Raw genomic sequence first — 72,089 nt, 5'->3', positions numbered from 1 at the left:
GTCAAGATAGGTGTTGTGGTTAGAAGAGTTTTGAGCTTTTGGAAACTCTCTTCGCATTTATTGGTCCACTCGAAGGGTTCCTCCTTTGGAGTCACTCTTTTTAAATAGGTATCCATAGAAGCAAAGTTCCTTATGGAGCAGTGATAATAACTGGCAAGTACTACAAAACTTTGAACTTCGGTCACAAAGCTAGGCCGAAACTAGTTCTTAATCGCTTCAATCTTTTGTGGGTCTACCATTACCCCTTCCTTCGAAACAACATGGCCCAAGAAGGAAACTGAAGGCAACCAGAATTCACACTTTGAAAATTTTACATACAATTTCGCTTACCTAGAACACTTAGAAAAATTTGAAGATGGTCTGCAGGTTCTTGCTCACTCTTCGAATATACCATAATATCATCTATAAACACAATTATGAATTAATCTAGGAATGGCTTGAAAACTCCATTCATCAAACTCATGAAGGCTGTCGGTGCATTGGTCAGCCCAATAGACATCACTAAAAACTCGTAGAGCCTATATTCTGTTCCAAAAGTTGTCTTGGGCACATTCTCCGACCTAATCTTCAATTGATAATACCCAGACTTGAGATCATTTTTTTGAAAAGAGTATCGCACCTTGTAACTGATCAAAAAGGTCATCAATACGCGGCAACGAGTACTTATTTCAAATAGTGACCTTATTTAGTTATTATTAATCTATGCACGTTCTCATGCTACCATCCTTTTTCTTAACAAACAACATCGAAGCAACCTAGAGAGAAGCACTAGGATGGATAAATCCCTTAGCTAGATGTTCCTGGATTTGAGCCTTAAGATCTCTCAACTCTGTTAGAGCCATATGGTAGGGAGGAATAGAAATTGGGCGAGTTCCCAACTCCAAATCAATACAAAAATCTATTTCTCTATCGAGAGGCATACTAGGCATGTCTGTAGAGAACACATCCATAAATTCACACACTATTAGAATAGATTCAATAAAAGGGGACTCTATATCCACATTCTGAATATGAGCCAAATAATCCAAACAACCCTGCCCCACCATTTTTCTAGCCTAGAGAAAGGATATTACCTTAGCTAGCTTAGGTTTGTACACATATGACCTTATCTAGCTTAGGCTTGTACACGCTTTTCCACTCTAACCTTTCCCTCTCCAGAATCTCTAGAGTCACAATCTTAGCATTATAGTTAAAAACAACATAACAGAGGGACAACCAAGTCATGCCTAAGATCATATCGAAATCAGTCATGTCTAAAATTACTAAATTAGCGTAATGTCTGAAATTCTATAAAGATATAATAGAACAAGCACGATAAACATAGGTGACTATGATAGACTCTCTAATAGGGGTAGAAACATGGATGAGGGTATCAAGTATATCACAAAGTGTGTTAAAACCCAAGGCGTATCTCACTGATGCATTTGAATAAGTGTAACCCAGATCAAACAAAACAATAGTCATCCGTTCACAGACAAGAATAGTACCTATGATCATTGAATTAGATGCCTCAGTCTCGGTCTTACTCCAAAATGCATAAAAAGAGTGTTGTTATTCTAACGAGTTACCTCCCTACCTGGCTGTACTACTCCTTGACCTGCACTACCATTACCTTGACCTTTACAGCCTCTAGGATTTCCTTCTCCCCCAGCTTGTGGACATCTTCTACTACTTCCACATCCTCCCGTGGGTACCACTGCCCTGTCTTACTAGGGTGTTGAATTTGTCCCGCGAAGGTAGGGACACTCCCTCCGTATATGCCCCATATCTCTATAATTAAAATAGTTGCGCTCAATGGATGGCCTGCTACCCAGGAAAGACGCCTCTTGGCCCTCCTGGGCCGGATGCTAATATGGAGTACCTAAAAATGGACAGTAGAAATTGGCAGCGCAGACTGAATCAGTCGAGATGCAATTGCCAGCCTATATAACCCTTAGAATAGGATCCCAAGAAGTTACCCATATCTTGGAATTCTTAGCCAAAGCTTTTGCCTGCCCATGTTGTCTCACTCTCTCTACTTTCTTCATAAAATTGGTGACCTCGTTGAAACTCTTACTTGAAGAAGTTATGTGAATCGACATAACCTACAACTCAGGGTTCAACCTCTTCACAAAAAATTAGATCCTCTCCTCCTATGTAGTTACTAGATGAGTAGCATAACTGGACAATGTATGAAATTTGCCTCATAAGTGGCCACTGACATACCACCCTACTCCAATGCCATAAACTCGTCCTTTTTGCCATCCCTTAAGGTACATGGCATATATTTCTCTAGAAATAAGGCATGGAAATGGATCCAAGTAAGTGGGGGAAAACATCAATGAACGATACTCCACATAAGCCCTCCACCACTGCTTGGCATCACACTATAGCTGGAAGGTCACAAATTTCACTCTGTAGTGATTTACTATCCCCATATTATGCAACGTCTCATAATAATTAAGGATGAACTCATACGCATCCTCTCTTTTAGAACCATGGAAAACTGGAGGCTTAAGTTTTAGGAACTATTTAAGCATTTCATGCTTAGTGCCGATCATAATGAGGCCCACAAGTGGTCTGAGGAAGGCATCAGTGCCTACCACCTCATCTACCAATGGGGATACAATAGCAAATAGGCGAATAACAGGAGTTGGTGCTGCGGGCATGGTGGGAAGGTCTCCAGTGCCATCTAAACCACTTAAGAATTCCATATCCAGGTAGGCTAATATTGGGTCTAGAAGGGGAAGACCAGCATCCCTAGCTTGGGCATCCTCCACCTTTCAGCGGTCTCCTCTTTCTCAACCTCTAAGTTCTCCTCTAGCACATTCTAAGGTATGGGAAGGCCAGTAAGTACTTATTTCACACAAATCATTGACCTATTCATATACACATAAGCATACAGTGGAGTAAATTTAGTAAGTACATAAATAACATACATGAAACAAACCATCACCTACCTAAAAACCAAGTTTTGACCACTCTAAAGTGTAGAAGCTTTCCCTTTCCAGTTTTGTTTAGCCTGTTCTTGGTCTAAAAACTGTAATAACATACAAACGATCAATACAAGGTCCTAATGTACATAAATTATAGCATAATTTCCCTCCTAGGCCAACCTATGATCCTAACCCCTATTCTACTGCAAATTCCGACCATTAGTTTCAATCCAAAACCCTTCCCCCAATGATCACCCACCATAGATTATGGGTTTTAGGAATCAAATTTCAAGTTTAGGGAGTAATTTACTTACCTTTGGTATAAATTGTGGTGGAAACAAGTAAGAGTTCGCCCTAGGTCGCTTCTGGTCTCTTAAGAACGGAGTGGGATGACTAAAAATAGTTATGGGACTTTTTTCCAACTTTAAGTCACGTATGTCCCACCACAGCAAGATCATCCCACTCTAGCGGCCCCACCCTAGCAGGATTATTCCTGCTCTGGCAGGATATGTGGAGATACTGAGCTTATAAAGAGTCTCTAAGTCTCCCATATCACAACATACCATCACCCTAAGATGCTTTAAAATATGTCTTCCATGCCATATCTAATTTTGGGAGTTTTAATAGCCTGAATGTGATTTTGTAAAGCCGTACAGGTTCCATATCATATTGGATATCAACTAAATCAATCAAATTATAGTGTCAAATCCCCATCCATATCTAGGTCACACTAGTCGTCCCTAGTCACGCCCCGAGAGGGTATCTTAGGCATGGCCGACACTCGAAGAGAAGACTCAAACAACAGAAAAAGAGACAATTAAGTTGGCAATCCAAATTAGCAACTCATTAAAAGAATAATGTAGTTAAACCAAATCACAATTTAAATCCATGTCAAAGAATAGTTTTGTAAACCAAAGAAATAACTCTACACTATCACTATCTATCTATGAAGTCTCTAATACTATCAAGAAGGTGCAAATAACAAGTCCATGGCTACCCAAAAGGAAATACTCAAAAGAAAAGATAACTAATCAAGAGTGCCTGCGGATGCAAGGAGGACTCACCAAACCTAAGAGAAGAAGTGATCTTCAACGATGCACCTGTTGAGGATCTCTAACATATGTATCTGCATCATGAAATGATGCACGCCAAATGGCATCAGTCAATGCAATGTACAAGTATGTAAAATAGTAGGAACAAAATATAATTAACTGACTCGACATCAATCAACTCATATCAAGGGACTTAACTCTACAATCAACTCAACTCAATAAGAAATGCAAGTATAAAATAACAATGCTTTTAAAGAGGAAAAGACTCAGTAATATGCAACTCAACCAAATCAAGTCATTTATTTTAGACCTTTGGGAGTTTCTCTTATCTGACAACCATCACCTATGAGCTGGTGAAGTACAACGATTTGATGGCGTTGCCACATCCGTCCGATACTTTGCCAAGGTAAGGGATAAATCAATAATCTTGGATCACAATTAATCAAATATAGTCCTCTTTTGGGAAAAAAGGAAAAAATCAGATTTTGCAGTTCAATCCTCTCTTACGCTCGCTAAGTAGTTTATTGACTTCAAATAGTTATTTACTTTCACTTAATTTCGTACTCGATACTCCTCCCAAGAAAAAATATACTCAGAAAACTCAAATCAGCCAAATTATGCAAACCATCTCATCTAGTCACATTGGACTCTAATCAACTCAGTCTCATCTCAATCATCAATTCTTCTATTTGTACATCTTTTCTGGACTCATTCATAACTTATCAATACTCCGATTCAACAACTATTTAGACTCCAAAATATTCAAGTTCAAACGGTAATAAATGTAAAGACTTCTACTAGACAAACCAAGTTCGACTCATTCTCATTCAAAATTCATCAATCAACTTTTAGACTCAATCATATTGAAAAACTTTGAAAAGTAATACTCAATTAGGGTTCATGGGAGTGAAGGAATGAATGTGCATCTCAATTACTCAACTCATCAACATCACCCAGGCATAATCAAATGAATATATATATATATATATATATATATATATATATATATATATATATATATATATAAGGACTCACTAGGATCATAAATATATCGAGCAACTCAAATCATATGAACATTCAGACTCAACTCAGGGATCAATTTGACTCAAAAAAAATGTAGGGCATGTGGATGAACATAGTCTCATGTTATAGTAAGCCTTACATACCTAGAATTCGAAGGGATGATCAAAACTCAAAAGGGTTGCTCGAAGACCTTGAACCCTTGCTTTCTTTCTTTTCTCCAATTGCTTCTCTTGAGAAAATACAAGTGTTAATGAGAGGAAAACCCTATTGGGTATGTTAAAGGACTGATATTTAGTCCTTAAACATACAGGGTTCAGTTGGGAAAAGGTGGTAAAAGACCGAAATGCCTTTTACTAAAACTGAGTTGGGCCCTTTCACAGACGTTTACCACGGTCTGTATAACTCACCGTGTCTATGGTGAGCGGACGTCATCTTTGACTTAGACTGGTTAGGGGGTTTAACCACGGGTCGTGGTCCTCTCCCGTGGTCCTTGCATGCCTCAAGATCTTGGGGGTAAGAGTCACGGACAGCCTCATGGTATGTGGTAAGCATCACGGCTCATAGAGCCCTTCTTTATCCCTTCCTTCTCTTTTGTCCCTGATGCTAGACCTCTTAAAGGGAACTCTTCATGTATTTTGAAGAGAAATACGGTACGTGAATGGTCTAATGGCCAATCTCTAATGCAAATTTTAGATCATTTCGAGTTAGTTCCGGCTAGGGAATTTAAGGGTGTTACAATATCTCCCCTTGGGATCATTCATCCTCGAATGATGGCCAAGATGGGAAATCATTCAAGACATGAATGGAAAACAAGAATTCATATACTCAAACATTCAAACAATCACACAATCATCACTAAGAATCAAGATTACATATCATATACTCAAACTCAGAATGGACATCAACTTAAAGACAGGGAAAAGGAACCTTAGCATCAATATCATCAATAGAAGGTACAAATAGATGAGGGTATCTAGCCTTTATATCCTCTTCATCTTCCCATGTTGCTTCCTCCATAAATTAGTTTCACCATAGAACTTTGAACGATGCGTCCTCTTTGGTTCTCAACTTGAGAACCTGCCAATCAAGAATCTAAATTGGAATCTCCTTATAAGTAAAACTCTCTTTCATCCCCATTGCTTTCAGTCGGCACAATGATGAAGGATGTCCCAAATACTTCTTAAGCATAAAGATATGGAACACTGAGCGGACAATATCTAATACTGGAGATAGCTCCAAATCATAGGCCACATTACCCACTCTCTTCACAATCTAATAAGGACTAATATATTGAGGGCTCACCTTCCCTTTCTTGCCAAACCTCATAACTCCCTTCATGGGTGAAAATTTCAGATATACGTAATCACTCACCTTAAATTCCAAGGCCCTTATCCTAACATCAGTATAAGATTTTTGTTGACTTTGGACAGTCTTCAACCTTTGTTGAATTATCTTGGCGTTATACATGGCTTGATAAACCTAGTATGGCCCAATCAACTCGGCGTCACCAACCTCAAATCAATCGATCAGTGATCTACACCTCCTTTCATAAAGAGCCTCATATGAGGCCATCGGGATATTGGAATACAAGCTATTATTATAAGAAAACTCAATGAGCGGAAAGTGGTCATCCAACTACCTTGGAAATTGATGACACATTCCCTAAATATATCCTCAAAGTTCTGAATGGTGCGCTCTGCCTGACCATTTATTTGCAGATGAAAAATGGTACTAAGATTTACCTTCGATCCCAAACCTTTCTGGAATGACTTCCAGAACTGTGCAGTAAATTAGGTACCTCTTTCTGAGATGATGGACAAGGGAAATCCGTGCAATTTGACTATATCTAGAATATATAACCTTGCATAATCCTCTACTGAGTCTGCAATCTTAACAAGCAAATGTGGGTTGATTTGGTCATCCTATCTACAATCTCCCAAATTGAATCAAGCTACCTACGAGATCGCGGTAAACCTTTGGTGAAGTCCATGTTGATAATCTCCTACTTCCATTCTAAAATCTCAATGTTTTGAGCTACGCCACAAGGCCTTTGATGCTCAACTTTGACTTTTTGGCAGTTTAGACACTTGGGAACAAAATTTGCTATATCTCTATTCATTCCACTCCACCAATATACTTATTTCAAGTTGTGGTACATCATTGTAGAACCTGGATATATGGAATACCTAGAGCTATAAACCTCTACCATGATTCTCTCTTGAATTCCATCAACTCTTGGAATACACAATCTCCCTTGATACCTCAACACTCCATCTCTCCCTTTGGAAAAAGTTATTACCTTCTGCATGTGAACATCATCTTTCAATTGGAGGAGAACAAGATCTTGATCTTGCTTTTCTTTCACCTCAACAACTAGAGATGATTGATCCCCATTCTGAACAATAGTATCTCCCTCACTAGAGTCAATAAGTCGAACTCCCAAATGTACAAGCCTATGCACTTCTTTAGCTAAGTCTTTTTTTCCCTCTTGTACATGGGCAATGCTCCCCATAAATAACTTGCTAAGGGTATCAACAACAACAACATTAGCTTTACCTGGGTGATAGAGGATGCTCATATCATAGTCTTTGAGAAGCTCAAGTCATCTCCTTTGCCTCAGGTTTGTCTCTTTCTGACTAAACATATACTAAAATCTCTTGTGATCAGTAAAAACATCAACATGAACGCCATACAGGTAGTGATGATAAATCTTGAGGGCAAATACTACGACTGCTAACTCAAGGTCGTGAGTCGGGTGGTTCCTCTTATAAATCTTAAGCTGTCTAGAAGGATATGCAATAACTTTTCCCTTCTACATCAAAACACAACCCAATGCAACTCTGGATGCATCGCAATAGATAACAAAATCATTTGTTCCCTCGGGTAGGGACAAAATGAGAGCAATAGAAACCTTGTTTTCAACTCTTTAAAACTCTTCCCACAAGCATCGAACCATTGAAACTTAGTCTTTTTATGAGTCAAATTAGTCAATGATAATGATATGGATGAGAATCCTTTAACAAAACTCCTATAATAGTCAATCAAACCCAAGAAACTTCTTATGTCAGTCGGGGTTGTAGGTCTTGGCCAGTTCTTAACCAATTCAATCTTCTATGACTCAACTCATATACCCTCACCAGATACAACATGGCCTAAGAATGCCATAGAAGCAACCCAAAATTTACACTTTGAAAACTAAGCATACAATTCCCTATCTTTGAGAGTTTGAAGAACAATTCTGAGATGATTGGCATGTTCCTCCTTATTTCTAGAGTAGAACAATATGTCACAATCACAAACATGTCCAAATAATGTTTGAACACTCGATTCATAAAGTACATAACTATTGAAAAAGTGTTAGTCAAACCAAAAAATATAATAAGAAACTCGAAGTGACCATACCGGGTCCAAAAAAGTGGTCTTTGGGATATCACATTCTCTCACTTTCAACTGATGATAGCTTGATCTTATGTCTATCTTTGAGAATCAAGTGGCAACCTAAAGCTGGTTAAATAGATCATCTATCTTGAAAAGGGGATACTTGTTCTTTATGGTGACCTTGTTCAGTTAACGATAGTTAATGCGCATTCTCAATGACCTATCTTCTTTCAAACGAATAGGACATGAACATCCTAAGGTGATACACTCGGTCTAATAAAGCCCTTATCTAATAAATCATTCAACTGATCTTCCAATTCTTTTAACTCAACAAGAGCCATTCTATATGGCTGAATAGAGATATGATGCATATCGGGAAGGACATCAATCCCAAAGTCAATCTCCTTATCAGGAGGGACTCAGGGTAGATTCACAGGAAAAACTTTGGGAAACTCATAATAATCGGGATAGACTCAAGGGATGGAGAATCTACACTATCATGTTTAACTCGCACAATGTGATAAATATACCCTTTTGAGATTAACTTTCTGGATTTAAGGTAGAAAATAAATATACCCTTAGGTATAATAAGACTACCCTTCCACTATATGATAGGTGCTTTTGGAAACTAAAACTTAACAATTCGAGTCCTACAATCAACATAGGCATAACAGGCATAAAGCTAATTCATGCTAAGAATCACATCAAAATCAACAATGTCTAACTCAACTAAGTCAGCCATGGTATCCCTGTGATAGATTGACACAGTACAATCTCTATAGACCCTTTCAGCTAAGATAGACTCACCAATAGGAGTAGACATACTGAATGGCTCAAGAAGACACTCAGGAATTTTATCAAACTAGTTAGACACATAAGGGGTTACAAATGACAAAGTGGCACCAAGATCAAGAAAAGTATAACAATCAAAAGAAAAGACTCAAAGCATACCAAAGACAACATTTGGTAAGTTCTCCTGATCCTGGCGATTAGCCATAGCATACAGATGATTTAAACCTCCGTATATACCTAAAGTAACAACTCTCTGATTACCTCAAACTGGTGGTGTCTTAGTAAAGGACTGGGTTCTATTGCCCCATGTCGGACACTCTCTCTGAAAATGGCCCACTTGACCATACTTATAACAACCATTCCCTCCCTTTGTGCACTCTTCTAAATGGATCTTACCACACTTGCTGCAAGGTGGCATCCCCTTCGAACCTTGAGCTATACTAGTTTTTTTTCCCTCATGGTGGTCAGGGGTTGATCCACATACCCCCAAGCGATAACATAAATAAAATACAAAATTATAAGAAGGGGGACATAAAACCTTACCTTCAATCTTAGGTAGTTCATAAGTCGATCAACCTACTAAGGTTGATTGACTCATCCGTGATATTATGAAAGAGTAATCCTAAATACTATGCACCTAATGAGAGGACTCCTCTCGATACAAGATATCTAGGAAAACATAAGTAAGGAAGACTTTCCCCTTACATAAGTAACAAATAAAATAAACACTAATCCTATTCAATAGAGTTATACTTACTAAAGCATAGCCATATTGAAAAGGTTAAGGAAGAATAAAATATGCATAGAGGGCCTCTACACAAATACACAAAAGGCAAAAGAAAATCAAGGTGGTTTCTTAACTCTTTTCAACTTCCTCCTCCTCAAATTTGTTATTCCAAGTTTGTCCAAAAGATAGCTTCCTTTAGCGTCATTAGGGAGTTGTTGGTGTGTGTAAAATATCTGTGCAATATCATATTTGTGGCTCCATTTAGATAGACAACCTGTAGTATTGTTGGCCTCTCTATAAGTATGCCTGCAAAGGAAGAACTCAAGTTGGTTGATCATATCCTGAAGTTTCCTAATACACTGCTAAATTTGTCATAGTGGTTTTGCCTCTATCTTGAGCCATTTTGTGAGAAGCTCAGAATTTACTTCTAGAATGATCCTCCTATATGCATGTTGGATGCACCATTGGATTCCATAAGTAGATGCATGAATCGCTGTCTAATTATTGGTTCCAATACCTAATGGAATAGTAAAAGAAAAGATAACATCTCCTTGGTGATCGCTCAAAATACCTCCCCCTCCAATCTTGTTTGTATTAGTCAATGCACTCCCATCAGTATTGAGATTTTATATATGATTGGGAGATTTGGTCCAGCTTACTGTGATAATTTTCATTTCTTGAGTGCATCTTTCCATCATAATGATTAGGTCCCTCCGTTATTAGGCCAACTCAAGTAGGAGCTCACAGTTCTCAATACCAAGTTACTATGGCTCACTTTCTCATTTCTCAATTTTTTCTTCTTTGTACAACATCTCTCTAAGACAAACCTCTCTAGGAAGGGCATTTTAGGCCTAAACGACTAAAATAGGGAGGACCCACCTCTCGAGGTCAAAAAAAATTATTTGAAAGATAGTATCCTATATCTCATTGAGACGAACACAACCTAATTTGAATCTCCCTCTAATTCATCCCACAGCTCCTCCAATCTTCAAAACAAACCAGTGATCACTGTTTATGTCTCAGAAGAGCAGCTGCACTGAGCGCACAAAATTATTTCCCTAAAAAATTCTAGATTGATTTGATAAAGGGGAATAGAGGAGATTATTCATTACCACAAGGACCACGTACAATCCAAAAATCACAAGATCCTACCATCCCAATTGAAAAATAAAACCAGTTTATTTCTCAAAGATTCGCCGCATAATCATCCCAAAATTACTTCCACGTTCAAGAAGGTTTTGAGATGATTCAATATGATTTAAATCTAGGGATTACTCCCCATATTATAACGTTCATCTCACTATCATTTTTAGTGATTTTAACTGTGGAATCACCAGCAAAGACGATTCCGGCAAAAAAGTCAGAGCTCCAGCGAAGTTAAATAATGAACACCAATGTCAAAATTTTTATAAGACTGTTACAAACACCTTAGCATCACAAAATACAAATGAAATCCTCAGGGGTGTTCAAATTTGAAAGAAAAGGTGTTGAAGAAGATGCATTGCAAGCTATCATGGTAGTGCAGGATCTAAGCTTCACTAAAGGGCAAAAGTTTTAAGGTGAAAGAGTCAATGAATAATCCGAGAATGTTCACTTGGAGAATGATACTGAATTAAACTCTTCAAAATTTCTTTTTGTGTAAAAGACACTATTACATTGCTTCTCAACAAAGAACAGGAGCATAGGAATGGAGATAAAGCTCAAATTCAAGAAATGAAGGTTAACTAATTAATTTAGAAAGATGTTATAAAGGAATCACCACAACAAATGCAGGAGCATGTTCCAGATAAGTCTACTACTCCTAATACATCCAAAAATGATATTGTTTTGTTGAACAATGTTATAGCTTATTTTCACAATAATGCAAATGACCAAAATTGTGCTGGCTTAAGACCTTTGCTGCCAGGGGAAAATGTAGTTATTGATAAAGGAAATACTAAGGTTCAGGCCAAAAAATCTCTACAGCAAATCCAACATTCTAAGTTTGTCACTCAGAAAAACTTCCTACAAATTTCCAACAACTTTGGGAGGTATGTTCCTAATCCCCATGCCAACAAGCAAATTGGTAACCAACCTCCTCCTAAAAATCAAGGTGCCTAGATGTCCCAACACAACTCCAAAAAAGGCCAAACCCCTAAACCAGCCCCTACACTGTCATTTAGACTTTAGCTGCTAGACTTAGGGCTAACCATGCCAAAAATGAGGTCCCTATTGAGCTCACCTCTCCCAAAATCACTACAAAGCAAGGCCTCCCTGCTGTCATATTTTAGAGGGGTGATTTTATGATCAAATTAGTAGATAGATGTAAGTTTACTTTGGGTGGGAAGTTCACTAATACGATGCCTAAAATTGAGATCATTAGAAGAAGTTTTATTCTGCAAACTCAATTGATTAGAGGTGTCAAAATCCCATAGTTCTAATATAGGTTTCATTGCCAGAATTAATATGGCATTGCTACCAAAAGAAATTTGTATCAACTCTACTGGAACCAATTGGGAAGTTTTTATATCTGGATGCAGCCTCAATTCAAAAAACTAGAGGTAGCCTAGATAAGGTAAGAGTATAGGTAGATCTTACTAAGGTAAGGCCCTCTCATGTGTGGATAGGATATAATGAGGAGGACAATATAATAGGAAGATGGCAATCAATTTTATATGAGAATGTGCCTGATTATTGCAATCACTGCAAGCACCTGGGGCATGTGGTTTATGTATGCACTGTCAAGAAAAGAGAAGAAGAATAAAAAAAAAGGAAAGAAGTAGAAATTAAGAAAAAAAAGAACAAGGCGAAGCCTGCAATTTAGGATAAAACAAATGAACAACGGTTTGAACTGAATATGCAGACAAGTACTTCTAAGGTTGATTAGATTCAATAACATAACCAAGGGGAGGGACAACATCAACAAGAGAATCAATGGCAGACACAGAAAAGAAATTTAGAGCGTACACCATCAATCTAGAAATATCCATATCCAAAATCAATAAGGATGCCTTGCACTCCTTATTCACGTGTTTGCCCAATTCGAAGAGAAACTTCCTCATCTTAGACATTGCAACCATCTCCGGAGCATATCTAGACAGCTGGATGAACTTAAGGTTGTACTCCTTCACAATCAGCCCCTCTTGTTTCAAATTCACAAACTCTTCAACTTTTACTTTCCTCAATTCTCTATGAAAGAAGTGATCAAAGAATGCTCCATTTAACTCATTCTAAATAGTAGGCTCGGCATCCTCACATCTACCTTTCTCTCATTGGTTATCTAAACATTAGCAACATCCTTGAGCGGATAGGAAACCAACTCAACCCCTTCAATCTCAGTAGCATGCATCGCTTTTAGTATCTTCCATATCTCATCGATAAAGTTTTGGGGGTCCTCCTCAGCCTTAGGTCCTGTGAAGACTGGTGGGTTCATCCTCAAGAAATCTCAGATTCTTATAGAAGCTGATAATTCTTGAGAGCAAGAGCTGGGAGTGGGCGAACTCTGGTCACCCCTTTAGGCAGCTACCAACTGAGTGAGCATTACAATAGCTCTTTTGAAATCAACCTCTAAAGTTGGAGCAGGCTGAGTAGTAGGCAATTAGTTTTCTCTGTAGACCAGGCAGGTCTAGCTCCAATCCTCACTCTAGCCAGTGGTGGCATCTCAAACTATAGAACTTCAATTCTGGCAGTGTTCATCTGGTTGGCAGTACATTTAAGAGGCATTATCTGCAAATACATAAATGCACGAATTAGGAAGGAACTTTTAGAGTTGAACTCTTTCAAACGAACTTAGAATATGAAGAAGTGAAACAATTCCAAATGTCCTAAAGACTTTTGATTATAAGTGTGGTGCACAACACATTCATAAATAATACTCTACTATAACGTCTTCATAGACACCTTAGGACTCTTGAAATCTATGCTCTGATAAAAAATTTATCACGACCCGAGAGAGTACCCTAGGCGTGGCCGATACTCGAAAACCATTGCTGGTACCCAAGAGAATCACTTATTCCAATCACATATTTGTTTATTCAAAAAAAGACTCAAATAATAGAGAAGGGGATAATTAAGTGGGAAATCCAAATCAGCAACTCATGAAAAATAACGTATTTAAACCAAATCACAACTCAACTCCACGTCAAAGAATAGTTTTAAAAATGAAAGAAATAACTCAACATTATTACTATCTGTCTATGAAGCCTCTAATACTATCAAGAAAGTGCCAATGAAAAGTCCATGTCTACCCAAAAGAAAATACTCAAAAGAAAAGATAACTAATCAAGAGTGCCTTCAGATGCAAGGAGGACTCACAAAATCTGAGAGTAGAAGTGATCTTCAATGATGCACCTATTGAGAATCTCTAAAACCTGTATTTGGATCATGAAATAATGCAGACCAAATGGCGTCAATACATGCAATATACTAGTATGTAAAATAGCAGAAAGGAAATATGATCAACAGACTCAACATTAATCAACTCATCTCAAGGGATGCAACTCTACAATCAACTCAACTCAACAAGAAATGCAAGTTCAAAATAACAATACTTTTGAAGAGGAAAAGACTCAGTAGTATGCAACTCAACCAAATCAAACCATTCATTTTAGATCATTGGGAGTTTCTCTTATTCGACAACCACCACCTATGAGCCAGCCATGTACAATGAGCCGACATTGTTGCCACGTCCATCCAACACTTAACCAAGGTATCAATAATCTTGGATCCACAATCAATGAAATATAGTCCTTTTTGAGACAAAAGGGAAACATCCAATTTTATGGTTCAATCCTCTCATACGCTGGCAATGTAGTTTATTGAGTTCAAGTAGTTATTTACTCTCACTCAATTCGGTGCTCGATACTCCTCCCAAGACTCAATATGCTCATAAAACTCAAATCAGCCAAATTATGCAAACTATCTCATCTAGTCACATTGGCCTCTAATCAACTCAATCCCATCTCAATCATCAATTCTCTCATTTGTACATCTTTTTAGGACTCATTCATGACTCATCAATACTCCGAATCAACATTTATTTAGACTAAAATATTCAAGTTCAAATGATAATAAATGTAAAGACTTCTACTAGCCAAACCAAGTTTGACTCATTATCATTCAACATACACTAAACAACCTTTTAGACTCAATCATAGTTACAAACATTAAAAAGTAACACTCAATTAGGGTTTATGGGAATGAAGGAATGAATGGGTATCTCAATTACTCAACTCATCGACATCACCCCGTCATAATCGAATGAATATATATATATATATATATATATATAATGAATCACTAAGATCATAAATATATCAAGAAACTTAAATCATATGAATATTCAGACTCAATTCAAGGATCAATTTGTCTCAAAGAAGATGTAGTGCATGTGGACGAACATAGTCTCACATTTTGGTAAGCCTATTATCCTAGAATTTGAAAGGACGATCGAAAATCAAAGAGGTTGCTCGAAGACCTTGAGCCCTAGCTTTCTTTCTTTTCTCTAATCGCCAAGAAAATACAATGGTGAATGAGAGGAAAATCCTATTGGATATGTTAAAGTACTGATATTTGATCCTTAAACGTGCAGGGTTCAATTGGAAAATGTTGGAAAAAGATTAGAATGTCCTTTATTAAAACTGAGTCATGCCCCTTCACAAACGTCCACCATGGTCCGTATAACTCACCACGGACCATTGTGAGTGGACGTGGTCCTTGACTTATACTGGCTTAGGGGGAGCCACCGCGGAGACCACCATAGCTCGTGGTGGCCACCACGGGTCACAATCCTCTCCCATGGTCCTTGCATGCCCTATGGTCCTGGGGTAAGGATCACGAATGGCCTCACGGTCCATGGTAAGCACTATGTGATGTAGAGCCCTTCGTTATCCCTTCCGTCTTTTTTGTCCCTGATGCTAGACCTCTTCACAGACCGCGAAGATCAATACGGCCCGTGAAGGGTCTTATGGCCAGTCTTTGATGAGAATTTTTAGATCATTTTGAGTTAGTTCTGTCTAGGTATTTCAGGGGTATTACATCCTCTAACTCAGAATTCATCCAAGTCTGGCCTAGGCTTAATTTTTTTTGAAGCTACTACCCAAGATTTTCTTGCTCGAATTCCTTTATTATTGGCTCCTAATAATAGAAGCAGGTCATTACAATAGATATTTTTCTTTTATTTTCCACATCATAGCGTTATATGGGGTTTACCTAATTTCTCATTATTTTCTCAATTTCAATTTATCACAGTTTCTTTTGCAATTAGCCATCATCTTTATGCTGATCTAAGCCCTTTATTTGGTCCTCAAACATCTTCTTCTACCTCTGTTGAGGAGCTAACGGCCAGCACAATTGTTTCATGAGCCCACTTACTTAGTTAGTTAATTAAATAGTTGGTTAGCTAAAAGGCATTAGTTAGAGTAGTTAGAATGATCTGGAACCTAGAACATTCTAGCTAGCTCTATATAAACAATAGCTTGTACATTGTTGATACTCAATTGAATATGGAGAAAGCTTTCACAAAAAATCTTCTCTAATTTGCTCTCTTCTTCATTTAGTAATCATATTTTGACATGGTATCAGCTATATTTATTGTGATTTGATTCTAAAAATTACATTCATCAATGGAGAACTCATACATGGTGACTAAATTCAACACAATTCTAGCTACAGTAGCCGGGATGGGATCTACTAGTGTACTAGATTATAGTCATCTGTTATACTTGAGTGCGTCTAATGGATCAGGTTTATTGTCGATGGGAATTCAGCTTGTAGGGATGGAAAATTACATGTTGTGGAGTCATCAAAATGAGGATTGAACTCTTAGGGAGAAATAAATTAGGCTTCGTAGATAGATCGATCACTAGAGTAATGTATGGATCTATGTTAGGACACCTCTGGGATTATTGCAATATGATAGTTGTTTTGTGGTTGACAGGGAATGCTAGTCATGATCTACTGAGTGGAGTTCTTTTTCGTGCAGATGAGAAGCTCAAAGAGAGATTCAAAATAATTAATGGATCACGGTTGTATGCACTGCATAAAGAGATATTAACGCTAATACAGGGGATAAATTCAGTATCAGTATTCTATTCCAAACTCAAGGACTTATGGGATGAATACAACTCAATGATTCCTCCTCCTTCATTCAATTATGAAAAATCAAGGTAGTATCTATCTCAACTTCAGTACCAAAGGTTGCAGTTTATGATGGGACTGGATGATGGCTATAGTCAAGATTAAAGCCAAATTCTTTCGAAATCGAAGATGCTTAGTGTTAATCAAGCATATGCCTAGATTGTACAAGATGAAAGTCAGAAATTGATAGCTAGTAGTAGCTACACTGCTCATGATGGAGGATCTTTAGTTTTTTTTATCACACATAAAACATAGGCACAAGTTCTAAGAAGAAGAATTGGAGCTTTTGTATGTGATTGTTTCCACATGAAAGGGCATGTGAAAGAAAATTGTTACAAATACTGAAATGTGATCATTGTGGAAAGAATGGGCACTTGATTAGGAAATGCTACAAATTGATAGACTATCCAATAGACTTCAAGTTCAAATGGAAGTCCAATGTTGTAAGATCCTGTAAGTCAAAAAGTTGGAACCAAGGAGAAAAGTCTCAAAATTCTGAACCTGTCCATGTGAATGAGTCCCTCTACTGCTCGTAGCGATTTCTATGGCTCGTAGAGAAGAGTTGTAGAGTGACCCTTCGAGCAAAAGTTAAAGTTTCCCTAAGGCCAAATTGATGACTTGACAGGACGGCTTGTAGAAGCAATGATGGGTCCTAAGAACCACCCGTCCTAAAACTTTAGAGACTAGTATATTCGCAGGTTTATAGACCTACAGGACAAGCCTTATGAAAGGACCATTTCTGAGATGATGGGTCATAAACATTGGTCATTCAAAAACTTCATAGACTATATTCTCGGGCTCTTTTCTTAGACCAGCAGGAATAGTCATCAAAATGACTCGTCAACACTTAGACGGCCCGTAGGACCCATTCGTAGACTTAAAATCTGGGATTTAATAAAGGGAAATTGTGTCTTTTCCCAATTTTGGTTCAATGAACCTAGACACTCTTATGGCCAAGTTCAAAGTCTATAAATACTCTATTCTTCAAATTTCCTTCCTATTCAATTCATTCCTCCAAAATTTCTAAGGCGAGAACTCTCAAATTCTCTCAAGGTTTTTCTCTAAATTCAAGCTAGGGATTCTAGATTTCTTCAAGGTTTCTTATCAATTCTAAGTGATTTCAAGAAAGATATGTGGGATTGATTCATGGTCTCTTTTCACCCATGAAGTCCCAAAGATTTTTTAAGTTGTCATTCAATTTACAATTGATTATGAATCCTAGTTTTGATGAATTGCATTGGGCTGATTTGATTTTATTTTTAAATGTTATCAATGATCTTTAAATGCATATTCTTATATGAATTGCATGATTTCAAGTTGAATTATAGATGTCCATGCATAAAGCTATATTTTCAAGCAATGATTATGAAGTAAAAATGATTTTATGAGTTAATCATGAGTTAAAAAGATAGTTTTCAATGAGTTACAACTAAGATTGTGATTTTAAAAGTTAAAGATTAAGATGATGATCAGATTTAAGATCATTAGATGTTTTGAGATGGTGATAAGGACAATTATCATCAAAGTTATGGATTCTTATGAATCACCAAGTTAGATGAGCTATTCCTAAATGTTTTAAAGATGGATTGATAGGCAGTTACTATCTTTTCCTACTTTATTATGATTATGTTTCATGAGTTTTCGTTGTGATATTGACTAAGCACCGAGAGGATTTCTAGGTGGGGTTCGGTCGAATAATGCAGCTGGTTATCCAAGAGAATCCTAGTAACAACCTAAATTCTCAAACTATGTTGCCCACGTAGGTTATCTTCATGGCCTAGCTAGTGGATCCATATAGCCTAGTTAAATTAAGTTGAGTTATCTTGGAGTATGCCCTGGCAAGGTAGCCTCCCCTGTTTTGATGTAGGAGTCATCTACTTATTTTAATGAAGGAGTCATTGTATTGCATGTAGTATCTCGCATGATCTTAGTTGTCAGTTAACGATCTTATCCCACACAAGTTCAAGTTCAAGTTAAGCTATGAGGTGTCAAGTTATGAGTTGAAAGATGAAGTTTGATGATATGTATTGACCAAGAGTTTCTTATGTTTTAAATTACTTTTAAGGTATACTCATGTTCATTATGATTGGTCATGCATCTTATGGCATATTGATACGTTCTTTTACTTGTTCATACATACCTCACATACTTAGTAGATTCAAATATACTAACACATATTTTGCCTACATTATCTTATTATGTAGGGATGGAAGACACTCACGACGACCCCGCTTGTGGCTAGAGTTTTCTTTAGATTTTCAAAGAGTTGGTGAGTCCTCATTCTACCGAGGATAAGACTTTTATTCAGGTTACTATTGTTGAGTAATTTTATTTATTTATAGGGTGAATTAGGAGCTTGTCCTAAGCCCTCATCAAAGATTAGACTAGAGGCATGTTTAAACGATATTCATTGATGTAGTCCAGATTGGATGTTGATAGAGTTAATTTCCCTTAGTCTCATTCCCCACTTAACGATTACTTTCGATCACCTTTATATTGTTCTTTACCTTATGTATGTGGTATATGATAAGATGGATTATCGTTGGGGTCCCTCGCATCTCGATCGTTGTGTTAAGACTAGGCCCTAGGTCAGGTCATGAAAAATATTCAAGATCATTTTGTTTATGCACAGCAGGAAGGGATTCTAATAGTTCCAAGGATCAATACAATGACTACATCAAATTGAAGTAAATAAAGGAACAAACTCCAATATCCACTCTCTGAGTCTAGTGCAAACATGGCTGGTAAGTGTTTCCCGAACTCAAACAACCAAGTTAGTTGGATACTGGATTCTGGAGCAACTAACCATATGACTAGAAATAAGCATCTGTTACTACATGATGTGAAAGTAGGTAGTATAGTAAATGTTCAATTACCTACCGGAGATTCTGCCAAGATCGGTCACATTGGAAACTATCTACTATCAAGAGGTGATTTACTTAGGAATATCTTATGTGTACCAACCTTTAAGTTCAATCTTTTGTTAGTATCAAAGGTGAAAAAGGATCTGAACTATTGTGCTAAGTTTTATCCTAAACATTTTGTATTTCACGACCTTTGCACTGGAAAGTAAAGGTGATTGACAGAGTACAACATGACCTGTACATACTGAACACACAACACACTGTAGTACCATACATGAGGGGAAGTCTATAGTAGTACATGGGCCATCTAATCCTGAACTATGGCATAGGAGGCTAGGTCGTGTACCTATGGAAATCTTAAGAAGAATTTCTTTTTTCAATAATAAAGATGTCTTCCACTTGTAGCATTGTGAAGTTTTCACCCTATCTAGGAAAACCAGATTACCATTTCCTGTTAGCAGTAGTAGAGAAATAGATGCTTTCCATTTAATTCACATGGATGTATGGGGTTCCTTTCATGTTGAAACTTGCAATGGTATGAAATATTTTTTTACTGTAGTTGATGACCATACTAGATTGACTTGGATCTTCTTTCTAAGGTTAAAAGCTGATGTATCTGATATACTCAAGATTTCATAGCCATGGTTTTCACTCAGTTTGGGAAAAGGATCTAAATTTTAAATTAGATAATGGTTCAGAGTTTTTCAATAGATATTGTGGAAGCATATTTCAGCAACATAGGATCATTCACCAAACTTCATGTTCCTATAATCTTCAAAAAAAATGGAGTAGTAGAAAGAAAACATAAACACATCTTAGAGACTGCTATAGCCATCAAATTTTAAAGGTGCTTACCACTTAGTTTTTTGGGACATTGTGTTGAAGCTGTAGTATATGTTATCAATAGAATACTGTCCTTGGTCTTAAAGAACAGATCCCCTTTTGAGATATTGTATGGTCATGCTCCTTATTTAGCTCACATGAGAATAATAGGATGTCTATGTTATGCCACAACATGCCTAAACATGACAAATTTGCTCCAAGAGCCATCAAATATGCATTGCTAAGATATGGAATCCATCAAAAGGGATATAAATTGTACAACTTAGATACTAAGTCTTGTTTTATTAGTAGAGATATGGTTTTCTATGAGGATAAGTTTTCTTTTAACCAAAAGTCTCCAGTTATTAAAGATCTTTCCAGTTTTGACCCTTTCCCTCATATTCCTATAAGTGATGATGCTACCACACCACTTAAACATTCTCCTTTTACTGGTCTTCTTCGCAGTCCCCAAAATGTTGTTGATTTCATTACTACAGCATTTCCAGATACAAGTTAGCAGTAAGCACATCATGATGTACCTGGAGATGTTGTAGATAGGTCATCCCCTTTAGTGCAACTCTACTTGGACTATTGTTGATCTTCCACCAAAGAAGAAGGCTATTGGGTATAAATGGGTTTACAAGATCAAATACAAATCTAAAAGAGAGGTGAAAAGATTCAAAGCCATACTAATTGCCAAAGGGTATAACCAGAAAGAAGGGCTTGATTACAAAGAGACTTTTCTCACCAGTAGTAAAGATGGTGACAGTGAGGACAATTATATCTATATAAGCTACTCAGAAGTGGGACATCCATAAAATGGATGTATAAAATGCATTCTTACAAGGAGATTAACATGAGAAAGTTTATATGGATTTGCCAGTAGGTTTTGCTAGAAATAAAGGGCATCAAGTGTGAAAACTATCCAAGTCATTGTATGGCCTTAAGCAGGCATCTACACAATGGAATATCAAGTTGACCACTACCTTTTTGAATTAAGAATTCATTCAAAGTCACCTGAACTATTCCTTATTCACAAATAAAGATGGTCAAAAACTTGTTACGATTCTAGTTTATGTACATGAGGTCATGAGCACAACCAATGCTACTACATTATTCCATGAGACAAAAGATAATTTGAAATCATGTTTCAAGATTAAGAATTTGGGATATTTGGAGTACTTTCTTGGGATTGAATTTGCTAGGAGTAGACAAGGGATTCTGATGCACCAGGGGAAGTATGCTATTAAACGTATCTCTGACCTAGAGTTCACTAGAGCTAAGACCTCTCAAGCACCTCTAAAAGTAAATAAGAAGCTCACTTCACTTGAATTTGATCAACATGTTCAGGATAACAATGATCAGTTATTAAGTGATCCAAGTGAATATCAGAGATTGATAGGGAGACTATTTTACTTAACCATCACCAGACCAGACATTGCATTTGTAATTTAGTGTCTTAGTCAGTATATGCTTTCTTCAAAGGTTTCTCATATGATTGCAGCTGCCAGAGTTATCAAATATGTGAAACAGTCACCTGGACTTGGTGTGCTCATGTCATTCTCTACATCTCCTCATCTTATACAATATTGTGATGTTGATTGGGCATCATGTGTCAACACAAGAAGATCAGTTATCGGATACTTACTTAAGCTTGGTGATTCTATCATCTCCTTGAAATGCAAGAAGAAGCAAACCATCTCCAGAAGCTCAGCTGAGGTAAAGTATAGGAGTCTTTCTTCCGCTGTAGCTGAGGCTGTTTAGTTAGAAAGTTTTCTAGATAAATTAGGTGTGACTCTTGATGTCTAGGAGAGAAAGTACGGCTTGGTTTGGTGAAGTTACTGCACATTTCTACTACTGAGAAACAAACTGACATACTCATAAAAGGGCTTGGTGGGGTCAACTACATATTTGGTGTCAAAGCTAGGCATGAAGAATACCTTTACAGCACCTAGCTTGAGGGGGGGTTGAGGAGCTAACGACCTGCACAGCTATGAGCTAACGACCTGCACAACTTTTCCATGAACCCATATGATTAGTTAGTTAATTAAGTAGTTAGCTAGATGGCAGTTAGTTAGAGTAGTTAGAATGAGCTGGCATCTAGAACATTCCAGCTAGCTCTATATAAACAATAGGTTGTACAGTGTTGATACACAAGTGAATATGAAAAAAAGCTTTCACAAAAATCTTCTCTAACTCTCTTCTTCTTGAAGTAGTCACATTTTGACAACCCCACCTTATCATTGAGATTTTGATATTCTTCCTCATATTCACATTTATCACATCTTGAAGATAAATAAATTACCATGAATGCTACTTTCATATAGTCTTATCAAGAGATCTAGAAAAATAAGAACTTTTATTTGGAATTAGTAAACTAAGTCTCACTTCATGTGATCATAAATAATTTCAATTAAAGTTCTACTCTAATTAGTATCAAGTGTATTTAAAAATATTTTAGTAGCAAGTAGATTTTTTTAAAAAAATAAGTAATTTCTAATTTAAGAAAAGTAATGTCATATCACCGCTTTTAGACCACAATTAAAAAATATATAAAATAAGAGTTAAATTATTTAGAATAAATAACTATAAGAACAAATGAATGTTCAATTGAGTAACAACTAAATAATTATAGAGGAATGAGGAAAATTGACTCTTGGGCTTAAAAAATAAAGTGAAAAAAAAGCTGAGGGACAACAACAACATCCTATAGCATTTTTTGCGGGTTCACCCAAGATATTGTAATGTGTAAAACAAATGCAACATTTTTCTCGTGCCTCATCCAATTAAAAACCTACTTTCTTAGAATATTGTGACAAAACATTCAGAGTCAAATATTAGATATTCCAGAATGAAATATTTACCCTCTAAAAAAGAAGTAAGATCTGCATATAATCTATCATTTTCATAAGTACCTTAGTCAAAGGTAAATTTATTGTTAAAGAAGGATAGTCATATGCGTTAGAAGAAAATGCTTTTTAACTGTTATATAGTAGTACGATGGACACTGAAAACTATTACGAATATATAGTATGAAGCGTTAAGTGAAAGTAACAGTGTGATAGTATCATATCTTCTCAATCAAAAAGTCTAGAAGTTTACATTTGACCCTTGTTCTTTGAGCATTGCGAATAGGTACCTTACTCTAAAAACCTAACAAAAAATGAAAAATATCACTATATGATATGATGTATATATATATATATATACATATACACATCTTTGGGAGAAAGTGGGAGCCCCAACGATTGCTTTAGTGGCCTTATAGTTGAGACAACCCTTCTTTTGTTGCATTGATAGAATTTTAAGAGAGCCCAAATTTTTATATCCTTTTAAATTTAAGTCGTTAATTATCATAATTTATAGCATACAACAACAACAACAATAACCCAGTGAAAATCCATAATATGGGGTCTAGGGAGGGTAAAGTATATGCAGACCTTACTCCTACCAAGGTAGGACGGATGTTTTCGAGAGACCCTTGGCTCAAAAGAAGCATAAAAAGAGGTCAGATACGGCTAAGAAGTTCAAAGCGATATAGGAAAGCAAATAATGAATAAGAAAAATAACGAAAATGACATAGATAAAATAGAGTAATTGAAGTATCGAAAGTAATAAAAAGATAATAACAGATGTCAGAGCACAAAAAATTATAGTGCGCTAATGCACCTACTAATACGGAAGAATAATGAAACTATGTACTAGCCTTCTACCCTAATATGGGTCCTCCACACCCTCCTATCTAAGGTCATGTCCTCGGTAAGCTGTAACTGTGTCACATCCTGTCTAATCACCTCTCCCCAATATTTCTTCGGCCTACCCCTACCTCTTCTAAAACCATCCATGGACAACCTCTCACACCTCCGCACTAGGGCATCTGTATCTCTCATCTTCACATGCCCAAACTATCTCAGTCGCATTTCCCGCATCTTGTCTTCCATCGAGGTAACTCCTACCTTATTTCGAATAGACTCATTTCTAATCTTGTCACTCCTGGTATGCCCACACATCTATTTCAACATTCTCATCTTGGCTACTTTTATCTTTTGAAGACGTCGAATTTGACAAGGAGATGAAAAAGAATTCCTGTCTTTTGTGAGAGACCTTAACTGACCACCACTCTACCCCATATAACATAGCCGGTCTAACCACCACTTTGTAGAACTTGTCCTTAAGTTGTGGTGGCACCTTTTTGTCACATAGAATACCGAAAGAGGCCCTCTATTTTATCCACCCTACCCCAATATGATTTGTGACATCATTGTCAATATCCTCGCTACCTTGCATGATAGACCCAAGGTACTTGAAACTGCTTTACTTTTGAATGGCTTGGTCACCAAGCCTAACTTCCGCACCAACCTTCTGAGGTGTCTCACTGAACTTGCACTCTAAGTACTTTGTCTTGGTCCTACTCAGCTTAAACCCTTTAGACTCTAAGGTATGTCACCAATCCTCCAGCTTAGCGTTAACTCTGCTATGAGTCTCATCGATCAGGACTATGTCATCTGCAAAAAGTATACACCATGGCACCTCACCTTGAATTTGTCTCATCAATCCATCCATCACCAATGCAAATAAAAATGGACTAAAGGTTAATCCTTGATGCAACCCCATCATAACTAAGAAGTGCTCTGAGTCCCCTCCTGCTGTTGTTACCCTAGTTTTGACATCCTCATACATGTCCTTGATCACCCAAATGTATGCCACAGGTACACCTTTAGCCTCCAAATATCTCCATAGTATCTCTCGTGGAACTTTATTGTAAGCCTTTTCTAGATTGATGAATACCATATGAAAGTCCCTCTTCCTCTCCCTATACTGCTCCATCAGTCTCCTCATAAGATGGATGACTTCTGTAGTTGAGCGTCTCGGCATAAATTTGAACTGGTTCTATGAAATATACATGCCTCTCCTAACCCTCATCTCTACCACTCTTTCCCACACTTTTATAGTATGCCTTTAAAGCTTGATACCACTTTAATTATTATAGCTCTGGATATCCCCCTTGTTTTTGTATAGAGGGATCATTAAACTTGACCTCCATTCTTCAGGCATCATTGTTATCGTAAAGATGACATTAAATAACCTAGTCAGCCACTCTAAACCTACCGAGCCCGCGCTCTTCCAAAATTCCCCAGGAATCTCATCAGGTCTGATCGGTCTTCTCCAACACATCCTATGCACAGCACCCTTAACCTCTTCAACCAAAATACTCCTGCAACACCCAAAATCGTGAAGCCTCCCTGTATGTTCCAAATCTCCCAATATAATCTTTCTGTCCCTTTCTTCATTCAAGAGTTTATGGAAGTACGACTACCATCTCTGTTTAATGAGGATCTCCTCTACCAATACTTTTTCATGCTCGTCCTTAATGCACTTACCTTAATCCATATCGCGTGCCCTTCGCTCTCGCACCCTGTCTACCTTGACCAATTTCCTATCCCCACCTTTCTCTTCTAGTTTAGCATAAAGGCATTCAAAAGAAGTCGTTTTCGTCATCGAAACCGCTGACTTTGCCTCCTTCCTCGCTATCTTATAAAGTTCCCTATTGTCCACTTCTCCACCTCATCTTTTCTTTCTATTAGCTTCGCATACGCTATCTTCTTTGCTTCCACCTTTCCTTGCACTTCTCTATTCCACCACCAGTCCCCTCGATGCCGACCACTGCTACTTGTCGAGACTCCCAACACTTCCCTTGCTACAACCTTAGTACAACTAGCCGTCCTATCCCACATAGTGTTCGCATCCCCACTACTATCCCATGCCCTCATATCCTTCAATTTTTCTCCCATCTATAGGGCGCTATCCATGGTCAAACTCCCCCATCTGATCTTAGGTCGTTCATCCTTGACCCTCTTCTTCCTCATCATCTTGATCCCTAAATCCATCACCAAGAGATTATGTTGAGTCGTAAGGTTGTCGATCGGAATGACCTTATAGTCTTTACATAGACCTTTATCATCCTTCCTAAGGAGTAAAAAAATCTATCTGAGTCTTAGCCACCACACTCCGTAAGGTTACCAAGTGGTCCTCCTTCTTTGGAAAACTCGAATTGGCTATCACCAACCCAAAAGCTCTTGCGAAATCTAAAAGTGAAACTCCTCCTCCATTTTTGTCCCCGAAGTCAAAGCCTCCATGCACATCATCATACCCTCTCGAAATTAATTTTAAGCATGTTTAACGTTATTTTAAATATATAAAATATAAAAAGATAAAAAATGAACGAAAAAAGCAACAAAAAATGATCAAAGTACGAAAATGAACATTTCAAATATAAAATTACATCACTTGTAGAAGTGATTTTAAAATGCAGTCCTATTAATGAAGAAGTAAAGATTAAAAAATAAATAGGGTTGAATCTTTGGAAGTAGGACACGTCAAAAAGTAAAAGGAAAGTCGTCAGCAAAATTAAGATGGGACCCATAGAAAAAATAATTCAACAATTTAGCGTTACACTTTAAATAATAATTGATATTTTAGTTTAACAATATAAAATTACTATCATAAACTCAATAGAGTACACCATATCTAAAGCACACAACAAAAAAGGAAATGATTATATTGTCCTCGATTGAAAACAGGCATATCATTTGTGACCTGGTTCCTAGCCTCTTATACTATATAAAATATTTGAGAAGATTTAGAAAAGGTGGAGGCCCTTTGTTAAATTTTGTTGTTATTATTTATATAAAAAGAAATGTGGAGTAGTAAATAGGCACTTCATTTTTGAAATGTCACCATTTTAAAAATAATTAAAAAGAAATTAATGAGACTAATTAATAATTGAAATTAATGAGAATTATGTAGAAAAAATAATTAAATAAAATATACAAATGATATAATAAAAGAGGTTGAAGGGATTGTTAGACTGGTTTATTTTAAAAGAAAATAAGAGAATGCAAAAAAAGCAAAAGAAGGAAAGATTTATTCTAAATGCTAAAGAGATTTCAGATTCTTTTTCCTCCATAAATAAGAAATTTGAGAGGTTGGTGATCTTGGCTTAAATTGCATAGTTTTAATTGCATTTTAGAGAGAAAATTCTATAGTTTTAATTGCATTTTAGAGTCAATTGATTGTGTGGCTGCTAACCAATATGATTAGATGCTTGTAGGGTGAAAAACAAGAAAAAAGAGCCAAGAAGGAAGCCAAGCTGAGAATTGAAGTCGAAATGTGTTAAGGATAGTGTACAAGGTGTAAAATGCATGGCGTGGGAGCATCTCCGTATCGCAGACATGGGCTCTAAAATTTGGCATTGCAAATATGTTAGGCAGCAAAGTGGGAGATAGCTCTGTGTCGCAGAGAAGAAGGAATGTTTTCAAAACCTAAAGTGAAGGAACAGGTCTGCATCGCAGGCCTGGAAGCCTAAATTTGGCAGTGTGATTTTTATTTTACCCTATAAATAGCCTAGTTGTATTATTTTTATGATTATTCAGTCTTTTATCGAGGAGAGCACGACTTAGGCGACTCTTGTGATGAACTTTAGGGTTATTCCTCTACTCTTTGATACTATTAACCTTTTGAATGTTCACTAAAGAATTTGGTATGATGATTCAAACAATGAGTGGCTAATTTCCCTTATTCTAGGGTTGTGGCCAAGAGTTATCGTATAATAGGGAATATCTTTGGCAGGAGACGGGTTATTATATAAGTTATTCTTGCATTCTAATTTTCTTTCTTTTAATGCCTTATCAACATTAAGATACATTTATTGTCCACTCTTGAACTCAAGAGACGAACAGAGGGATAGAACAAGAAATGTGAGGAACGCATTCATTCTAGGGTAAAAACTTAGAGTGTTTTGCATATAGAATATAAATATACTTATATGCCTCGTTTGGTTAATATGCAAGAAGATAGCTTAATGCTCTACTGTTGGTTCATGCCTATCCCCGCTCAATGATATAGTTAGGCCATCAAAAGAAGTAGGCGATTAGAGGGCAACAAACCATGATCGTAAATTCAACCTTGTGAATCAGTAACTTGATTACCTATTAAATGCTAAAGTATGAAATATTATGCTATAACTCATTTTGTGCTGCAACCCTAGAATATCTCTCAATTTGTGAAATCCTTGTGTTAATTAGTTAATTTTAATTGTTTGAAAATCAGTAGTTTAAAATTCACTTTTATAACTCTATTAAATAAGCACATTTAATTGAATTGCATTTGTCAGAGATTAATTGTCAAATTAAAGTCATTTGGGTATGATAATCTAGGTCGAAAGAGTCATAGTATTACCTGATTGACCACGTACACTAGTGTGTGCTATTACAAGCAACAAGTTTTTGGCACCATTGTCGAGGACTTTAAAATCAACAATTATTTAATTTTTGAGTCTGTTAATTATTTGTGCAATGTGTTGTCGACTTGATCTTAGCTTTTGCTTCTTGCAAATAACTTTTGTCACTACGCTAGAAAAAGATGGAGAAATTGTGGAGTCATTGGCAGAGCCAAAACAAATTTACATCAGCAAAAAAGATGAACGGGTTTGCATTATCCCGTACCTCAGATTGAACGCGAGGAAGAGGTTATAGAGGAAGACGAACCTATGATAGTACGTGATGTGGCAATCCCACTCGCACCCAATGTTACTTCTAGTATCGAAAAATTGGTACCTGGAGATAGGTTCAAACTTTAGCAGAATATGGTGCAACTTTTGCACATTAATGGACAGTTCATGGGAATACCACATGAGGATCCTCAAGTGCACATCTAGAACTTTCTGGAAATCAGTGATGCCTACACTCCTACTGGGTATCTCCTGACTATGTGAGGCTTTCTTTGCTCCTCTTTTCTCTATTGACGGAGGCAAAGCGGTGGTTGAAGTTTGAACCAGCAAATTCCATCACTACATGAGATAAACTAGCAAAGAAACTTTTGATAAGGTTTTTCCCCTAGGGAAAGACAGCAAAGCTGAGAAGTGAAATATTGAGTCTTAAACATAGAGGGGGAGAAAATATGTACCAAGCTTGGAATAGATTTAAATCATTGTTAATTAGTTTTCCTCATTACCATTAAATTAACGAGGTGTTGTTCCATACCTTCATCGAAGGCTTGGAACCCAATACAAAGATTCTTCTAGATTTTGTTACAGGTGGACAAGCTTTAGAGAACACATATGTTAAGTCATATGCATTGCTAAATCGCCTATCTCAAGTTAATCCTAAGTGGAATGGAAACAGCAGCAGACCTATGGTACAGAAAACAGTTGGATGCTTGAGGTGGATACAAGGACAGCTTTAACTACCTAGATTAAAGACATGCAAAATATGATGAACACCCACTTCACCAACTTATCATTGGGGAAGCAACATGCTCCAATAAATATGGTGCAACATCAGCTGACATGGTGTGATGTGTGTGGCAGTTTTGAGCATTTGGTTAAATATTATAAACCAAATCCAGAGTCTATCAACTTTGTGTGAAATGTTCAAAGAGGTGGAATGTACTAGAATTATGGCAACACCTATAATCCAAGCTGGAGGAACCATCCTAAATTCTCTTAGGGTGGTAACTAGGCTTAAAATTAGGTACAAAACTAATACAGACTACAAAAGGGCGGACAACAGTAACAACAGCAAGGACAGGCCAATCACTAGGTTATTCAATAAGGAAATAAGAGTTTGGAAGAAATGCTAAAACAAATTATGGCTGACCAAGCCAAGTTTGCTGCAGATTTACGCAATAATTATTTGGCCACACAGAATTTAGAGAAGCAGTTTGGGGAATTTGCAAGTGCACAGAACTCTCACCCACAAAGGGGTTTACTGAGTAACACTGACCCAAACCCAAAACAGGTTAATGTTGTGAGTACTAGGACTGGTTGGCCATTAGAAGAGATAGCTCCTAGAACAAAAAAGGGCAGAAAGTAAAGGGAAGAAAGTTGATGAAGTTGGGCCAAGTGATCCAATAGATGATGATGAACCAAAAGCAAAACCACCTCCTCTGTTTCCATAAAAGTTCAAAAAGCAAAAGTAGGATGAATGCTCTGGTAAGTTTATTGAAATCCTTAAACAGGTACAAGTTAACTTGCCTTTGATTGATGTTTTGCAGGGAATTCCTAAATATGCCAAATATGTGAAAGATATTATGGATAATAAGAGCAGGTTGGTTGAATTTTAGATAGTGGACCTCATTGAGGAGTGTAGTTCGAGAATTCAAAATAAGCTACCTACCAAGTTAAAAGATCTTGGTAGCTTCACAGTGCAAATTACAATTGGTAAGTGCATTAATGCAAGAAGGTTATATGATTTGGGTGCAAGTATCAACTTGATGCCCACATCCATGTTTCAGAAACTAGGCTTGGGAAAGCCAAAGCCTACTACCACAATGTTGTAACTAGCAGACCGCTTAGTAGCTAGGCCTAATGGTATAATTGAAGATGTCTTAGTCCAAGTGGGAACTCTCATCTTTTCCGTGGACTTTGTCATCCTAGATTTTGAGCCTGGCCCAGAAGTTCCATTCATTTTGGGACATCCACTCTTAGAAATCGTAAAACTATTGATTGATGTTGTCGCTTGTAGATCTATAATGTGGGGCATGACAAGGTAGAGGTCTTTGATGTATACAAGGCAATGAAGTTATCTGCGATCTATGAGGAGCTGTCAGCAATTATAGTTATTGATGAAGACATAGCAGCTCAATATGTTGCAACAAAAGACCTTCTAGAGAGAGTACTAATAGGATAGGATATAACAGGAAATGCTGAGGCCCGGGAGTTGGCAGGTATCCTAGATGTTCCTACTGTGAGCATGTTGCAAAAGCATTTTGAACCACTGAATAGAGTTTTGGGACCACCTCCCAATCCCTCAATTGAAGAAGTGTCTAAGTTAGAGCTAAAAGCTCTCCCCTCCCATCTCAAGTATGATTTTTTAGGTGCTAATGAAACTTTACCAATAATCCTTTCTCGAGCTTTGTCTGAAGTGCAGGTTGAAGCATCTTCGGAGGTTTTGAAAAGAGGGAAGAAGGCTATAGGCTAGCAAATGTATAGCATACATGGCATTATTCCAGCCTTGTACATGCACAGGATATTCATGGAGGAAGGTCATAACCCAAGTGCATAGACTCAGCGTAGGTTGAATCCAGTCATGAAGGATGTGGTTAGAAAATAAGTCATTAAGTGAATTGATGCTGGAATTGTGTACCCTATCTTTGACAGCAAATGGGTCAGCTAGATTTAGTGTGTGCCTAAAAAGGGAAGCATGACAGTGATCACTAATAAGAAGAATGAGTTGATTCCAACAATGATTGTCAAAGGGTGGCGCATATGCATGGATTACATGAAATAAAATGAGGCCTTTAGGAAGGATCACTACCCATCTCCTTTCATTGATCAAATGTTGGATAGGTTGGTAGGGTAGGAGTATTACTATTTCATTAATGGTTATTCAGGATATAACCAAATTGTAATTGCTCTAGAGGATCAGGAAAAGACTATATTCACTTGTCCTTATGGGACATATGCCTTCAAAGCTATGCCTTTTGGACTGTGTAAGGCTCTAGCTACTTTCCAAATATGCGTGATGGCCATTTTTCATGACATGGTCGAAGATTTCGTGGAGCTCTTCATGGAAGACTTTTTAGTGTTTGGGGATTCTTTTGAAAGGTTTTAGAGAATTTGGATAGAGTGCTTGCAAGATGTGAGGAGACCAATCTCATTCCAGGGGAAATGCCTTTTTTTGGTAAAGGAGGGGATTGTGTTGGGCCACAAGGTTTGAAAACAAGGGCTCAAAGTTGATCGGACAAAGGTAAAAGTAATTGCGAAGCTACCCCCTTCAGTCTCTGTAAAAGTAGTGAGAAGCTTTCTTGGTTACGTCGGGTTCTACAGGAGATTCGTCAAGGATTTGTCTAAGATTGAAAGGCCTATGTTCATTTTACTAGAGAAGGAGGTGAAATTTGTTTTTGATGAGTAATGCATTAGACCTTTTGAGGCTTTGAAGAAGAATTTGATAGAGCTTCAATCTTGACTTCTCCAAGTTAGGAGCTTTCTTTTGAACTGATGTGCGATGCAAATGATGTGGTAGTAGATTCAGTTCTGTATTAGAGGAAGGATAAAAGTATTTCACTCTATCTACTATGTTAATAAGACACTGGATGCAAATCAGGCAAACTACACAGTGATAGATAAAGAAATGATGGTGTTGGTCTATGCATTCAAAAAGTTCAAATCTTACCTAGTAAGAACAAAAGTTATTGTTTATATTAGCCATGCAGCTATCAGTTACCTTTTCAACAAGAAATATGCAAAACCGTAACTAATTAGGTGGATTTTATTGCTTCAAGAGTTCGACATTAAGATCAAGGCTTGAAAGGGCTCTAAAAATCAAATTATTGATCACATATGTAGGTTAAAGAGTTCGACGCATGATGGGGAACAGAGGCAGATTCAAGACGAGTTCCCTGATGAATAATTGTTAGCTCTAGAGGTGACTGAATTACCCTGGTATTCAGATATTTTCAACTACTTGGTGAGCGGTGTATTTCCATCCGGTGCAACTATCCAGCAAAAAAAGAGGTTAAATTATGATGCTCGTTTCTTTATATAGCATGAGCCTTATTTATTTAAGCAGGGACCAAAAAGAATAATGAGAAGATATATTCCTAATTCTGATGTGAGAAAAGTGTTGGACAACTGTCATTCTTCTGCATATGGTCTTCATCATGGAGGTGATCGCACAACTCATAAAGTTCTCCAATCAGGTTTTTTCTAGCCTACCTTGTTTAAAGATGTTGCATTTTATGTGAGAACTTGTGATTAATGCCAAAGGTTAGGAAGTATATCCAGAAGGCATAAGATGCCATTGCACAACATCTTAGAGGTTGAGATATTTGACATCTGGTGGATTGACTTCATGGAGCCTTTCCCACCATCCAATGGCAACTAGTATATCCTTGTGGCAATAGATTATGTATGAAAGTGAGTGGAGAAAGTGGCTCTTCCCACCAATGATTCTAAAGTGGTGCTTAAGTTCTTAAAAAAGCACATCTTCAAGTGGTTTGGGACCCCATGAGCAATAATTAGTGAAGGCGAAAAGCATTTCATATATTAGTAGGTGAAGAATCTTTTGGTTAAGTATGGGGTCTATACAAGGTGGCTACTGCATACCACCCATAAACCAATGGAAAAGTAGAGGTGTCCAATCATGAGGTAAAGCAGATTCTATAGAGAAAAGATTGGGTGATGAAGCTAGATGATACTTTGTGGGCTTACGGGACAACGTATAAGTCACCAATAAGGACTTATCCCTATCACATGGCATTTGGTAAAACATACCATCTTCTAGCTGAGCTAGAACATCAGGCTTACTAGGTGGTAAATAAATTGAACCTTGATCTAGAGTTGTTCGGGAGGAGAAAAATGAACTAGCTGTACAAATTAGAGGAGTTTCAGCTCCATGCTTATGAGACTGCAAAGTTGTACAAGAAGAAAATAAAGTGCTAGGTTGATAAACACATCATATCATGAGTCTTTGAGCCTGGTCAGAAGATATTACTATTTAACTCTAGATTGAGGTTGTTTCTATGTAAATTGAGATCCAAGTGGAGTGGATCATTTGAGGTGGTGCAAATGACCAAACATGGAGCGGTGGAACTATGGAGCTCCGATAAACAGTCCACATTTCTGGTGAATGGGCAAAGGGTAAAGCACTACTTAGAGAATGAGGTAAATCATGAAGAAGATACGATGGAGCTCAATAAGGAATTAGCAGAGTTGAGTCGTGATGTGACATTAAATTAGGTGCTACACGGGAGGCAACTCGTGATTGTATACACTAGCTAGAAATTTTATTCCCTTTGTTTTTTTGTGATTTTGTTTTTGAACTGAGTTCATGTAATTTTTGTAGCTTTAGGTTGTAATTTAAATTTTATCTAAGTATAAGTTTTAAAAAAAGAAAAACAAATTTGTAGGAAATAATAGAGTCTACGACAAAGGCGTGTCACGGACTTGTTCCCAAAATAAGTCACGGACTTGTTCCCAAAATAAGGCCTTCAACTGAAACTTCAAAAATGCATAAATTGGAGAGAGACGTCGCAGACCTGAGGTAAGATTTTTTCTTTTTATTAGAAAAATAGGTTTTAACCCATTTTTCTTCCAATAACTCATCCCCATGCCCTTTTAATCCCTAAATCTAGTCTTTTTCCCTTAATTTTCCTTCAATAACTTCAAATACTCCATCTCCCCACTAACCCTATAAACTTTTCATCTTCAAAATCCATAGCGCGGAGTAGTTTCTCCTCTTCAATTCTTGCAAGTTTCATCTCTATTAATCACTCATATATGTTTCTAACTTAGTTTTTTTTACCTTTTCCCTCTCTCTTGGATGAATTTTCATAGTTGGAGCATGTGAGTGTAGTTAGTTAAAAATTGCTTCCATTATATGAGTAGAATAATGCTTAAATTTGTTCATGGAAAAGAGATTGAGTTCTTAAAACTATCATATAATTCCAATGGTGAAAACTTATTTGAATCGAAAACCCTAACTTGGGTAGTATATGTAATTTTGTTGTTGTTATGATAACGGATTGGTGTGTGAAGTTTTGAGTAGCAGGCAAATTGATAATAGGAATTTTGGTGGTGTGATGAGGCTTAAGTCTTGAAATTATGAGTATAAGCAAGAAAACTCAAATAAATTGTTATGTGCATTGTCATACATGTGTATGGGTAATTGAAGATTTAAGTTGGAAATTGTCTCGAAGTCTTGAGTAGAGTCAATACAAAAATTGGGGAATGTATGCTTAAATTGTTATGGGCATGGGATTGTAATGAATTTACTGGTGAGGGGAATCATAAGTACCCAGTTGCTCTGATTGATTTATGTCGGATTATAAGTGTGGGGTAGTTGTTCGATTAGAACTTACGTTAGTGATGTCGTTTTGCAGGTAATTATGTCAAGAAGCCATCGAGCTAGAAAAGAGGTTGTGTCTAGTAGTCATAAAAGAGTGAGGAGTAGGACAACTATCACTCCTGCACCAGTAGTCCCAAGAGGCAAAACTCATAATTTTGCCCTTAGAGAAGTTGCCCTGGAGGGAAAAAAGTGCTACAAAATGCGCACAGAGGCTAAATATTCTTTGATGTGGTATAGAGGACGAGCAATTGAAGAGGGATTTTCCTCACATTATGTGATGTATTCAAGAGCTGCACATGGGATTTATCTTTAATGATCCCACAGAGTGCAACCTCAGCCTGGTGCGCGAGTTTTACATGGATTGGCAGCTTGGTGCCCGCTCCCACTTTATGTTGAGGTGCCCATCACCCCTTTGGCCATTAATGAGCTATTGGGCATTACTGAGCTCCCATCGACCATTCTTACTAGGTTGAACATTAGCCCACTATACCAATAAATTCATTACACTTTGTGTGGGTTAGAGTCCACTGCCAAATGGACTCGACATAGGCACCGAGAATATCACCAGACATACCCATATGCTCATATGAATATTGAAGCAAAGGTGTGGCTGAAGATCACGATGAATTGCTTAATTTCGAGCTTACATTACACTGACATGAACTGAGATAAAATGTGCTTGGTCTACGCCTTGATGACGGATGTGCCTATAAATATTGGGGCAGTATTGAAATATATTGTGCGTAAGGCTAGGATACACCGGGGCAGGAGGTATGCCTTTAGAGGCTTAATCACAAGGATGTGCAGATGGGCAGGGGTGCTAGAGGAGAGTCTTGATTACATGCTCCCCTATTCACGGTGTCGTTGGATGTAACAAAGACTAAGGATTCAGAAAACACTCATGGGCTCACTCTTACAAGGCGCAGTGCAACAAAAGAGATGCTAGAGGAGAGTCTTGATTACATGCTCCCCTATTCACGGTGTCGTTGGATGTAACAAAGACTAAGGATTCAGAAAACACTCATGGGCTCACTCTTACAAGGCGCAGTGCAACAAAAGAGATGCGCTGATTATGGACCATATGTATGGGATCAAAATGTTGCGCCACAAAAATGGGTGTCGTTCCTCCACTGATGAGAAGCTCCGAGATGTTGAAAGGAGGTATCCCCTAAATCATCATTCCATGGAAGTTCTAGGTTTGGATCTGGCATATTTTAAGCCTACCTACGATGATATCCCTACTGATGAAGACAAGAGGCACACAATGTTGGACACTGAGTCGGATTCAGAGGAAGAAGAGGACCAACCTCTAGCTAGTGAGGATGCCAAAGGTGATGATGAGATGGAAGATTGAATAGGGAAGTTCTCCACCATACTTTTATTCTAAATTTGTGATTTTTGTAATACTGGGGATAGTGCTCACCTTTTAAGTATGGGGTGGGGCTTATCTGTGTATCTGTGCCAGTGTATTTATAAATAAATATTTTTTTTTGTTTTAGATTTTGACAAATGCATACCCAAAGTTGAGTAATGTTGTGTCGAGTCATAGTTGAGTAATGTTGCCATATGATGGATGATGACCATCTTAAGGGTATGCATTTGTCATTGTGTCTGTAAATAAGGTATCTTTCTAAAAGCTACACAACTGCATAAAAGTGTTAAAAAGCATGATGTTAAATGGAATGACTATGTTTTGAGATATCTAGGCTCTTTTATTTGATTCAATGTGACATATTCTTACTTTTGAATTCTTGTTATATTTGATCGAGAGTCTATAGTAATCAGTCTTAATTTGATGGTGTTCCATGTGTGGAAGGTTTTGTTGCATTCTATGCTACTGATTGATATCTAGAACTTGCTCGGTGTATTTGTCAAACAAAATAAAGAATGTGGAATTGAGGAAGTGATAGAGGCATTTCTTTGATAGCCTTGTTTTATACCTCTTTTGGACCAACCATGATGTATATCCTTAGTTAACCCCTTTGAGCCCTTGACTTGTTCTTTGGCAACCTCATGTGAAGCTTATTCTCATTCTTTCCTATGACCTTAAAATTGATCCAAAAGCTCCAAATTCCTTTAGGTGAAAGATAGTGAAGGGAAAAAATGCAAGTGTGAAGCCCGAAATATAACTTATTGGTACTTGAAAAGCTTATGACTTGTTGTTAGGGAGGAAGAAAATAGGAGTTGCATAAAAAAAGAATAAATTGAGAACTCCCCACGAAAAATGTTTAAAGTTGCTTAAAGAAGAAGGGTAAATAAAGAAAAAAGGGGCAAGAATAAGGTTGTTAAAAGACGGTTTGAAACGAAATAATATGATGTATTAAAGAGCTTGGGAATGAAACTATTCATAGCCAAAAATAATATCTACTCGTCTCCTAACCTACATTACAACCCATAAAGACCTAGTTGGTACTTGAAAACGCAAATGTGAAGCCCAAAATATGATGTCACGACCCAACCTCCGTAGGCCGTGACGGGTGCCCGAACTGGACACTTGCATACACCCCTGCTAACTATAAGTAAATATATCCCCTATTTGAGTCATGGCGTACCAACAGGCAAGATAATATATAAGCCGACAAGGCTATCGTAACATATAGGCACAATCTTATACGCATACATATACAACCCACATACATGTCTACAGACCTCTAAGAGAAAAAACAGTAACATAAGGCGGGACAGGGCCCCCACCGTACCCATAATCAAACAAATATATACATAGAAGGTTTAGTACCAAAACTCGGCTCCGATTCAATGGAGCTTCTTCCAAATTTACTGAGTGGAATTCTAAGCTGGCGGATCCCCAAATCGCGCCTGTACCTGCAGGCATGAAACGCAGCCCCCCGAAAAGAGGGGGTCAGTATGACATACGTACTGAGTATGTAAAGTATAAAACATCAAAAGGAGGGCATAGCTAACATAGGGATGCAGGGGCAAGTATAACATTCAACAAACCACTGTACCTGCATCTCATAAAATAACGCCATACATACTATCATCGCATACTATACCCGGCCCATGCGGGGACCCGATGTAACAACCACATCACTCTGTTATCATAAGCATCTATGTGCTATTGGTGCTATCTCATATAATAATGCCGAGGGACGTACGACCCGATCCGTTTATCATATAGTAATGCCGAGGAGCGTTCGGCCTGATCCACATATCGTATAGTAATGCCGAGGAGCGTTCGGCCCAATCCATATTTTATATAGTAATACCGAGGAACGTCCGGCCTGATCCGTATATTATTTAGTAATATCGAGGAACGTTCGGCCCGATCCATATATTATATAGTAATACCGAAGAACGTTCGGCCCGATCCATATATTATATAGTAATACCGAGGAACGTTTGGCCCGATCCATATCATATAGTAATACCGAGGAACGTTCGGCCCGATCCATATATTATATAGTAATACCGAGGAACGTTCAGCCCGATCCATATATTATATAGTAATACCGAGGAACGTTCGGCCCGATCTATATATTATATAGTAATACCGAGGAACGTTCGGCCCGATCCATATATTATATAGTAATACCGAGGAACGTTCGGCCCGATCCGTATATCATATAATAATATTATAGCCGGCCCAGGACTCGGTGAAAGATGTATCACCGTATACACGAGTGGAGTAGTGAGTATTTAAACCATTATTGGAGACTTGTTGGACTAATCCAAATGAACTATTACTCAAAAATTAAAACAATAGCCATAACAAGTACCTTTGGAGCGTCCTTATGATTTGCATCAAAGTAGCACTTTTGGAGTCATCTACTCATATCAAGGCGTAATAAAATATCTTTTGGAAGTCAAGAAAATGGCCATCTTAGTGGCCTTGAGAATGGGGGCTTCCTTGGGATCACACATACTTCGTCTATTTATTTTATAAAGTTCGTATCAAAAAAGAAGATTAACTTTACCTACTTACTTCTTCCCAAGGTATAGAAAAAACTTGAGAGGCCATAGTCCAATTATTTGAAGGGTTCTAGCTTAAAGGAGTGAATAAGAGTCATACTTTATACCACAACCTAAATTATCCCAACTTAGGGTGGTTGGACACTTTCACATGAATCGAGGCAAAAGAACATAAGTTTTAGGAAATTAAAAACGTTAACCATCTTAGTGTACTTAAGAATAAAAGCTTCTTGTGGACTTTACGCATTCTTCATCTGTGGCTTTCTATGGGCTATGCCAAAAGAAGAAAGAGAATAAGCTTTACATACCCTCTACTTTCCCTCATAAAACCATTATATACATATGTGCCGTGGAACGTACGGCCCGATCCTTAGGTCGTAACACATATCATACTTGGCCCATCAAGGGACTCGGTACCATAAACATTTCATCGTAACATCATAACTTACGTCAAGGGCATATCAAGAGAGAAGAAGGGTAAACCTTACATACATGAAGCCGTTCTTATCATAGCTATCATAGACATATTCTCATCCTCGACATCATCAATGTCGTTGTAAAACATATTCCTTGTTATTGTCATAAAAGCTTGTAATACTGCAAACCTTTGTTTTGGAAAACTTTGACGGGTTATAGGAAAAGTAGTCATTTCCTTGGGACCATTGACACCTAGCTTTTGAAAACAAAGAAAATAGGGAAGCACTTATGAAACCATAAAATTGGAATCATGCCTTGAAAGAAAAGGGTAAGCCTTACATACTTATGCCAAATACATGCCAAAAAAAAGGAACGGTTAGCTTTACATACTTACTACTCTCCATCGTATAGAGGCCTTGAGAGGCAATAACTCAACTAGTATAGGAATTCTACCATTGAGAAGTGAATAAGACTTATGAGTCATACTTGGAGTTCTATGAATGGAATTATCCCCACATTTCGTATATCAATCACTTAAGGCTAAGACATGCCAAAAGAAAAGAAGATAGCTTTACATACCTTTTTCGGGATTAATAGAAATCTGGCTTGCCTTGGCACCTCCTTAACCTATTGACATGAAAGTAATACTAAGATTAATAGCCTTTCACTTTCCAATAGCCCACTCCACAACCAAATACTAATAGGAGTCATTTCCTTATCCACTACCCCCGACTAGTTTGTTACTAGTTCTGATGCTACGAAACATCGGGCAGCATTTCCCCTACAACTTCAACATCCCCGAGATTCCAACTCGGCCACAATATCAACAACCATACCAACAACAAAAACTAGCAGCATATTTATAATTTAATCACTTCAACCTTACACAATACAAGCTCCAAACAACTAGCTCCAAACTATGATACAAAAATAGAGTTTCTAGTTTCCATTTTGCAAAACATTTAACCATACAAAGAGGGGGTCGTGTGGATGCAACCAGAAGCACCCCCACCTCCTTTAGAACAATTTTAGGCCCTGCAACACACCACCACATGACCAGAAGCATCCCCCACACGCACAACGCCTCATTTTGACTACAATTTAACTACGACGACTTCAATTTAGATTGTTGCTTTCGCTGAGCATATCCACAATTTTTTTATACTTTCAGCAGTATAAAAGGTACCTAATATACTTCAAAACAACCCCATAAAGTCCAAATTTAAAGGATAACCCTTACCTTACCCGAAATTGGCCAAAACTAGCCAAAATTGTGCCTCGGAAACCTCCTTAGCGCAGCTGAAACTTCGGGGCTGCTTGTTAACGTTTTGGGCTGCTCCAAACCATAAATTTTCATTAATAACATCTTCATAACATTGTGGTTCACCCTAGATAATTAATTAACGGAACAAAATCGGAGACTCACCTTTGTTTCTCCCAAATCCGAGCTCCCTCTCTCTCTCTAGCTTCAAGTTTTTCCCCTTTCTTTTCTCTAGATTTTTCTTGAAGCTTCTTGTTGATAAAGAGACTTAGAGCCCGTTTGGATTGGCTTTAAGTTGGTCAAAACCAACTTAAAGCCCCTTTTTAGCTTTTGGACGTGTTTGCCTAATGCTGACTTTAAGCCATAAAGTTCTTAAAGTCAATCAAAAATGAAAAGTTAGGATTCCTAACTTTTTTTTCCAAAGTGCTTAAAATCATTTTATTTGACCATGAAAATTACTTTTATATCCCTTATATTTTAACTAAATTCTCAAACTACCTTTTTTTATTCTTTTAACCCTAAAATTCACATCATAAGCACTTTTATCCAAACACTCAACTGCTTATTTATAAAAATAACTTTCAGCACTTCAAAGTTCTAAAAGCACTTCATACATAAAAGCTACTTTTTTTAAGCTCATCCAAACGGGCTCTTAATGGATAAAGATGACTTAAAAGTCATCAACATATATATATATATATATATATAGGCTACTTAATTAATGGGCTAAGTTTCCAAGACTTGGGCCCTTTCCTTGTGTTGGGCCTCTCTTGTTTTCCTTTTTTTTCCCAAGCCCAATCACTTAGTTCCTATTTTTTTTTTGTAATTCATGAAATATTTTTTTTGAAATTCCAATTTTGCCCTTAGCCTCTTCCAATATTTCCAAATTCCAAAATTTTCATAACCAACTTATGTGTAAAACAAGGTCAAGACATAGCATGGTCCTTAACTCGTTATAATTATCCCAAAATATCCAAATGCGCAAAATACGGGTTATAACATATGACTTATTGGTAATTGAAAAGCTTATGACTTGTTGTTAGGGAGGAAGAAAATAGGAGTTGCATCAAAAAAAGAATAAATTGAAAACTCCCCACAAAAAATATTTAAAGCTGCTTAAAGAAGGGTAAATAAAGAAAAGAGGGGCAAGAATAAGGTTGTTAAAAGACGGTTTGAAATGAAATAATGTGATGTATTAAAGAGCTTGAGAATGGAACTATTCATAGCCAAAAATAATACCTACTCGTCCCCTAACCTACATTACAACCCATAAAGACCTAGTTGATTCTGAACTTCCACATTCTTAAATTAGTGGCACAGTACACTAAGGGCAAGCATATGGTTCATCTTTGGAGGCATGAGAATTCTTTTGAGAGAGTAAGCAGAATTTGATTCTTTCACCCGTTGTTGTTTAATATTCTATAATTATAAGTGAAATTAGGTGTTCTCTTGTGGTAAGGGAACATGTTCAATGAGGGATTGGTGACTTGTATGAATTTTCGAACGAACAATATACATGAGGCGGTGTTGTAGAGTTAATTCTTGAGGCTAGAAAGTTTTGAACGAGTCATTCTTGTAGCATGCTTATTGTAAATGTGGTAACATGCCTGTTGTGAAGTGCACGTGTAATGTGGTTGTTGTGACCTAAGCTAAATTGCCTTAAGTAAACAGTTATTAGAGTCATCTTATGCCTGAAAGTATGAATTTGTTCAAAGACGAACAAAGCTTTATGTGTGAGGTGGTGATCTTAGGCGTATTTATACGCCTAACAGCCAATTTATCCCATATTTTTAGCTAAGTTCAAGAGAAAATTCTATATGATTAGATTCTTGCAGGGAGAAAAACAAGAAAAAAGAGCCAAAAAGGAAGCCAAGCTGAGAATTGAAGTCGAAATGATTTAAGGATGGTGTGCAAGCTGTAAAATGCATGGCGTGGAAGCATCTCCGCATCGCGGACCTTGGCACTCAAATTTGGCTTCGCAAAAATGTTAGGCAGTGAAGTGGGTGATAGCTCTGCGTCGCGGAGAAGAAGGAATATTTTCAGAACCTGAAACGAAGGAATAGGTCCGCAACCTGACCCGGAAGCCTAAATTTGGCCGCGTGATTTTTATTTTACCCCATAAATAGCCTAGTTGTATTATTTTTATGATTATTCAGTCTTTTGTTAAGGAGAGCATGAATTGGGTGACTCTTGTGACAAACTTTAGGTTTATTCTTCTACTCTTACATACTATTAACCTTTTGAATCTTCATTAAATATTTTGGTATGATGATTCAAACAATGAGTGGCTAATTTCCCTTATTCTAGGGTTGAGGCCAAGAGTTATGGTATAACAGTGAATATCCTTGGCAGGAGACGGATTATTATATAAGTTATTCTTGCATTCTAGTTTTCTTTATTTTAATTCCAGCCAAATCCATCGGTGGCCCCTTAAAGTTGGCATCAAGTTTCACTTATACACATTAACTGGGAGATGTTCACTTTATACACCTTATGTAGGGTCCCGTTTTGTCATTTTGACACTTTTTTAACAATCAGCTAAAATTACAGAGTGTGTGTAAAACACTCACGAATGACCTGACACTACGATTAATTAAAAGAACAAGTGGCATTTGAGTGTAAAATAATATTTAAAAAATACAGTACAGGAAAAAAACTAAATTTCAGCCACAAATAATTTTAAAAAAAATATCTATTTCTAAACCCCACCACAACTACCCCACCCCTCCTTCCTCCTTTCTTCCCAAACTTTTCCAGTGCCTCCCGAACCCCCAGTTTCTTCTCGGCTTTTTTTTCTTCATTTTAGGATTTTCATTAGATTTAGATTTTCACTTTTTTCATAATTATAATTGTTGGATCTAAAGAAAAGAAAAGAGAAGAAGATGATGGTGGGTGCGATTTTCAAATCTGAAAAAATTAAAAATTAAAAAATTCTTACGATAGTGATAAAATTAATGGCGATGGCGAGAATAAGAAATAAAGAGAGAATAAATATAAAATAGGGGTGTTGGTATCCATTTTTCAGGTGAAAAAATGGAGGGAGGTGATGGTAGATTTAAAAAAGCAATACAATGAAGAAGAAAAAAAGAGTTTAAAAATGAATTTGAATAAAAAATTAGACCTCCATTGAAGGAGTTTAAGCTTGAAAAAATGGTGGGAGATGGTGGCTTGAGAAATGGAGAAGAAGAAGAGAAAATAAAATAAAAAATGGCTAAATAAAGTCTTTCACGTGCTATTATTGAGTGTATCACACTAACTTTGCCATGTCAGCAAAAAATGTCAAAATGACACAGCGGAACCCTACATGAAGTGTCTAAAGTGAACATCACCACTTAAAGTGTCTAAGTGAAACTTGATGTCAACTTTAAGGGGCTACCGATGAGTTTTGCCTTTAATTCCTAATTAACATTAAGATACATGTATTTTCCACTCTTGAACTTGAGAGACAAATGGAGGGATAGAACAAAGAATGTGAGGAACTTGTTCCTTCTAGAGAAAAAACTTAGAGTGTTTCGCATATAGGATAGAAATATACCTATATGCCTCGTTTAGTTAATATGCAAGAAGATAGCTTAATGCTCTGCTGTTGGTTCATGCCTATCCCCGATCAACGATGTAGTTAGGCTGTCAAAAGTAGTAGGCGATTAGAGGTCGAAAGACCATGATCGTAAATTCAACCTTGTGAATCAGTAACATGATGATCTGTCGAATGCTAAAGTATGAAACATTATGCTAGAACTCATTTTGTGTTGCAACCCTGGATATCTCTCAAGTTGTGAAACCCTTGTGTTAAACTAAATCGTTAGTTAGTTAATTTTAATTATTTAAAAATTAGTAGTTTAAAACCCATTTTAACTCTCTTAAATCAGCACATTTAATTGAATTGCATTTGAAAGTGATTAATTCTCAAATTAAAATTATTTGGGTTTGATAATCCGGCTCAAAAAAGTCACTGTATTACTTGATTGACCATATACACTTGTGTGTGCTATTGGGAGCAACAGTTGGAACAATAATAGCTATTTCATTAGTGTGTGAACATAGGGAATAACAACAACAACAACAACAACAACCTAGTGAAATCCCACAACGTGGGGTCTGGGGAGGGTAGATTGTACGCAGACCTTACTCCTACCAAGGTAGGACGGCTGTTTCCGAGAGACCCTCGGCTCAAAAAAAAGCGGAAAAGGGGGTCAGATAAAGTTAAAAAAATTCAAGGCGCTATAGAAAAATAAATCACGAAGGCATCACAGATAAAATAGAGTAATCAAAAGTACTGAAAGCAATAAATAGTAACAGAAATAGCAGAAATGAGAGTACAAGGAATTGTAATGTGCTAGTGCGCCTATGAATAGGGAAGAATAACGAGACTATGTACTAGCCTTCTACCCTAATGTGGGTCCTCCACAGCCTCCTATCTAAGGTCATGTCCTCGGTAAGCTGTAACTGAGCCATGTCCTGTCTAATCACCTCTCCCCAATACTTCTTCGGCCTACCCCTACCTCTTCTGTAGCCATCCATGGCCAACCTCTCACACCTTCTCACTGGGTCATCTGTGTCTCTCCTCTTCACATGCCCAAACCATCTCAGTCGCATTTCCCGCATCTTGTCTTCCACCGAGGCCACTCCTACCTTGTCCCGAATAGCCTCATTTCTAATCCTGTCGCTCTTGGTGTGACCACACATCCATCTCAACATTCTCATCTCGGCAACTTTCATCTTTTGAATGTGAGAGATCTTAACTGGCCAACACTCTGCCCCATACAACATAGCCGGTCTAACCACCACTTTGTAGAATTTGCCCTTAAGTTGTGGTGGCACCTTCTTATCGCATAGCACTCCGGAAGCGAGCCTCCATTTCATCCACGCTGCCCCAATACGATGTGTGACATCATCGTCAATTTCCCCGCTGCCTTGCATGATAGACCCAAGATACTTGAAACTACTTCTCTTTTGAATAGCTTGGGCACCAAGCTTAACTTCCACGCCAACCTCCTGAGGTGTCTCACTAAACTTGCACTCTAAGTACTCTGTCTTGGTCATACTCAGCTTAAACCCTTTAGACTCCAAGGTATGTCTCCAATCCTCCATCTTAGCATTAACTCCACTACGAGTCTCATCAATCAGGACTATGTCATCCGCGAAAAGCATACACCATGGCACCTCACCTTGAATTTGTCGCGTCAATGCATCCATTACCAAGGCAAATAAAAATGGACTTAGAGCTGATCCTTGATGCAACCCCATCCCAACTGGGAAATGCTCTGAGTCCCCTCCTACTGTCCTGACCCTGGTTTTGGCTCCATCATACATGTCCTTGATCACCCTAATGTATGCCACAGGTACATCTTTAGCCTCCAAACATTTCCATAGTATCTCTCTTGGAACTTTATCGTAGGCCTTTTCTAAGTCGATGAATACCATATGCAAGTCCCTCTTCCTCTCCCTATATTGCTCCACTAGTCTCCTCATAAGATGGATGGCTTCTGTAGTTGAGCGTCCCGGCATAAATCCGAACTGGTTCTCTGAAATAGACACGCCTCTCCTCACCCTCATCTCCACCACTCTTTCCCACACTTTCATAGTGTGACTTAGTAACTTGATACCTCTATAGTTGTTGCAACTCTGGATATCCCCTTTGTTTTTGTATAGAGGGATCATTACACTCGACCTCCATTCTTCGGGCATCGTTGCCGTTTTAAAGATGACATTAAATAACCTAGTCAGCCACTCCAAACCTACCAAGCTGGCACTCTTCCAAAATTCCCCAGGAATCTCGTCAGGTCCGGTTGCTCTTCCCCAGCGCATCCTACGAACAGCACCCTTAACCTCTTCGACCTTAATACTCCTGCAATATCCAAAATTGCGACGCCTCTCTGTATGTTCCAAATCTCCCAACACAAAGTCTCTGTCCCCTACGTCATTTAAGAGTTTATGGAAGTATGACTGCCACCTCTGTTTAATGAGAGTCTCTTCTACCAATACTTTTCCATGCTCGTCCTTAATACACTTCACTTGATCCACATCGCGTTCCCTTCTCGCCCGCGCCCTGGCTAGCTTGAATAATTTCCTATCCCCACCTTTTTCTTCTAGTTCAGCATAGAGGCGTTCAAAAGCTATCGTTTTTGCCGTCGAAACAGCCGACTTCGCCTCCTTCTTCGCCATCTTATAAAGTTCCTTATTCGTCCACTCCTCCACCTCATCCGTGCTTTCTATCAACTTCGCGTATGCCATTTTCTTTGCTTCCACCTTCCCTTGCACTTCTACATTCCACCACCAGTCCCCTTGATGTCGACTACGACTGCCTGTCGAGACTCCCAACACTTCCCTTGCTACAACCCTAATACAACTAGTCGTCCTATCCCACATACTGTTCGCATCCCCACTACTATTCCAGGCCCCCATGTCCTTCAATTTCTCTCCCATCTCTAGAGCACTAGCCGTGGTCAAACTCCCCCATCTGATCCTAGGTCGATCATTCCCGACCCTCTTCTTTCCCGTCATCTTGATCCCTAAATCCATTACCAAGAGCTTATGTCGGGTTGTAAGGTTGTCTATCGGAATGACCTTGCAGTCTTTGCACAGACCTTTATCATCCTTCCTAAGGAGTAAAAAGTCTATCTGAGTCTACTGAAGGTTACTAAGAAGAGTATTAATTGTAAATTTAGTAAGAGTAGAAATTAGAGAGCTGTGAATTATGAATAGTTAGTTCCTGTAAATAGATATGTGAAGAGTTTTTGTTGTAAATGTTTCTACATTAATAAAATATTTACTATTTGTAATAAATTAAGTAATTTATTTTACAATAAAATAACTAATTTAAATTTTAAAAAGCCAAAAAAGGAGAAAAAAGATAAATGCAAATAGAGATAATAGATAGGTGACACATCACCTTGTCTATGTTTTTTCTTTATTATATATATAATATTTTTAAATATGGAGCTCAAAATATTTTGAATCAGAAGACAACATATTTGAGGACAATGACTGGACAGCTTCGAGGTTGGCTGAGAAGAAAAATCGACCTAAGAGATTGAGAGCTTATAAGAGAAGAAAACATGAACGAATTGTTCTAGTTTAGGATCTTATTACTTAGATACACTCTAGTTTGCAATATTACATATCTTACCATATTTTTTTGCGTCCAGACACATTCAGATACGTCCAGATATATAGGGTCAAAATTAGGTGTAATTTTTCTAGGTACACTGTATCCAAGTGGATTCGCATGTATCTGGGACACATAACAAATCTCTTTTGCCTCCCTCGCCTCTCTCCCATCTCGCTCGCCACTCTCCATGTATTTGGGATACATACGAATATCTTTCATCTCCCTCCCCATCTCGCTCGCCACTCTCTCTATTTCAATGTATCTGATAGAAAAAATACATACATGTAAATGTATGTTCCTCAATATATGATATAAAACTCTTAAATAGTGGTAAAATACATAATATTTTGAAAGTATAAACAATAATAATAAATATGATAGTGAAGTATGTGTAATTATGTAGTTTTTCCTTGAATCAATGAAAAGAGAAAAAAAACTTGTGTATATTTTAGGAGAATAGAAAAGGACTTGGATATATTTTACTAATATGCTTGAAAGCTTGTCCCAAACTTTGCAAAATAAGAAAAATGACCCGGCTTTTCCACTTTTGTAAACTTTAATAGGAAAAATAAACAAAAAATAAATGAGTGTTATAAATATAATGACAAACTAAGTTAAGAAGAGAGGAGAGAAAACAAGGGAATAATCATGTCTTTCTTGTCACAACCCGACTTTACAGGTCATAATGGTGCATATCCCATACCTACCGATAGGCAAGCCAACCCAAACCTGAAATGGCTAGTAATGGGTGTGAGGATAACATATAACCCAGAAACAATCTATAGGCAACCTGTCTATAATAAAAGCAGGAGCTGATGCTATTTATGTGCAAAACAACTACAAATCCTCCATCCCGAACTTGGAAGTCACCTGTACAGAGCTACTATAGACAAGATACACCACAACTGAACCAGAATAATATATATACATATATAAAACTAAAACAAATAATATACAGGCTAGTCTTTGATAACAAAAAGATGGGCCATAATGCAAATGGAGACTGGAAGGATCCAAGAACGCCAATACTCACCACAAGTCTCTAGAACAAACAACTACACAGGGGGAATCAACGATGCTGGTTCGTGCTCAGTCCTGCATTACAATATAGATGCAAAGTGTAGTATGAGTACCAAAATTAAGATACCCATTAGGCATCATAAGTTGACTGAGTAAGAATAGTAAATAAAGAAGGAATAAGCTAGAATACAACATCCCAATAGCTAAATACCAGCTGCGACAAGTACGCATACCTCTTGGCATTCATATGCACCTTGCTAACATTACAAATATTATATTACAATAAATCTTAATCTGCAGATTGCTAGCATTACAGACATTACAAAATAGTCATACAACTAACCTAACCAACTAAACTAACAACCCAAGAACTTCTGGGAATAAAGACAAGATGGACGACATCAACTTGGCAGCTACCGAACCAACAATAATACCCCAAAAGATTAGAAGCAAGCTTATCAATGATGCACTTTCAACTCCAATTTCGGTATGTTATCATCAAAGTTCTTCAAATTTGATCCTTCAATACCATGCTTCAATTCCAACTTCGAAACTTTATCCTTCAAATTTGAACATTCAAAAAAAGTCTTATCATTCAAGTTTGAACCATTGTTGGGTTTATGAATTTCAACACCACTCATATCCTTCAAGATCTTCTTCAACGGGTTTCTTTCATTCTGAATTGAATCTAATTCAGTTTTTTGATTGTGAATCAACAACGACACATGAATTGAAAGTTTACTATCGATCGAATTCCAATAACCACAAGATAATGAGCCAGGACGACAACATTTTAAGAATCAACATCCACCATTCTCAAGAGTTGTAGCTGTTAAATATTTTTGCTATCAATCCACACTTACATGTACGAAACTCAACTTCTTGAAGAGAAGAAACAGAAGAAGATGCCGACATTTAAACAAGAAGCTTTTTCAAGAACCCTAATAAGAAGAGAGGAAAAATGAAGAAGAACGCAATTGTTGAAGAAGGTCGGGTGTTATTTAGGTTTTTCCCTCTTTAGATTAATTGGATTTTAAGAGGGAGGGTCAGGTTTTTTTTGGGGGGTAGATCCAGGGGTTTTGGGTTGGGTTAATTAGTTTTAGTTAATTAAATTGGACAATGAATCACATAGTATCACGTAATAAATGAAAATTTTAATTAAGTGGACTAAAAATTTCGTTTGAGAAAAGGATAGAATAGGGCCATAAAGGTTAATCCCAGGAATATTTTAAGGCCAAAAGGTAAACGGGGATATTTTTGTATCAATACTGATACTTTAAGAGTATTTTAGGCCTTTTCCATAAAAAAAATATAGAAAGTCGAAACAAACGCAGGTTATTTACTATTTCTTTGCGTGTAACAGTGTAAGGTCAAAAATAGTGGCTTAGGACAATTAAACAAATTCTTTAACATGCCAACATTTCCAATGTAATACTAAAATGGTTGATTTCTGCTGGCTAAACTAAAGTTAAAACACAATAGTAAAGTGTAAACACATATCGACCTTTTTCTTCTCCTAAACATTTCTACAAACACTTTATGGGCATTAACGGAGGCAGCAACTAAACTGTAGGTAGAGTAAATATGGCAACTTGTGCTAGCAAAGGAGGGTGCCCAAGTGACTATGTAGCGTTTTCAGCTGCTCTAGTGTCCATGATCTTGTAAGTTTTCTGCAAAAATATCTGTTTTTTTTTTCATTCAATAGATTTTTTGCTCCTCTCAAATGGGGGTTTGCTGGTTGTGGAAATTGGGAAGTCAAATACTTGTGGTTTGTCTTTTCCTTGCTGTATCTGACTGATGGTTATGGAATCTTGGACAAATTGAAAGACACTATTTTTTTTTCCATTTGATATCGCGAAAATTCTGCTGAATTCAAGGAAAAATCGATTTTGTTGGAAACGGTGTTTTTTTTTTCTCAATATGGGTGACAAAAGATGGAAAAGATCAAAATCTGGGGGTGAAGAAAGTGGACAAGAAGCAAGATCACCCTCCTTTTTGATTAATCGTTTGATACAGAGGGTGAAGAAAGTGGAAAAATAAGACTCTTGTGTGTTCACAAAATTTATTTGCTTCTAACTAGGTTAATGAAGTGGGAGTTGGAAATTGTTTAAATCTGGAGCTTGCTTTTCTATTATTTGGCTTGCTTTCACTGGTCTTCTTCCCACTTTAGTATGCCTAATGGGCAAGGAAGGGGAAGTCTTAGCAGGACGTGGACAGTGGTGGATCTAGAATTTTTATAAGGGGTTTCGAAAATATTTGAACTTGTAGTTCAAGGTGAATTTTGAACCCCTAAATTACTGAGCCAACCTCTAGCTTTGTGTTTGGGGATTCAAAAATCTATATGTATGTACATAAAAAGTAAAACAATTTCCTTATATATATATTATAATTTTTTGCCAAGGAGGTTCGGGTGAATGCTCTCCCGCTCCCTAGATCCGCCTAAAACTCCAGTACAACCTGCCAAAGCTGTCAAAGAGAGTTTAGTGTCTGGGGAATGTACAAAGCTAAAAACATGGAAACCAAGTGCAGCAAAAGCCAGAATCAAACCTGCGACCGATTCACAACCTTGGGGAAAATCTGAACCCCCTTGACCACTATGCTAAGCTTCTCAGTTGTGTTGAAGGTGTTCATTTTAGCATATATATTCATTAAAAACAAATTTAATCTTGCATATATAGTGTATTTTTTCGACGAAAGGGGTTCGGATGAACCCCCTCCCGCCCCCTTAGATACGCGCCTGGACGTGGATAGGGGAACTCTTAACAGCTGCAGCACAAGACGGGGCTTCAAATTTATGAACTTAGTGTTTTTAGTTTTTATTTTCCGGATTTAATTCCTCGTAACGTCCCCAATTCTTTTGTTCATACATACTAGTGGATATAATACTAGTTTCTATTCTAGATTGAGATTTTGTTCTTCCCACTTAAAAATGACTAATGGAAAAATGATAGGATTTAAGGGTGATATACCAAAAGATAATTTACATAGTAAAGGAATTAGTAATGATAAATAAGTAAACAACAAATCTATGAGAGAAGAAAGTTTGATATGGACTAAAAGTAGAACACAGCATTATGGAATGGGGTGCGTGTGGTTAGCTGTGGTTGGTGAAATCATCTCCTCTTCCTCCCCATTTACACCCCGCGCATTTTTATCTTAACTTTCCCCCATTTGTTCGGATGGTGTTGCCTAAATTTTCTTGTCTTCTCCCTCTTACTTTATTGTGGAGTAGAAGAGGTTCAAAGACTGTCTGCATATCCAGGGAAATGGTGGCAATAGAGAGTAGGATGTAAGCAAGGGAATGAGAAAAAGATTAGGAATCTGCTCCATCTTTTTTACGCTGTAAAGGGTGAGAGAAGAGGAGATGGGTAGATTTGGAGTGTCTTACCTGGATTAAGTTCATTCCTTCAATTTTTTCCCCTTGTGTTTTAGTGATTTTTTGCATGTCAAGGTGTGTGAGTAAGTTAACATTTAATAAAAAACATGTGTTCCACAATAATGTGATGCTCACAGATGCTTGTCGCCTTGTCTTTCATTTTATGAAGTAAAGCCACTTTGATTTTTCTTGTGCTGGAGCTTTTTATGATTAATTTTCTCAATTATTGTTTAATGTTTCATTATTTTGTATATCCACTCAATGCTTTGGCTTTTATTTCCATTTAAGTTACTTAAGATGTTGGCATTAACCACTTGAGTTTCCTCTGCAGGCTTCTCCTGAAAGCGACATTACCTTACATGATTCACAAGATTCCTAGGTCCAAAGGCAGTAGCTTTTGGCTAGTAGCAATTCAAGTTATTGCAAGCTTAAATCTGTTGTTGTCCATAGTGGTATCTACTTTTCATTTTCCCATATATTTTGTTAATGCTTCAGACTCTGATTTAATATTCCAAAACACTAATAGGACTGTATTTTGATTCCCATATAATATTTATTAGGGCGGGATGTAGTTAACAAGTGACGGGTTCAACCGAATCCAACAATTTTAATACGGAGTTTAGATATGTGTGTGTGTGTGTGTATACAACAACAACAACAACATACCCAATGAAATCCCACAAGTGGGGTTGTATATGTATATGTATATGTATATGTATATGTATATATATATAAAAATATAAAATCACCAAATTTTAATAAATACTACGTTTTGAACCCAGGATTTTTTAAGTGCATCGGTGATAAAAACATAAAGATTTAATCCATCAAGTTTAATCCTAGATCCGTCTCTGATATTCATATGGCTTCTGCAGATGGCCCTTAATTTTCTGAAGTTCAGAAAGAGACATTGGTGGAGGTCTTGCTACCTTTGGGCAGGTAATTTACTCTTCAATCCACGGCCGAATATGATTTGGTTTTCATATTTCTTGCCTTAATCTGATGCTTGATTGACTATTCTGCAATATATCTAATCCTCCTTGCTTTCCAGTCTGGATTGAAGGTCCACTCGGATTTGGTTTGCTGTTGAGCTGTCGTATTACACAGATATTTCAACTATATTATATATTTGTGAAGTAAGTTCAACTTTTTAAAGAAATTATTGACAACTGTTGTTCTTTGTAATTGATGAGATGCTTATGTATCAATTGGCCTCATCAATATTCAATTGAGAAACCGTTAAATGGTGCAGCCTCCTCAATCCAACCCTTTTCCCTGGAAGAAAATAAACAAATAGAAATACCTGCATGTCTCCTGAGGAAAATAGGTTAATGGACTATCACGAACGTAATTCCTGCTTCACAGAAATGAAAAGAGGATTACCTACAGAAATCAAAGGTTGCTCAAAAATAGTACACCACCCCTGAGATGAAGTAATATTATATCTTCCTGTTGGCATGGCCCTCCTAAAGATATATGACAACTGAAATAAAAAGAAACAAAACTCATCTACTATGTCTTTTCTGTACTTCTTTTCCTTTGCCTCCTTGTATCTCTCTCTTTGGTTTACTTTTTTATCATTTGAAAATTTTAAGAAATAGCTTTAAAAGACTATGTCTTAGTGCTATTGTTGATTCATGTTACGTGGAAAGACTCTTTTCCGATATTCTTATATTTCTTTGTTTTGTATGATGCTTCAGGAGACGTCTGCCACCAATTAGATCCTATATTTTTCTTTTGCTGATTCTCTTGCCGTGGATAGCTGTTGCTGCATGTAAGATTCTTCAAGTTGAACTTTATAAAGAAGTCTCCTTTTTAAGTTTCTTTTCTTGAAATACTAATTTATTCTTTTTAAAGATAATGAAATCATGTGGAAGTATGGCATTTTAGTAGATGAGGAGCTTAGGGTGCAGGTGGTAGAGGTTAGGAGGATCAATGATAGAGTATTGACGGTCAAGCTAGTCATTAGAGGGATTACTTTGAACATGATTAGCGCTTATGCGCAACAAGTGGGCTTGGAGGTGGAGATCAAGAAGCATTTTTGGTAGGATTTGGACGAGGTGGTGAGGGGTATACCACATTCTGAAAAGCTATTCATTGACATAGATTTCAATGGTCACATCGGGTCAACCACTAATGGTTATGATAGCGTGCATGGAGGTTTTGGTTTTGGGGTTAGGAACGGAGGAGGAGCGTCGCTTCTGGATTTTACTAAAGCTTTTGAGTTGGTGATAACAAATTCATGCTTTCCAAAAAAGGACCACTTGGTTACCTTTCGTAGTGTGATATGCCCAAATTACACCTCTAAAAAAGTACAAAGCGGTCGTTATTCAAATAAAGAACCTAATAGAGGTTAGGGTTGATCTGACGAGGAATAAGGTTCAGACTTAGCTTAATTGTTATTATTCGTACTTTTAGTCATATTATTTCCGTAAAAAGGGTTTTGTATAAAAGTAATTGATTGTAATGATAGCAAGGAACAAGTATCAAAGTTACATACTAATGTGTTTGAATTTAATAAAAGACAAAATTAGGGTATATGTTCCTTACGAATCCTTAACTCAGTAGAACCTTATAGTAGTAATCCCTATCTAGTGTGTAACATGTAAGATCGGTAAGTTAAGTTCACTTAAGTGGTTGGTCACCTAAATAAGTGAATATCACCACGCAACTTGGTCCGTCTACGGGTGTATGCTTTATTAACCCTTACCAGTGAACCTAAATTAGCTATCCCTTGGTCCGTTCAAGCTATTAGATGAGGGTTGATAGCCTCAAATCTCCGTTGTATAATTCCTTTTCTCCTTCATTACCTCTTTGGTCCAACAATAAGAATAATGCGAGTTCTAATGTTTTTAATCGTTAAAAAGCAATTAGAGCGAAGGAAAAAACAGCACATGCATGTACACTATTCAAGAATCACTATTTATTAGGTATACGTTGTTGATTCTTCATGATTTCCACAACCCTAGTTGTGGAGTTAGCTACTCATAATTGATTGAGCACAATTTTTAATAATTTGATTAAAATAAATCATGCTCTTACAAGGATGAGTATGAAAATTCTAAATCATGAATTGAATTGCAAAATTGACGATCAAAAGTATGACATAGTTCAAGCTTAATTCTCAAACTCCAAAACGTGCATAATAATATAAAATAAACCTAAAAATGTATTTATAGACATCTAAAACCTAAGCAAACCAAATCTAGGAAAAGTAGGAAAAGTAAGATTCGGTAGCATCTACGACTCACGACATACGACCTGTAGGTCCTTGCACGGCTCATAAAGTCTGCTCGTGGAAAGCAGTCTTCAATTAACTCTCAGGAGCTCTTCTATGGATGGGTCCTACGGGTCGTAGGTCCATCTACGGCTTGTCCTGTTTGGTTGTGGTCTGAGTCCTCTATTTTTAACTATCTAAATCTCATTGACGATCGTATTTCTACGGCTCTGTAGGTGGTCCTACAACTCATAGCTTCACTCGTAACTCAGAGTCAACTTTAATTCCTCAGGCTTCTCACCTACGAGTTCCACCTACGGCTCGTGGAAAAGACCACGGTTCATAGGTTGGCTCGTAGATGGCCAAAATCTCCACTACTAACACTGTCTTCTTCTCTGCTATCGAAACCTATTTTCCTGCAAATCAAAGACAAAACACAATCAAATCTACTAACAAATGCTTAAAAGACTTGCAAAACTCTTAAGTTTAAAGCATTACAAGCACCATAAATCCACAGTACATCATAGTGCGGTGACTAGAACTCATATTTATTACTTACTTCTTAAGAAGGGTGATAGAGGCCTTTGTAAGGACTGCAAGGTTATCCCACGTAAGAATCTCACTACTAAACATAAACTCCTGGTGATGGACGTGGGAATTAAGAGGGAGGGGAAGAAGATGTTGTATGCCCAATCGAGGATCAAATAGGGTGGCTTGACTCCTACCCGATCCTTGGAGATGAGAGAGAAGTTAGAGTCGATGGAGGCTTGTGGAAGTAGTGGAGATGTGAATAACATGTGGGATAAGACACCCAGTTGCTTTTGGAAAGCAGCTAGAGAGGTGTTATAGGTTCGAGGGATAATTTTTGTGGCCATCGAGGGGATTAGTGATGGAATGGAAACGTACAAGGCAAAATGGAAGTGAAGAAGGCTGTTTATGCCAAGTTAGTGGAGAGAAAACATGAGGCGGGTGAACACGATAAGGTATAAGGTGACGAGAAAGGATGCAAAGTAGCGATCACGGTGGCAAAAACAACAATTTTCAAATGCTTGTATGTCGAGCTAGGGGAAAAAGCAAAGAATAAGAAGTTGTATAGGCTCACCAAGGCGAGAGAGAGGAAGGTTCAAGACTTGAATCAAGTGAAGTGCATCAAAGATGAGAAAGGTAAAGTGCTAGTGGAAGAGTCATACATTAGACGAAAACGACAAGCATACTTTCATAAACTCTTGAAAGAAGAAAGGGGAACATACATTGTGTTGGGTGTTTTAGAGAACTTGAAGAGTCATTGGAATTTTGGCTATTGTAGGTGTTTTTAGGTTAAGAAGGTTAAGAGTGCTATGCCTAAGATAATCCGGGGTAGAGTGATCGGACTGGATGAAATTTCGGTAGAATTTTGGAAGAGCACATAAGAATACAATGTTATTTTTAAGCGGGTTTGGAGTGGTTGACAAGGTTGTTTAATGTCATTTTTAAGACGGATAAAATGTCCGACGAATGGAGGTAGAATACAATGATTCTGTTGTACAAGAACAAGGTGATATCCAGAATTGCAACAATTACAAGGGTATTAAGTTGTTGAAACACACCTTGAAAGTTTGGGAAAGGGTGGTGGAAATAAGGGTGAGGAGGGATGTTCATTTTCGAGAATCAACTTAGATTCAAGCCAGGGCATTCAACAACTGAACCCTTTATCTTGTGAGGAGACTGATGGAGAAATATAGGGAGAGGAAAAGAGAATTGCATATGGTGTTCATTGACATTGAAAAGGCCTACAACAAAGTACCTAGAGAAGTCCTTTAGCAATGTTTGGAGTCTAAAGTTTTTCTGATGGCTTACATTAGAGCAATAAAGGACATGTATGATTGAGCCAAGATTCGGGTAAGAAAATGGGAGAAAATTCGAACCACTTTCTAGTCGAGATGGGGTTGCACCAAGGATCTGTGTTGAGCCTGTTCTATTTGCCTTGGTGATGGATAAATTGATGCAACATATTCAGGTTGAAGTGCCTTGGTGTTTGTTATTTGCAGATGACATTGTTTTGATTGAGGAGACTCGAGGCAGAGTTAACGATAGATCGGAGGTGTAGAGACATACTCTAGAATCTAATGGGTTCAAGTTAGCAGGATCAAGATAGAGTATTTATAGTGTAAAATTCAGTGATATGACATAGGAGGCAAGCGTGGAAGCGAGACTTGATACTCAAGTTACCCCTAAGAGAGATATTTAAGTATCTGGGGTCTTTGGTTCAAGGAACTGGGGAGATTGATGATGATGTCACACATCATATTGGTGCGACATGCATGAAGTGGAGGCTTGTATCCAATATCTTGTGTGAAAAGAAAGTACCACAAAAACTGAAAGGTAAGTTTCATAGAGTGGTGGTTAGATTGACTTTATGTATGGGGCGGAGTGTTGGCCAGTCAAGAACTCCCAGGTTCAGAAGATGCAGGTGGCGGAAATGAGAATGTTGAGATGGATGTGTGAGAATACCAGGAGTGATAGGATTAAGAATGAGGATATACGAGACGAAGTGGGAGAGATATCCGTGGTGGACAAGATGAGAGAAGGAAGACTAAGATGGTTTGGACATGTGAAGAAGAGAGATGCAGATGCCCAGTAAGGAGGTGTGAGAGGCTGGATATAGAGGAGTTGTGGAGAGGAAGGTAGGCCGAAGAAGTAATGGGGAGAGGTGATTAGGCAGGATATGACATATCTTCAGCTTAGTGAGGACATGACCTTAGATAAGAGAGTATGAATGTCACGAATAAGGGTAGAAGGTTAGTAGGTAGTTGAGAGTTGTCTTATTATTAGCCTAGTCATGCCTTTGGATGGGGGAGTATAGAGCTCCATGTCGATCGTAGTATTAGCATAAGCATGTAGTCTTTGGCTTTTGGTATCTGATTTCATATGTGGTTTACTGTATTTAGGTGACCGCATCTTGCTGCTGTTGTTACGATTCCATGCATATCTGCTCCGCACTGCTTTATTATCAGCCTGTAATGTTTTTTCATTTAAGTATAGCTTTGATTTGCTGGAGTCGAGAGTGGGCCTGCGTACGCTCTACCCTAGGTTGTTACTGTTTACATAGTAGTTGCTTTCACTAGGTATGCTGTTGCTGTGGAAGTATGGCTTGTCTTTTGCCTACACTTTCGCAATCATACTACTTTATGCATTTTAATTTTATGTTTTAGTATTTGGTTAGTTTATCTTTCTGTTTAGAAGTGCCAAAACTTTGCGCAAGTGTATGGAAAAATATTTTTTACTTTTATTACCAACTGAGAATCTATTTGTTTTAGCTGATTCAAACTGCTGTTGATAATCAACATTTAAAATTGCTGGAAAATTGCAAAAAAATTGATTTTCAACAGTTAATTGATTAGTATTTCTTCTCTTTTCATGTTGTCTCTTTGGCACGTGAATTATCTGTTTTACTTTCATTTGCAGTAACATCCCTGCTATTAATATTATAAGCTTCATTTGCTAAAATTGTTTATGTAAGAAAGGATTTTTGATATTAATATTGAGTTTGTCTGATGTAGTTATTCAACTAAGAAAGCCTCTAAATGACCAGTGCCACTTGGGGACTCTCTGTATCATCCTTGTTATGGGCCTTCATGCATTATATGTTGTAGCTTTGATTGCTTTTGCTGGGGCTTTGCATCATGTGGAATTCAGATTTCATGAACTCAAAGACCTTTGGAGAGGAATTCTTGTCTCTTCAGCTTCCATTGGTTTGTTTCTATCCATTTTCTTTATTTGGCTTCTTTCCTGGCATGCTTCTTTGTCTTCTTGCATGTGCTCTGGTAGGGGAATGACATATTGAGGAATGAATTCAGAAAGACGTAGTTTGTCTTGATTAACTACTTTCCCAATTTTGTCCAAGCATCTAAAGATATCCTTACACGTACTGGAAGCACCAGCATTATGCTATGTGAAATATTCTGTCAAGGAAAATCCAATGGAGGAAAGTAACTAGCTTCGGTGTAATGTTAGTTAAAGTGGCTGACTTTCAGATCTAATAGTTGAATTTGACCGTCATGACTGAGACACCAATTTAAAATACTTCTCATGCATGCCCCTCAAGTTGGATAATACAAAACATGCATATCCAATTGCTTACAGATAAAATCCTATCTAAAATCTTAGAAATAAATAGTTATTAATTGCAGCTTGATATACAGGGTTCAGATAATCAGAGACCACAAAGGCTTCTAGTATAGGATCTGTCTATAAAGTATAAATGGTGAGATATTTTATACCCCATTTAATACAAAGGCAAGTTCAGGAACCACTAGGTTAAACACACCACATTATGTAGATGTGAACTCAAATAAAAGATTTTGATGGAAATTCTTGGTCATGTACAGTGTTTTGAGAAGCGAGAAGCGGAAAAAAGCGACGGGGGCTCGCTTCACAGAAGCGAGAAGCGTGAAGCGAAGCGCATGCTTTTTTCAGAAAAAGCGCTATTTAGTATAAAAATATAAAATATAAAATATAAAATATGCATAGATAAATAATCAAGAACTCAAAAGACTTAGATTAAAAAGTAACTAGATAGTCAATAATCCTCATAAGTAACAACATATAAAGCAAATGCATAACCAAATCACAAAGAGAGCAAAATCCTATTCTTCAACAAGATGCTCAAACTTTTGAAGTGCCATCAACAAGGGTTCTACTTCTACTTGGTCCTCATCTTCTTCCTCATCGGATGACTCATCAACAAGAGTTCTACTTCTATTTGATTTTGAACATGAACTTGAACCTGTAGCTACTCTTTTTTCCTTGCCCCTTAAAGTACTCCCCCTAAACCCATAAATATTCTCCTCCACACCACTAGCCGTAGCAACTTCACCATAAGTGACTGGCCTGCTGCAGCAGTGTTTTAAGTCAAAAATTGGCCATGAAAGTGGTCTATGGGCTCCACTTTTTGATAAATTCCCTTTATGCAGTTAATTAAACATCCAATAACCATTCTCCACTTCATATCACCAGCCCACTAGCCTAATAAAACAGCTGCAGCAGTATTAAAAAAAAATAAAGCAGCTGCAGTGGGTAATAAAGCAGCCCTTGTTTTGTGTAATAAAGCAGCCCTTGTTTTGTGTAATAAAATCACTATAAAAAATTCAACCAAATTTTTCAGCTCAACAAATTAATTAATATTATATGATAAAATGATTTATGAGAAAGAAAATCATGATACAGATAGAAAAAAACAGAGCATAGCTTAACAAAACAGAGGTCACTGAGAACCCAAATCAAAAAAAAAAAGGGCCAAAACATACCAGCAGCTGCGCAGAACTGCACTGCTGGCTGGATAGAAACAGAAAAAGAAGATGAGAAGAAGTGATGAAGAGAAAAAGAGAAGAACATCACAGCGGCAGAAGCTGAATAGAAATAAAAAGAGAAAGAGAAAGAGAAGAAGAGAAGAAGAAGAGAAGAAAAACTAACCTGGTTGAAGTTTGAACTGACGAAGTCTCGAAGAAGTCACAGCAGCGAATAATTAATTGTAAGTTTACAGATTTGTTCTTTTAAAATAAACCCTAGTGCCGCTTTTAACAAATAAGCGCGCTTTTTTCTCGCTTCAACATGAAGCGCGCTTCTCGCTTCTTCCATGAAGCGCACGCTTTTCTGTTTTCGCTTCGCTTCACGGTATTGAAGCGCTAGTGCCTCGCCTCGCTTCGCTTCACGCTTAAAGCGAGCGCTTTAGCGCTTTTTCACAACACTGGTCATGTAAATTGTGTTAAAGCCCTAGAAACAAAACTCTTGGCTTGGTTCTGGGAAAGCAGATTATTTATTGCTTTAGCAAGACTTTTTTCCTCCGAGAGAAAATTAATACTCCCTTCACTGTCACATTTAGCTTCGAATCAAAATAGTGTGCTATTTGACACCGTCTTTTTTGATATATTTTTCATTTTTATAATGGTGTAATTTGGAATATCTAAATTTTATTTTTAAAAATGAAAATTCTTTATCCAATTATCAATGAAAATTGATCAAATTGACCATAAGCAAAACTGTCAACCAAATTGTACAGGGAACTTGTACATACTCTTCGTTCTATGTGACCAGTTGCTTTTGACACACCCAAACATCACGGCAAAACTTTTAAACTGTGTGTATTAGACACAGTTGAGGAAAGGTTTGGTGTGTGAGTTTCTTTCGTGAAGTTAGGGTGGGAAAGGGATCCAGTGAGATGTTTGGGGGGAGGGGGGGAAGTCTGTATTATCTTCTCAATCAGAGGAAAGAAAATCCTGCTTACAATCAAGCGTCATTAGCAGGATTAACTTCTAGAATCCCTGACATTTATGATAGTTGTCCAGACTACTAAAAATATTGATGCGCGCCTAGCGTTACTGTTGTAGCTAGCTCAAGTGTATACTCAATGTATAACAAGTGCATACCTAGTGTAAAATAATTATATAATCAGTGTATACTGTATACACAATGTCACAGATTATATGGTGAGATTAAACTAGCTAAATTTTGTAAAAAATAAATATCTACGTTATTTTTTAAATGGGCCACTTTGGACTGTTGTGTAGTGTAAATATTCCTATATTATACTCCCTTTGTTTCAGTTTATGTTGCAACATTTTCTTTTTAGTCTGTTCCAAAAAGAATGGAGGCTTTCTAAATTTGGAAAAAATTTAACTTAAACTTCTCATTTTACTTTTTAATGAGAAAATTTTGTAGCCACACAAATGCTATGTCATGTTTAAGACAACTAGTTTGAAAAGTCCTTTCTTTCTTAAACTTCGTGCCTATTCAAACTTTGCCACATAAAATGCAATGGAGGGAGTAGCAATCTTGCTCTTGCTTCTTCAAACTACAAATCTAGAATAGAATAAAGCATCCATCACTAGGATGCTTAGATATTGCCTTCAACATTCGGTGAGTACCCAACTTTCTAAACTTATTTTTGTGCAGTTGAAACTGCAATCATAAGAAACCTGCTGAAAATTGCTTTAATTTCTGCAATAATTTTCTATTTAGCCTAATAATTAAGTTGCTTAGGTTTAGGATGATTTGAATTTTAAATTTTATTACGTTGTTCTAGTTTGTTGAGATATTTTAGGTTTTTGAATTTTGAATTATGCATTTTTTTGTTGTAAGTTGGTTATTTAAAGTCCTCCTATGCTTAAAAAAAGTAAAGAATTGTTAGCCTAATGATATTAAGTGTCTTAGGTTAGGAATTAGGATGATTTGAATTTTAAATTTTTATTAGGTTGTGTTAGTTTGTTGAGATATTTTAGGTTTTTGAATTTTGGCATATGCAGATTTTTTGTTGTAAGTTGGCTATATAAAGCCATCCTATGCTTAAGAAAAATAAAAAATTGAGAGACATTTTCAACCCTTTTTTGCTGCCCCGTGTTTTATAAAAGACAACAAAACCCCCTCCAGTCAGTTGCTTCACAATTCCCTCTTTGTTAACTGTAGTATGGTAAATGGGTTTACCATACATGATAGAAAGGTCCATGAGAAGATGCAAAGTAGACCATGATACTCCGGATGATGTCAAGTTGGCTGCATAGGATTACTCAATGTTCTACTCTTATGCACACCAGATCCTATCTATAAGAAAATCAAGGTTCGCCTTAGCCCCAAACACCCCAAAAGTTCCCTAGATAGCAGAACTTCCGGAGCATGGTACTTTCGAAGCACTTGTATAAAATCTGGAGATTATTTGTTGCAATCCTCCAACCTCTTAGATCATGGTACCGTCTGTAGCTACTTATGTCCTATGCTGCCCAGACTCTCCAAAATGGTGCCACACTCTTGTTGGATCCTCCAAAAAATGCATTACTTTGGGAAGACCTGACACACATTCATTGACATTTTTGAAGAATCCGAGCAATATAGCTTATATCCTAGTATTTACTGGGGAACAGAGATGTCCGGTGGTGTTGGTCCTCCTTGCCCTTCCACCATGTGATGGTGCAAGTTACTAAATTTCTTGGGGTGAAAGGACTCTGATTGGCCTCATGTACCCTCTTTCATCATGATAGATACAATCACCTGGCTCTATGTAAGAAAAGGATAGATAATAATATTCAGATATTAACGCTATGAAGTTGTGGTCTTCTTTTTAAATGTATGAAGGCATATAAAGCTCTGTAATACCATAACTTGCTTTTTATCTTTAATGTTCATTGGTTTGTAACGTCATGCTTTATTCAAATACATATGTTATGGCTTTCATCTATGTCTGTTTCAACATTCACTGTTAGTCACTTGTAGTTCAAAGCTAAATTGAAAATGATATTTCTTCTTAGACATTTCACCAAGAATATTTTGTGTTGATACCACTGGCTGTTTTCTCTGTATCAAGGAGTATGGGTGGCTGCTTATGTTGTGAATGAGGTTCGCGAGGATATATCATGGCTAGAAATTGCCTCTAGATTTTTGTTATTGGTTATGGTACAATTTCTTGATCTTGTGCTACTTTGTTGATATGTGAGTGCCAGAATATTTTTGTCGATTGCCTACAGTTTTTCTCTTGTTATTCAACAGACAAGTGTCCTTGTGCTGGCATTCTTCTCTTTCTCAATTTCTCAACCGCTTGTGTCACTTATGAGCTTGAAGAAGAAGGATCAGAAGGAATACAAGACGATGAGTCAGGCATTAGGCATACATGATAGTGGGATCCTATTACAGAGGGAATCGACAAGCATTTTAGATCCCAATGAGCCTTTGGAAAAGCTCCTGCTGAACCGAAGGTTCCATCAGTCCTTCATGGAATTCGCAGACAGGTTTTGTTCTTTCTCCTTTTGTGAAAATATCATTATATCTTCATGCTGTGTGCGTGGATCAGCTTTTCATATTGAAGAGAGAAGATGGTCCTGTCTTTTCTACTTGATTTTAACATAATTGAATATTAAAAGAAATAAAATGTATGTGACATTCTTGGAAACAAAGAAATTACAGATGAAATCAGACCATCTTTGCTAGAGATAAACTATGACGGACAGGTAATCGACTCTGTGACTTCTGAAATTAACTGCACAGTAATGAAATGACCTTTTTTTCTCTTACTTTGTTCACATCGTAGTTGTCTGGCTGGAGAGAGCGTGTATTTCTATGATGAAGTGCAGCATTTTGATAAAATTCCTATTCAGGATTCAGTTAGGAGAATTTACATGGCACGCCACATAATAGAGAAGTATATAGCTGCAGGTAAGGTCAATTCTTATATGAAGCAAATTTTGATGGTCATATTAAATCTTCCCTTCAAGGATTCTTTAAGCCAAGTTTTCTTGGTAACTTGATGGATTATGCACTTTGATTTTTCTACTTTATCCTCTCTCTGGAAAGTATAAATTTTGATGGTTCTCTGACCTGCATTTGCTCATTAAACACCTATAGGAGCACCAATGGAGGTGAACATTTCTCACCGAATCCGGCAGGAAATTTTGAGTACTAATGATCTCTCCCACACTGATCTCTTCAAAAATGCTTTAGGTGAACTGATGCAGCTGATGAAACTGGTTGGTCTTTTACCTTCTTAACCATTACTTGCTTGATCACAATGGTATTTTGCATTTCTTAATTGTCTTCTTTCTATCCGTCCTTCCATGTCTTACTCTCATCAACTCTTGTATTATTGTTCAATCATTCTTCTTGTGGAAATACAAAGAATTTAGCAAAAGATTACTGGTCATCAATGTACTTCATGAAGCTGGAAGAGGATATCCGCATGAGAGCAGTTGATCTGGAGATGGAACATGTTAGTGGTTGGAATTTTTCCCCAAGATTGAGTTCTGTCCATTGCAGTGATGACCCTTTCCAGCATGAACATAGCCCCAGAAATTCTGGATGTCATAATCATGATTCAGAATTGCGATGATAAAACATGTGAGTGGGCTCATGACTTTGCAACGTGATGGAGTTGCATATATTTGGCAGCGAACAGGAAGATGAGTGAACCTAAAGAATCCTGCATATCCCAATAGATTGAGCAACAAGGGACATGATATTCATCTTCACATGATGGGCTCTGGCTGCCTAATTGTTTGTTTGTCAATTATAGGAGCCTTCTTCAAGACCTAACTTTGCTGGGTGGTGTTGCTGCTCATGCTATTTGGACCTTGAGTAACACCAAGATCATGGCATGTGAAAGAACAGGGCTCTTGACTGACAGACTGAAAGTGGGCTTCTAGTCTCAAATAGAGGAAACGTTGTGTCTTTTGTGGGTCGCAATTTATGCTGGCAGGTATATTAAACAAATAAATGAAGACATACTTGTGGTTATTTAGTATAATTCTGCATCTGTTTGGAACTTCTTAGGTGTATCTTACTAGACTTGTATTATAAATCAACAAGTGAAAACTTAGATATCCATTGTTGGTAGCAGTAACCAGGAAAAACTACCAAGCAGGGGTGAAGCTGCATGGTGCGACGAATTCCTTTTGTTAAATAATTATGTACAAATAAACTTGTGTTTATATATACTAGTCTCCAGGCACGAGTGTATAAATGCAAAACTAACTTATTTTAAGGGAAAATTCTCAACATATTTATAGAAAACAACTACTCCCTTTCATTTATTGAAGATTTATATTTTTTGAGAGATAAATCACACTACTTGCAAAGTTATATTTATAATTTTACAAAGGGCAATAGTGGAAAGTATGGTTCAAGTTATGCTTTGAATGTTTTTCTTAATATGTGTGTATTGCTTCACAAATTCACTTAATATGGAATGGAGGGAGTATATATTTAAAAAATTGCCAAAAATCATTGTATGTTGTTTCAATAGCAAACACTCTCTCTCTCCCTTGCCTCTCTTCCCTCTCTCTCACCCTCCTCTCTCCCAAAAAAACAAACAGAAACAACCAAATCTGGATGAAAAATAAAATAATAATAAAAAAAAAGCAAACAAATAAAAAAAAATTATCAGATAAACTAAAAAATAATTAAAGGGAAGAATTGTATTGGTAGGTGAGAGTTTTGTATTTTATATTAATTGTAGTAAAAAAAACTATATTTGTATTTTTCGTATCAATTGTATTTGTATTTATATGAATATAATATGCATTCATCTTCTCTGTCAAATGTATTATATATCAATTGTATCCAATTAAAAAAAGGATGAATACAGTTGTAACCGTTGTATTTCGAATATAATTATACAGAATACAAAACGGTTATGCATTAAATAAATATAGAATATTATGCAAAATAAATACAAAATACAATCCTTTCTCCTCTCTCTCTCGAGATCTTGCTCGCTTCTCTCCTCCCTCTTTCTATCTAGCTCGCTTCTCTCTTCCTAATATGTATTCATTTTGATACAAATTAATTTATTTTTGTATTTTTTTTCTCTTAAATATGTAAAAATAAATGCATAACAAATCAAAGTGCAGCTATTTACGGTGAAGAGTGAAAATATAGTTAAAGAGACCTAATTAACATGTTATGTTTGTTGTTTATGAAAATTTCCCTTATTTTAAAGACAACACAAGTATCATTTAAAAGATATGACTGACATTAGTTACAAAATTGCAAATTCTTGAAAATGATATAATTGATCCTATATAGGACTTTGATCCACTCTAGTGGATTATTCATTCAGATTGGTCCTTTCCTGAGCACTATTTCTTTCTTACTTTAATTTTCTTTATTTCGAGGAAGTTCCATACAATTTCTGTGGAGAAAAATGTTTAACAATTTAATCTTTCAAAGGGAAAGGAGTAAATTACCCCAAACTATTTAAAATACATGTATATAATTGACATACACATGATATATATATTCACATCCTCAAAAAATACATGTAAGCAAGTGTATACTTATATTTCACATGTATGTATATAGTGATCCATAGAGCATACAATAAAGGCCATATAGTAGATATACATTGAATATACATTCATTTCTACCTTCAAATCACCATCATAAACCACCATACTTTTTCATCCATTCCATCACTTCAATATAATGCAAAAAATATACTATTATTTTCATACAAAATCAAAAGAAGAAAAGAGTTTCGATAGGTGATGCAGTAGTAAAAAAATTTAGTTGGTCAAAAGATTTGAAATTTTTTTCCTATAGAAAAGTAAAATGTTTAAAAATGAGAAAAATAGCTTTTTTAATCGAAGTGAAAAACAAGTTCTACAAGTGATGTTGCACATTGATTTCTCCATCACACCTTATTTTCACTTTCATCCTCAACCACCCAATCCCTCACCTCTCATAGTATTTATGTGGATTATATATATATATATATATATAAATAATTTTAGGATAATATTTTTTGCCTTACATGCCGACCACAAGAAAATACTAACTTTGTTTTAAAATAAGTGGTGTTTTTAGCTTGGACACACTTCTTAAGAATACTACTCATTCCAAACAAATAAGAAGTGGTTTACTATAATACTTCTTTAATGATGTAAAACTTCATAATTAAAAAGGAGGTGATGTTAAAACAGAGAAAATAAGTAAGAAACACATTTATTTTCTTAAAAAATATTTTTTGAAAAATTCTTTTCCTACAGAATACACCCTAAATTGTGATCATAAAGAAAAACGAAAGCTGCACTTTAAATTAGGTAATTATTTTTTTTAATCTTAAACTTACACAGTTAACTATATTGAAACGTGAAAATCACGTCATCCTTAAACTTTTTAAATCATTATCGTTCTTCTATTTTTTAAATATCTTAAAGATAGACCGCATATAAAACCCTATTATTTTTCTTAAAATATGTTCATGTTTTTCAAAAAACAAACTTCACTCTTCTTATGATACAAAATAGTCAAAGTACCAATAATTATTAACATTAATAATAAATATTTTTCACATACTAAGTGAAGGGAGGAGGGAAGTGAAGCTTAGCAAACTTTATAAGGTTGATCATTATAAGTTGCTGGTGGAGAAAGTTCGACCTGACAAGTCTTCCCTTTCCGCCGGAGCTTTGCCTTTTAAGAAACAACAAATCCTTCCCATTAAAACGAATATACCCTTGGGATGTTTTTGGTACGTAGGAAAATGTTTTTGAAAAATTAATTTTCAATATATTTAGGTTTGGTGGATCAAAAAATTTGGAAAATATATTCTAGAGGTATCAAATTTCTTAAAAATTAGGAAATTGATTTTCCTAATTAAAGAGAAAACAAATTTCATAAATGACGTTCCAAATTTATTATCTGCTCTCCACTCACACGACGCCACCAACTCCCACCCATTGGCTATTCCATTCCATTCTACCTTCATAATATTTTACTAGATAATATATAAATACGATCTTGATATGATATTTCTTTTTACTCACTTACAAATATTAATAGTATAAAATAAGTACTCCTAAAAAGTTTATTTATTTTTTAAAAGATGATAATTTTAAAAACATTTTTCTCCGTACCAAATACCCTTAATTATACAATTGACTAAAAGTACTATAAGGTAAATACAATTTACTAAAATTACAATTACAATTACAATATTCCAATGAGAAAACTAAAACACTATATGTGGTAGACTTACAAGGTACATAGTAGATTTTTGGCACTGTTATATAAGGACTTTTTTAATCTTAAAATTAGTGCGGGCAAAATAAGTCCATTTTTTATCAATTCGTTTATATTTTAATGAATTGGTAAAATAATATTTTTGTAAGAAAAGACAAAATATCATTTAAATCAATTATTTTTTTATCTAAATAATCTAATTCATCATTTATTATAAAAAAAATAAATTGACCATTCAATCAAATTTATTGTGGGCGAAGTGCATTTATTATCATTTAATGGGACCAATTACTAATCCTGCTTCATCGGGAAAATCACCTTCCCTCTTTTTGTCTTTTGTTTCTTTTTGTATTTGTTTCGCCTGAACTCTGAACTCAGCCATTTCAGAAAAAAATTCAAATATGCCATTCAATGTTTTTTTCTCTTTTAAGAGATTCTATCTCAGAATTGTGTCTTGAAGGGGATACTATTAATCTATCGAACTTTGAAAAAATATTTATTTATATTATCAGTTAAAAAATTAATTTATCTATATCATTATTATTTGAGAAAAAAATTATTTATGTCATTATTTTTTAACTCTAATTTTTGCAAAATCACCCACATAATTTTTAACACTTTTTTCTATTTGAGTTTTGAATCAAATGTACTCTTTTTGCTTCTTCTTCAAGACCACTAACAACTCCAAATTTTCAACTTCTTCAAGTTTTCACGAAATTACATCAAATTTTAATAGTAGCATCTTTTCGAGCTAGATATCAAAACTCAATATCTTTTGAGCTCGAATTCAAAATAACCTAACAAGACACACTTAAAAACTTCAAAATTTCAAAACCTTAACCTTCAAAAAATTTTAATGTGTCTTGTTGGGTTACATTGAGTTTGAGCTCAAAAGATATTGAATTTTGATATCTAACAAGGAGGGATGCTATTATTGAAATTTGAGGTGATTTCATGAAGAATTGAAGAAGTTGGAAATTTAGAGTTGTTGGTGTTCTTCATGAAATCACCTCAAATTTCAATAATAGCATCCCTCCTTGTTAGATATCAAAATTCAATATCTTTTCTTCATTTGTTCTTGAAGAAGAAGAATAAAAAATAGTATATTTGATTCAAAACTCCAATAGAAAAGTGTTAAAAAGTGTTTGAGCGGTTTTGCAAAATTGAAGTTAAAAAGTAATGACATAGATGAACATTTTCTCAAAAGTCACTAGCACAGATGAATCAATTTTTTAACGGATGACATAAATGAGTCTGTTCTCAAAGTTCGATGGCATATTTGAGCTTTTTTCTTTTCGTTTAATAAAACTAGTCAATGGGACCATGTGATCTTATTATTCACTCTGTTTCAATTTATATGACATTTTTTATATTTGAAATTTAAATAAATTTATCTTTCAGCATAGCTTTATATATATATATATATATATATATAAATTATCTATTATTGTGACTTATACTATATTTATATGATTTTTAAATATATAAATTTTATTTTTTGAAAAAATATGAAAATTTTCAGTTTTTTTATTTCATAGTTAAATTTAAATAATTTGACTCTAGAAATCCGCATTGTGATTTTGAGATTGAGGAAATATTAAACCTCCCCCCAACAGACTGACATAAACAATACTTCATTATTTTTTCCTTTTTTAGTGTTCTTTCGGTGAGAAAAAGTCATAAATGATCCTAGAATTATTTGAGTAGGTCTAAATAGTCCCTTGACTATTCTTAACTATATCTTTTTTTTTTATCATTTTTAGTTCCTTAACTATACGTTTACTGACTTTAGTCTTTTAAGTATTCAAAAACTTGTCAGGTTTGATCCGAAAAATATCCAAACTTTGACGAAAATTGTTGTAACAATCCCAAACTTTGGATGGGTCCTATTACCCCCTGTACTAAATAATAGTGCATTTTACAAGTATATTCGTGATTGAATTAAGTTTGAAAGTGTTGTTATTTGGATTAAAATAGCTAGTTGAAGCATTTTCTTGGGTTGATGTAAGTTTGAAAGTGTTTATGTTTGCTAGTTTGTGTGATTGAAGTCAATGAAATATTTGGCACGTAGCAAAAACTGTAGCAAATACGCTCTCAAAAATATAGCCGTTACAAACAGCAACAACTCTGTCGGAATGGCATCATCGCCGCCGACAGAACTTTTCAGGCCACCGGATCAGTCCAGAGAACTATACAATCTTCGACTAAGCAAAACTCTTCAAGAATCGTCTCAATCGGACATCCGAAGTCCCGGGAATATTGAAAAACCAGACGCGATCACTGAACGAGAAATCGATTCTAGCTCCAATTCTGTGAATTGTTTTGATAAACCACCAATTGAGAATGTTAGAACAACATCTCAGCTACAACATATCCGAAAATCAAGCAATTTCAGCGAGGCAATCAAGAGAAATGAAGCTGCGACTGTCCAGCGAAACTCCGGCGAGTCGCCGGCCAATCAGGATGTCTTTTGTACGCCCGCCGATGGTATTCAAGTTGGCGCACCAACTGGGGTTGGTTTCCCACCTCAGTGCGCCCCTCATAATAAAAGCCCAGCCCCAATAGATGACGGAGTCGCCAGCACTCTACTGTTAAACTTCGACGCCGGAGTTCCGGTGACATTCGAACTTCAAGACTAATGCCAAAGTGTAGAGGAGCTCAACACGAATACAACCATACAAAAATCTCCATCAAATTCATTACCAATCTTGTCAAATATCAGTTCAAAGGATTCAGGCGGCTGCAA

General features: G+C 36.6%; 1 protein-coding gene and 1 pseudogene across 1 annotated transcript; both read left to right on the top strand.

Moving 5' to 3' along the window:
- Positions 1-21,448: 21,448 nt before the first annotated feature.
- LOC129870706 (uncharacterized mitochondrial protein AtMg00810-like) lies at positions 21,449-22,660 on the top strand (annotated as a pseudogene).
- Positions 22,661-50,666: 28,006 nt separating this feature from the next.
- On the top strand, positions 50,667-66,383 carry LOC129880424 (regulator of G-protein signaling 1). The gene is made up of 11 exons (XM_055954455.1): positions 50,667-50,935; positions 52,982-53,102; positions 53,526-53,589; positions 53,702-53,786; positions 54,351-54,424; positions 59,407-59,598; positions 64,200-64,288; positions 64,382-64,620; positions 64,920-65,044; positions 65,234-65,355; positions 65,505-66,383. The coding sequence occupies exons 1-11, from the start codon at positions 50,859-50,861 to the stop codon at positions 65,712-65,714; spliced, it is 1,398 nt and encodes a 465-aa protein (XP_055810430.1). The 5' UTR covers positions 50,667-50,858; the 3' UTR covers positions 65,715-66,383.
- Positions 66,384-72,089: the final 5,706 nt, after the last annotated feature.

This window comes from Solanum dulcamara, chromosome 2 (genome assembly GCF_947179165.1).
Source record: "Solanum dulcamara chromosome 2, daSolDulc1.2, whole genome shotgun sequence".
Classification (NCBI taxonomy): Eukaryota; Viridiplantae; Streptophyta; class Magnoliopsida; order Solanales; family Solanaceae; genus Solanum; species Solanum dulcamara.
Note: the sequence above shows the minus strand (reverse complement) of the source record. Positions and strands in the feature narration are given on the sequence as shown.

Bases quoted from the DNA above. Each gene is read 5' to 3' on its own strand.
- LOC129880424 (XM_055954455.1), top strand. From the start codon at position 50,859: ATGGCAACTTGTGCTAGCAAAGGAGGGTGCCCAAGTGACTATGTAGCG. The intron at 50,936-52,981 runs GTAAGTTTTCTG...TTTCCTCTGCAG, and splicing joins GCTCTAGTGTCCATGATCTT to GCTTCTCCTGAAAGCGACAT. The intron at 65,045-65,233 runs GTAAGGTCAATT...AAACACCTATAG, and splicing joins AGAGAAGTATATAGCTGCAG to GAGCACCAATGGAGGTGAAC.